At 48.0% G+C, this 71,672-nt stretch overlaps 1 protein-coding gene across 6 annotated transcripts; it reads right to left on the bottom strand.

Moving 5' to 3' along the window:
* Positions 1 to 2,156: 2,156 nt before the first annotated feature.
* Positions 2,157 to 53,896, bottom strand: IL6R (interleukin 6 receptor). Of its 6 annotated transcripts, XM_046681833.1 has the most exons (12): positions 53,288 to 53,507; positions 44,002 to 44,091; positions 36,034 to 36,291; positions 34,908 to 35,031; positions 32,675 to 32,856; positions 32,194 to 32,360; positions 31,527 to 31,668; positions 22,067 to 22,243; positions 17,610 to 17,656; positions 16,094 to 16,163; positions 11,077 to 11,170; positions 2,157 to 5,965 (listed from the first exon to the last, which is right to left on the bottom strand). In XM_046681833.1, exons 3-12 carry the CDS (start codon positions 36,194 to 36,196, stop codon positions 5,719 to 5,721), a joined length of 1,413 nt encoding a protein of 470 aa, XP_046537789.1. In that variant the 5' UTR covers positions 36,197 to 36,291; positions 44,002 to 44,091; positions 53,288 to 53,507; the 3' UTR covers positions 2,157 to 5,718. The 6 variants fall into 6 exon arrangements, with proteins under 6 accessions (XP_046537789.1, XP_046537785.1, XP_046537787.1 ...); XM_046681829.1 differs by lacking the exons at positions 44,002 to 44,091; positions 53,288 to 53,507 and adding an exon at positions 53,584 to 53,896; XM_046681831.1 differs by lacking the exon at positions 53,288 to 53,507 and having other exon boundaries at positions 44,002 to 44,529.
* Positions 53,897 to 71,672: the final 17,776 nt, after the last annotated feature.

A 71,672-nucleotide genomic window follows, 5' to 3' on the forward strand; every position in this document is an offset into this window, starting at 1 on the left:
AGCCCCTGCTCACACTGACAGGTATGCCCAGCCAAATGAGGAATCCAGGTCCATCTCCCTTCAGGAGTGACTGGGCAAGGGCCCCACCCAGCACAGAGTGGGGGCACCTGGCCTGGGAAAGGACTTGGAAAGAGAGGCCCATCCAGGCAGTCACCAGTGGCTGAGGGGCCACATGGAGAGGGCAAAGAGGCGCCAGCCTTGGAATCAGGCAGACCCAGGTTTGGGGTCTAGTTCAGCCTCTCAACTAGCTCGGGCATCTTGGACCACTATCTTCACCAATACAAGCCTCAGTTGCTTCATCTGTAAATAGGTGAAAGCACTTACCTTGCAGAATCATTAAGATGAGAAAGAACGTTCCGTTTGTAAAGCACATAGTGGAGGGTCCATAAACGGTAGCCATTATTATTAGCTAATTTTAATAAACTCTCTCTACCTAAAAGGGACAGTGGACTTCTGGGTAAGCAGTAGGGCTGATCGTGTAGCTCTTTGCTGCCCACAGATTTTGTTTCCCAATTAATCCCCACAGTAACGTGTTGCTGTAGAACCTTTCCTCCAGCCCTGGTCTCCAGCACAGAGTGTTCCATGATTTTACTGAAAAAATTTAATTCATGTTTTGGATTGTCACCTAAAACCATTGGCATGAAATAGGACAGGGGCCGGCCCGGTGGCACAGAGGTTAAGTGCACACGTTCTGCTTCTCGGCGGCCCGGGGTTCTCCAGTTCGGGTCCTGGGTGCGTCCCACATATAAAGTAGAGGAAGGTGGGCATGGATGTTAGCTCAGGGCCAGTCTTCCTCAGCAAAAAAAAGGAGGATTGGCAGTGGATGTTAACTCAGGGCTAATCTTCCTCAAAAAAGACAAACACACACACACATACAAAAGAAATAGGACATGGCTGAGGTGTTTTGTTTTTTTAAATGACATACATCTACAGGAGACAAGGACCTTCATAAAGACATTAGAAGTTGGTCAGAATTTGAAGGACGGTGCAGGGCTTGCTGTCATTGCTCATGATTGCCTGAGAATCACCCCGAGCCCCCAGCCCAGGCCTTGCACACAGCAGTGCTGCATGGGAGCAGTTTAAGGCCTTTCAACAACACACTTCTGCTACTGCAGGATGGCAGATTCCTGCCTCTGACCTGCACTTCTCACACATACAGAGAAAGGTTTGGTCTCCTTGTGCCTCAATAATAAGGAAAATGCTCTCCTAAGTGGCTGTTCCAATAACTGAGTGTTCCTTGCCGTCTTCTACAAGAATCACCATCTGCTCTCCCAAATTCTTTTGGAAAGAGCGTCATAACCATGTCATCCTAACAGTGATGCTGCGAAGAGGGAGGCACCGCCTTCCATCTCCTGCTCCTTGTGCCCACTCCTGCACCTCCTCTGTGCAGCCCACACAGCCTAGCCACCCTGGGGAACATCTGCTTCCTGTGTTGCTTTCTGCAAGACAGAGACCAACCTCAAAAGAGGTCGCGGTGTCCTCAAGGAGCTGGTGGCTCCTACAGGTGTGGCCCTGCGGCTTGCCTGACTCTCAGGCAGGGGGCCACACGGCGGGGCCCCACACTTCAACTTTCGGTCTGAGTTACACAATTTCCAGGCTTCCCTGCAGTTTCATCCTCCCCAGCCCTGAACTGTTTACACGGCAACTCTTATCCACAAAGCATCCACACGACGGCTTTCCTCTGTTTGGAAGATGTGGGATGGCTTTGTCCCAAGTTTCTCCTACCTAAGACCCATTTCAATAGGGGACGGAGTCAGCCTATCTGACGATCAGGGATGCAGAGTTGCTTTGTGAGACCATGAACACCCCCTGTCCAATAAACAGTCTTTGGGTGAATGACCCTTTTCCTTCCCCACACGTCCATCACCTGGTAATGATGGTAAACGTGACAGAAGCACCCCACCCCTTCCAGAAACCCCAGGACTCATTTTGGGAAATATTTTCATAATTACAGTCTTTGGAGAAACGGCTGCTTATTTCTTGAACTTATCTGATCTTTTCCAGAGGTAATTCAATGGCGCATTAAGGGGAAGCCCACCCCGAAATGGTCCTACCTAATTTTAAACCCCGTCTTTCCTCACTCCTGTCCACTCAGCAATCACGCATGTCTTTTCTTAAATGACCCAGGTACCCAAAACATCATTATCTCTCAAGCGTATTTTTAGAAAGTATTTATTTCAAACATTTACAATTTTCACTTTAAATGCAAAGTAGCTGGTAAAAAGAGAAAAACATTGAAAAATATACCATACTGACCCTTTCGCCCCATATACAGACATCAGCCTTTGGGATTTGCTTTCAGGTAATTAGGTAAAAAAATAAAAACAAAAAACTATTATTTCTCTACAAAAAAAAAAAAACAACAATGTAAAGTTGAGGTATTCTATTTAACAGATGTGTGCTCTCCATCCAAATATGGTTTCTCCATTAATTAACAGCCCTGTGACATGCTGTTCCAATCCTTTCCTTCTAAAGTAGATCTTTGTTTAGCATATGTTATAAAACTGACAATCTTCCTTAATAATCATTAAGGTTGCCATAGAAACTGGCTGGTGCCAGGCCACACCGAGGACATGATGCTGGAAGGAGCTTTAGGGGACGTTCAGGAGCGTCTGGCACAGAACCCTAGCCAGCTGGCCCGAACTCCCCACAATGGCCCCACTGCCGGCTGCCGCCCGGGAAAGCCAGGTTCAGTGCTCACGCTCCAAAGGGCCACCGGTTGGCCTTGCTTCTCCAAATTAAGATAAATTTCTCACCAACTTCACTTGAAGCTGCGTGTCCGACTCCTCCCCAACTGGGTCAGTCTTAACTGCCTTCCATGAGGCTTAGCACCAAAGCAGCTGGGCGAGGCATTCCTGAACATTCTGCAGGAAACCCACAAACCATGACCACTCCCAGTCAGCACAGGTGGGCTCCCACAGCAGATTCCACACCTTGAAATGGTGTTTCCTTCCCTCCGGGACAGCACGGAAACCGGGGAGACCCAGTGTGAGCCCAGCGTCTGGTGAACAAATCCAGGGGCGAGGCTCCATGAGAGCCAAGAGCTCTCGGAGATACATTCAATGCCACCCCCTGGACATTTTTTTAAAAAATATTTCATTAATGCTACAAGAATTAATGACCACTTGACTCTAGACCTTGAACCAGCATATTTTCAACTTTTCCCACCCAGCAGGATAAACTGCCATGTTCAACAGAAGTTATCACTGTCCCAACATCTCACATCCGGCTGCGTGGCAGATTGCTACATGGATGTATCAGGTGAGGATAAAAGGCAGCACGTGTGCTGCAGAAACACAGGTAAGAATGACCCGTGGCTTGAAACACACGTTCACTGACCATAGATTCGAGGACACAGAAAGCTTAGGGTGTTTCCCTGTGTACAGTGAGCAAGGCCTACGACCCAGAGAAGACAAATACTTTTCCTTCATTTATACTAGCTTATAAAAACATAAAGGGAAAAAAACCCTCTTCACTACAAAAAAAAAAAAGCAGTTCCGTTACAATAATAATGAAAGCAATAACAATTGGAGATCAAAGCTGCCTAGCTCTCGGCAATAATGAGCTATCTGATTTCACATCTCCCGCTAGCACGGCTCTGCCTGGCTTTGGTAATATTACATGTGGGTAAAAACTTGCAAAGAGTTAAAGAACCGTGGCACAGAATCACCCTTTCTCATGCAGATTCTCATTTTTTATATTTCCCTTTAACAGCATTTTTGCTGTTCTCAAAGAAATTTTACAGAAATAAAGAAAAACCACCTGCCTGACTTTTGTCAACTTAAGATGAGTTGCCGAAAGCAGCAGCCGCAGGGTCTGAAACTTACAGACAAAGCCAGCAACGAAAATCACTACTTGCCCAAGATAGTAACAGTTTGAACCTGGCAAAAAGTAAATAAAACAGGATCATTTTCATCTTTTTTGCCACCTGTCTGCTGCTGGTGGTGGTTTTTCTAAAAGGGTACCTACAGAAGTTTTGTGGTCTGGCAAACTTTTAGTCCGTGGATACACGACTGATTTTCATCACAGCTTCATTCTGGGACACCCCAGGATACTTGAGGTCCTTGTTTGGGTAACCACTAACATCAGTGAATTTTCAAAGCCTGGATAGAAAAGTGAGCTGAAATGGTTAGTCAGAGAGTCAGGCCTAGACATTTAGCGGGTGCTTCAATACCAGCTAAATTGAATCAAATTCCAGGAACTAACCAAAAGAGGAAGGCACCAAGGTAAGGGGTTGTTTCTGTTTAATGAATCCCCCTCTGATAACGGAAGGCTCACGGCTCTCAGCGGTGGGGATTTTCAGCTGGCGATCGTGGGAGGCTGGCTTCCCCATATTACACATTACGCCAGGGAGCTGGACACTGTCTCCTTCACAGCTGCCTGGGGGAGTAGTAACAAGCTGCTTTTCCCCTAAATTAGAGAAGAGATAGACTACTTTTTCGCTTGTTAAGACAAAAACAAAATTTAGAATGAAACCAGAGCCTCTTCTCTAATAGGGGAAAATCTTTTTTTCTCCTCCTTTTTCTCTTGACTCAGTTTTCTGTTGAACAAAGTTATTGTGCTTTTCCCCCAAGTTATTTATATACTGACACTCAGCTAACACTGGCTCTTCCACCCTCTCGAGATAAAATAGTCAGCAGTTTTTAAATACCAGATTAAAATACATTCTGGCCGGGTTCTTTTGTCTTTTCACATAAATATTATCTTCCCTAGTTACTCAGGCTCAGTTGAAACAAAATAAACAAAGCTGGAGGAACACAATTTTGATCTCACCCCTGGCAGAGGCCCCTCCCAAAGCCAGTCCTCCTTTCGGGGTGCAGGGGAGGGGGAGGATGGAGAACTCCGGTTTGCAGAGGCCACGTCCCCCTCAGCTCCGTTACCATGAACGTGGGACCCTGTCCCCACTCTCCTCTCTCCTCCCTGCTTCTCTCCTCCTGAAGTCCTGGGATCCCAAGAGGGAAACTGAGCCCATGCAGTCGCTGCTGGATTCAGCAAGCGCCTAGGATTATCATTCACAGTTAGTAAAACGCTAATGAGGAACTAATCATAAATCCATTTCAAACCATCAGGCCCTGAGATACCACCCACCTCCCTCTCCGCTGTTTTCAGGTGGGGGGAAGAACGGCAGGTGAGGGCTTCCCCCAGGCCTCCGTGGTTTAAGAAAAGCCGCCCTCAGGCCCAGAAGACAGAATTGTGAAGGCACGTGGGTTTCAAGAGTTTGAGACTGTGCAGTGGGCCAGGGGACGGGCGACTGGGGGAGGGGGGTGTCTTTGGCTGGAAATCCATCCCACCTGCCTGAGGGTGCAGCTTGCGGAGATCTGTCGGGGTGTGCAGGTGGCCAGTGGCTTCTCCACACCAAGCCAGGGGAGTCCAAGGTGTCTGCGGCCGCCCGGCTCTACCTGAGCGTTCAGTAGAGTCTGACACCACTCCGTTCACAGGGCCTGAGTTCACCCTAACCGCTGTAAGCAGGCCATTTGGGGAAGGGTGTTTCCAACACTCAGCCACCTCTTCCTTCTGAACAGATGCAGCAAACCTATTTTTACCCAGCGTAGAACCTTCTGTGAGGCCCTTCTGTAACTGTGAAGCCAGAGGCCCCACGCACCTGAGATGAGCTGGAATGGCAGTGAGAAGCGTCTTTTGCTAAAGCCAGCTTTTGTTTCGTCATCCACACAGTTCAGCAGGTCTGACACCGCAACCTGCCAGGTGCCACCCAGCCAGCTATCTGGGGAAGAAGTAGTCTCTGTTGGTGATGTCATAGGGGCTCTGTGGGCCCCTGGCATCTGGTCGGCTGTGCCTCGGGGTGTTGTCAGACTCGGGGCTGCTGGGGGACACTGGCGGGGAGATGAGGGGAACAAGCACTGGGGTGGGCTTGGGCCTCTCAGGGACCAGCTGTCCCAAGGAATACGGCGGATGCATGCCCGTCTTGCCTTCTTTCAGAGCCTGCAGCTTCCACGTCCTCTTGAACCTTCACACACAAAGACAAGCCACACAGATGTTTAGTTCACCCTGTGATGAACATGAGTGAAAAACACCAACAGCTGGTAGCCCTGGTAGGCTGGCACTCTCGGGTTTCAGCTCAAAAGATGGATAACTATTTATTCCATCAGCCGTTTTTGTCACCAGGGATTATACAATACTCTGAAGAGTTGGGGGCTTCAAAAACAGCCCAAGAGAATAGGTGTGTATTGCAGGTCCAATCTACAAATGGGGAAACTGAGGCACACGTGGCCTTGAATGTCCCTTTATAGCACCGAGAACTTAATTTGTCCTATTCCAGAGGATGCCCATAGGTATACATCATCAGTCCCAAATCCATTTACTTAAAAAAGAGAGGATTCTTTCAGAGGGGAAGGAAAATGGGTCTCAGTCAAATTAAGGCTGGCAAGAGACAGATTGTTTGCAGCTGCCATTTAACAGCAGGAAAAGGGCTGCACTGCTCCCTCAACAGCCCTCCTGCTCCTCTGGCTTCCAACATTCCCATCCTCCCCTCTTCTCCCTGCCCCTCTGGGTCCACTCCCACCATGCTGGCGAGTTCTCACAGAGCCAGCCGTGGGCACCACTCGGGCACAAGTGACTCATCTGACAGGAAGGTCGATGTTAAACAGGAAGGAGATAGGCATCTCTCTGATCACAGCTTCGTTCACACTGCTCCGCACTGGGCCCGAAGCCAGGGCTCAGTAACTGAGAAGTCACTTGACAGCCCAAAGAAAGATGAGACGGTGATAGCAATCTTCAGAGGTACAGTCAGGTCTCCCTGATGAAGGGGCCATTCAGCTTCTCCAGGGCAGCTCACCTCCTTCCCCCGCTTCCCGCTTTGGTGCCCACTAACTTACTGCTTAAGAACCCCAAAGTGGGAGCAAGGTGGTCTTGCTCAATGTCACCAAATGTCAGCTACTCCAGGAAGGGCTGGGAGGGAGGAGGGGAAACCAATGTCAAAAACAAGGTTTAGGGATTTTCCTTGGATTTCTTTTTATATCGACAGGCTATTCCTGTGCTTATTATGATAAATAATTGATAGTTGGCTCCAAATCTGCCATTGGCTCTTAGCCTGCTATCCAAATGGAATAAACAAGCTGCAAAATGTCACTTCGAGCTTCATTATTCAGGCACCACACAGGCAGGGAGCCCAGCAGGGGTGCTGACTGGAGCTTTGCTGGGTCCCTGGGTGGAATTCTCCTCCCTCGTGAGAGGACAGAGTCATTACACTCTGGATTGCAAAATATCCAGACTCTGTCCCAGGAATTCCACTTCTGGGACTATACCCTAAGGAAATAAAATAGCTATGGAAAAAGCCTTACGCATGAAGATGTTCAACACAGCGTTGTTTATAAAAGCAAAACAACAACGCCAATGCCCAATAACAGGAGGTTGGTTAAATGAATTTGGGTATATCTGAGTAATGGAGAAGTTAGCAGCTAGGAAAGTGAGGTTTACAAAGAATTTGTAACGTGAAAAAATTGCTTATTTTATAATTAATGCTAAATTTAAAAGGCAGAACTCAGAGTTGTAGATACAGAAAAATCATGGTTACATAAAAACAAACAAGAAGAAACTATGCAGAGGAAAAAGACTCAGGAAATTCATCTAAATATAAAGTGTTCTTGATCTGAGTGTTGATTACATGGGTGTGTTCACTTTGTGAAAATTCATGGAACCATACACTTATGACGTGTGCATTTTTCTGTATGTCTGTTATGCTTTGATCACATTCACATTTTAAAAATTAACAGTGGCTGTCTTTGGATAATGTACGATTTTTTTCCTTCTTTCTATTTGTCAGTACTTAGCAAATTGCCAGTAATTAGCAAATAATTATATATCACGTAATTTTTTCTTTAAGTCTTTGTTGATGTTACCTAATATGAAAAGCAGTCTCTGCCCTCAGTTTTTTTCAAAGCAACTGGATACGTAACTGAGAAAGATAAGCTTTCCTGCTTTTGAAATATTTTGAGGAGTGAATGAGACCTTTTCTGAAAATCACTAAGCTCCAAGGGGCCGCTGAAACCAGCAGCCTGGGGGGTGTCCACAGCCGGCACTGTCCTGACCTGGGCAGGGGTCTGAGCAGGGCCTGGGGCTGGAGAGGGTGCCAGGCAGGTCGAAGGAACCCACAGCTGAGCTGTCAGACTTCATCTGTACCTCAGCCTCCACCTTTCCTCTATTTTACACATTTGGGCTTCAGAATGTTTTGTTTAAAGAAAAGGCTCCGCAGCTAAAAGAAATTTTTTAAAAACAATCATAATAATCCTTACTCTTTTAAAAAAAATAAGGTGTAAAGACTAAGACCTAGCAAGAGGAAGTGACCCCACCCCCAAGGCCACAAGGGTACTCACAGCCCCCAACCACTTCCGTGGCCCAAGACACTAGGAAAGCCCCCTGTGGAGGTGGGAGAGTCTGTGATTTTAAAATATTGGAATGAGACTCTACGTTTAATACAAAACCATTTAAATCACAGGCATATACATAGGGAGTCCTCACCTAATAGTCATTCTAAATAAACGTGCAGAAAACGAATTTTCTGCTGTGAGAATCCTATTTTCCCAGTGCCTGATAGCATAAAATAGAGAATCGAGGGGCCATAGGAAGCGGGGTGCGGAGAACTGGCCCTGTAAGTTATAACATCCATTTAAGAAGATGGTATACCTTTTTCCAATGGCATATTTAAATTTTTAAAAATTATCACTGACGTAGCTGGAAAAATATTTAGGAAAATACTACGCTTTGCTAGAGACAAAATAAATGTATTAAAAAGAAAAATATGGTATCATGGACTGGCAGGATGGACTTCAACCGGCCTCTCACATTCTGCTTGATGTAATGTGGCCATTCCAACGGTCACTGTGGTTCAGCCATATTGGCACTCCCAGACTCCCATGGTGTCTCTAAGCTTGTACCCCTCTCTTGATATGAGGGACTTTGGGAGTAGAAGGGTTTTTATCACTTGAAATAACTGGCCTCTTTCAAGTAAATTTGCCTTCTATAGGAGAAAATGGAAACTCACCAGGCTAGGAAATAAATTACTGACACATTCTCAGCACAGGGCATTTGCCCTCTTTGTGCCTCTGGAGACTCTGGTCGTGGAGCAACCAGCCAGTGTCCAAGCCCCACCAGCAGGACTGCGATGAGCACTGTGGTCAGTTCTCAACCTAACACTTCTCTGTTAGTGGTTAACAGCACACCAAGATGGCGCTGCTCGTTAACGGTGCCACTGGTCAACAGTGCATTGATAGCACAGACTGGGGCCAGCTCTTAGCTGACAGCAGGCTAGCACAGTGGGCAGGGACTTTCAGGACAAGAGTTCTAGTTTTGGCTCTGCTATTAACAAGCTGTGTGTCCTTGGGCAAGTCATCTTACCTCTCAGGGCTGTTTCTTTATTTGTAAAATTAGAGAATTTGACTAAATGACCCCTAAGGCCCTATTCAAAGAGCATGAGCTTTGGGTTTCAATCTTGGCCTTACCCTTACTAGCTGTACTCATGCCACCTCATTCGGCTTTAGTTTCCGCATCTGTGAAGTGGAAATCATGATATTTACTCTATAGGATCTCCGGTAAATTATGAGAAAGGCCTGTTGAAGCCCTACTGATGTACAAATAGAAATAGAACACAGAAGTCTGTGCCTGAGGTGAGGCAAGGAATCCTTCAGAAGGCAGTAGGAAGACCTCTGACTGTAGGCATGGCCCCCACTGGCCCAAAGGTAGAGAAGGTATGGAAGGCTCCTACAAGGAGCTACCTCTATTCATTAGGAACCTTATCTCTTGCACACCCTTTGGAAATTTTACTCACTATTTCATTGGAAAATCGAAGTAAAAACAACCCTGAACACAGTTTGAGTTGTCATCTTGCTAATCTTCCAACCCAGACCACCTTGGTGGTCAAGCTAGTTCAGGGTCACTGTGAAGATCCAATGAGCTAATGTGTGGAAAGCTCCCTGCCAAGGTCTTACCCTTCCTTCCTAAACACCCTCAAAGCCCACCTCTCACAATCACCAACTAGAGTCCCTTGAAAGTTACACACGAGCTAAGAGAAAGGAAGGTCAGGGGGAAGTTTCTCCTCCACTTGTATTATCATAATTAACCACTGCCCAAAGCCAGGGCCCAGTCTGACTACTTTTAGGCCTTCAGCATATGTGAAATTGCGAGCTTCTGCTGTAAAATCCTGAACATCGTAAGTTTTCTTTATTGTCCATTCACTGGGACGACTGTTAGCTGATTATTCTGCATCCTTGGGAGTGAAAGATAACACTAACGATCGGATGGAGAGAAAGACTGAGATGAAACGAGCATTGTGCTGCAGCGGCCAGGACACCAGCTCAGCCTGAGTGCTTCCCAACCATGGCAGGGGAGAGCACTAGGACCCAGCACTTAAAGGTGACTCTCTAGGTCTGCTTGTTTTGAGATACGGAATATTCCTAAGGAGGTCTGGCCAGGTACCTCAGATTGACCTGTGTACACACTTCTGTTGTGGTGCTTCTCCGTGGTACTGTCGTCATTTTAGTATGGCTCTTGGAGGAGAGGAAAGGTCATGTTCCATTGTAATCCCAGAGCCTAAGGTGTTTCTTCAGTACCTAACACACAGTCTCTCCCTCAGTTTTCACAACCAGGTCTTCCTGGTTCTTCTCCTCCCTCCCAGGCCACCCCTTCTTACCCCTTTCTCAGTTCCTCCTCCTCTACACAACTTTTCTCTCCCATGGCTCCAACTACCATCTACACACTGGCAACAAGACGAATTGTCTGCCAAACACGTCCACTTGGGGTTTTCTCAGGCTCCTCACACTCCATGGTTCCAAAGGAGAATCACTGCTCTTCCCTCAGGTCTTCTTCCTCTAGTGTTTCCAGTTTTAGTGAATGACACCACCATCTGCCCAATTGCTGAAGCCAGAAGCTTGAGGTCAGACTGACTCTTCCCTCTCCTTCATTCTCCTCATCTAATCTGTCATCAAATCTTGTCAATGTTACCTCTAAAACATATCTTGAATCCACTCATGGCTCTCCAACCCATTGCCACCATCCTAGCACAGGCAAAGCCAGCTAGATAAGAAAATGAGAACATCACAGGGCCACCCCCAGGAGCCATCTCACCTCAGGACAATGCCAATGCAGAGGAGCGTTCCAAAGGCCAGGCTTCCTCCAGCCACCAGGAATGTGGGCAGTGATGTCAAAGAAGAATCTTGCACTAGAAATAAAAAGAAGATGAACAAAAAGAAGAGGAAGAGGAGCAGAGGGAAGAAAAGAAGAAAAAAACCCCACTCAGCTGGTGCTGTCAAAAGCCTCAAGACTTTTGGAGAAGTCTGGAGAAGGAAACACGCCTGGAGAAGGAAACAGCTCTGCTAACCATCAGACCACTTGAGAGGCTTGCCAGTTTTCTGGCCAAAGCCAACACTGGAAGAGTCACCCCCAGCATAATTCTGAAAGACCCCAGGATTCCACCACTTGGCAAGAGGTACACCTCAAGCTCAGAGCTTCTGAGTTCCTGCGGCCAGCCACAGACTCCCACTCACTTTCAGAGTGACTTTTCTAGTGGCGTTCAGCCTGCCCCTACAAGGCATAGAGGGGGTGCGAGAAACAGAAGCTTTGGGGACCTCACTGATGGCAGCTCCATTGAGGACGACATCAGGGAGGCTCAGGTGCTTTAAATCAAGTATTTGGGTGCAGTTTTCTCCATTGAGGTGTCATCTCTTGCCAGTCTCCCCACTTGGTACTCAAGCCCCAGCCATACAAGCTTCACTAGTTCTTCCACACGCCATGTTCTTTCTCCTCCAAAGGCACTCCATATATTCTCTCTTCTCTCCTGGAATGCTCTGCCCACCTTCATGGCCCCCTTGGCTATCCAGTCCCACCTTGGCCTTTGGGTCTCAGATGAGGTGATGTCACTTCCTTTGAGAAGTGGCCCCACTCCAAGCTGGGTAAGTGCCCCACCTGCTGACTTCTCCAGCTCCACCTCTATACTGAGCTCCCTGAATACAGGGACCACATGTGTCTCTTTCGCTGTTACTCTCCCAACTGCTCACCCAGTGCCTAGCACAAAGCAGGCTCACCAAAATATTTCTTTGAATGAATGAAAGAACAAACTAGCTTCACAAGCAACCATGTCCTTCCACGGAAAGCTCCTGCCCACGGCTGCCAGAGGGAGACCTGGACTGGACAGAGAGTACGTCTAAGCCAGACCATCAATCTCTCCTGCTGAGAAGGCAGATACAGTCATGCGCCACTTAACAACAGGGCTGCGTTTTGAGAAACGAGCCATTAGATGATTTTGTCATCTTGTGAATATCATAAAGTGTATTGAAAGGGAACAAAATTTGGCACCCCAAAATGAGTCTCTTTGACATGAGGATTATTTTATGCTGATTATTTTTAAGAAACAAAAGACTCACAAAGTTTTCTGGTTACCTCCCCCTAAGTGCCTAAAAGAATTCAGATTAAGAAAACCCATCTCAGGAATCGAGCTATCACCTTAGCATATTGTGAACCAGGTGGTAGACAGGGAGGAACCTCGAAAAGCCTGTTTTTTGGGCTTCCCTCTGTGTTCTACTGTTTCTGTGCAGCCAGACAAACACTTATTTTCCAAACATTTGCTCCTTTTCACCTACCTGAATTGCCTTCCTTCCCTTTGAAGTCTCTGACTCTCCCCACCCCCAACATCTTCCTTTGTCTTTAGCTGAGGATGGAATTCAAGGGGAGGGCTTCGGCCATTTGGGGGAGTTACTGGGTTTTCCTGGGTTTCTCCCATGTATACATGTTATTAAACTTTTGTTTGTTTTTCTCCTGCTAACCTGTCTCATGTCAATTTAATTATTAGATCAGAAGAAACCAGAAGGGTAGAGGAAAATTTCTTTCTTCCCTACAGTGCTTACACAAACCTAGACGGTATAGCCTACTACACTCCTAGGCTATACGGTACTAATCTTATGGGACCACCGTCATATATGGTCTGCTGTTGACTGAAACGTCACTATGCAGGGCATGACTACATTTGCAGTCCCATGGACTCGGGATTCAGGTCCTCTGCCCCTGCTGGTGAAGATGCCGCCTGCCAGTCATCACTTCAGGTGCCCAGTGGATGCAGGCTTTGCCATGAGTCCAGATTGGGAGGGAGCATTGACTGCAAGAACAGGTTTCTCTGAGTATGTCCCACATCTCTTGGCAGACAGCCATTTAAAGGAAGCAGTATGCTTGGCTTACCCATTTACTAGTATTCCATCACCTTATGTATTTGTTCCTTCTTTTGTTCAACAAATATTTATTCACTGTCTATCACATGCCAGTCTTTGTTCTAAGTCTCATGGTTACAGAGAAAAGGATGACAGAAAAGCCTTCCTGGATCTTACATTCTAATAAAGGGATACAGACAAACAAGTATGTAATATGACATCAGTAATGACAAGGGCATGATGAAAAGCAAAGCACAGGATAGGGAGAGAGTGACAGCGGGGAGGCTCCATCACATGGGGTAGTGGGGAAAGGCCTCCCCGAGAAGGGGGTATTTGAGCAGAGGCTTGGATGTATAAAGGAGCTGGCCACCTGGAGGCTGGGGGAAGAGCATCCAGGCACAGCAAGCAGCAAGTACAAAGGCCCTGAGGTAGAGCATGAGTGGAAGAGCAAGGAGGGAAGGGTGGGTGAGAGAGAGAATGGAGGCGGCGAGATCTAGAGATAGGGAGCCCGATTCCATAGAGACTGGGACCTCCATCAGGACTCTGGCTTTTATTCTGGGGAAGATGGTGTGAGACAGGGACAGCTTAGATTTGTGTTTCAAGAGTCGTTCTGGCTGCTAGAAGAGGAAGAGTCTGTTCGAGGTTAAGACTAAAAGCCAGTGGGCCAGCAGGCAGCTCCTAAAGTCCTGCAGGAGGAGAGACAGCAGTGGCTGGATCAGGTGTTGGCAGGGGAGGTGGTGAAAAGTGGTCAGCTTCTGGACATGTCTCAAGGTACAACCGACAGGACCTGCTGGGGAACTGGACATGGGGTGAGGGGTAGAAGAGGAAGCATGCCTGTTCTCCCGGGCCTGAGAAACCCATAGAGTATGGTGCCAGTTACTGAGATGAGGAGGATGGAGAAGAAAAGATTTGGGGGGGAGATGTGGGAAGGCATCAAGCATTCTGTCAACCATGTTAAGTTTCAGATTTCTAGTAAGTATCCAGGTAGACTTGTCAGCCAGGCAGTGGATACGTGAGTCTGGGTCTTAGTGGAAAGATCAGGGAAGGAGACAGAAGTTTGGGAGTCATCAGGCCCCAGGAGTCTTTAAAGACATGGAGCTGGATGAGATCATCAGTGAGAGTGGATGAGGCATACCGGAGGGTCCCTCCTCCACAGCAGCTCTTGAACTGCTGCCCGGACCATCCACCCATATTATTCAAGGCCCATGAGCTTTCTGTGACTCCCCCAACTCAACATGCTCTCTCAAGTCTCTAAATTCCACTTTGCTTCTGTCAACTTAAAAAGCAAATTTGCCTGTTATTTTGTCCTCAAAACAAGTTTATTTGGGAAAAGCCAAAAGCATTGCAATTCTGGATGTGCATGCTATGGCAAACCACAGGCAAAACCAGAAAACAAAAGACGGGAGCTGCCTTGGGGCCGGCCCCGTGGCCGAGTGGTTAAGTTCACACGCTCTGCTTTGGCGGCCCAGGGTTTCGTTGGTTCAGACCCTGGGTGCGGACATGGCACTGCTCATCGAGCCACACTGAGGCAGCATCCCACATGCCACAACTACAAGGACCCACAACAAAGAATATACAACTATGTACTGGGGGGCTTCGGGGAGAAAAAGGAAAAATAAAATCTTTAAGAGGGGAGCTGCTTTTATAAAGGAAAAAGGGGGAGTAGGGAGGGGCTGTTCTAAAGGCCACTGGGGGAAAGTAGCAGTTCTGGGTGGCAACAGCTTCTCATTGGCTGGGCTGTTGCCAGGTGGGGAGAGAAATCTTCCTTCAGTAGTAAAGTAGTTTTACTTCCTGTCCAAGATGCAAGCCACTCTGTAATTGATGTCTGACAGGGCATAAGAGCTCCTCCTACAGGTCTTCCTGACTCCCATTTGGTTAAGACTTCTTTTATTAATTTCCACAGTTTCTCCATGCCTCCTTTTTGGCTTATCTCACACTCTGCTCTTTGTTACGATTGCTACTTTACTCTCTGCCAGAGCCTGTCCACTGGACTGTAGACTCCTGGAGAGCAGGGATGGGTTCAGTTCTCTGAGTCTACAGCTGTGCAGGCAGAGCGTAGCCCCAGGCATTTAGTAGGTCCTCCCCAGGGGCCCTGCACTAGGAAAGGCTTTGCAACCAGGATGGCACAGCATGGGTAGCCAGCAGCAGGTGCAGGCAGCAGTCTGCCCAGGTAAGGGTAACAAGGCCAAGGACTTCCTCAGAAAGCCCAAAAGCCATCAGATGGAGCTGCTCCTCTACTGAACCTATGGAGTCTGGACTCCATGAGTCCCATACACATGGGAAAACAAACATAGGACCTCTGATCTTTCTTTTTTTAAAAAAAGATTTTATTTTTCCTTTTTCTCCCCAAAGTCCCCTGGTACATAGTTGTATATGTTTAGTTGTGAGTCCTTCTAGTTGTGGCATGTGGGACGCCACCTCAGCTTGGCCTGATGAGTGGTGCCATGTCCGTGCCCAGGATTCGAACCGGCGAAACCCCGGGCTGCCGAAGCAGAGCATGCGAACTTAACCACTCGGCCATGGGGCTGGCCCCTCTAATCTTTCTTGCTGCAAATGTTGATAACTTTTCCCGGTCTTGCAGGTATAGAGAAACAGAAGCAAAATCAAGGGCCCCCAAAACAAAGATTTCCTTCTACACTTCCTCCCACACTGGTGTTCCATTTCAGACTCCAGTAATTTTGTTTGTAGCACACTCATTTGTATTCTGGGCCAATTCTGAAATATTTTGCTGATTTGTCACATTTGTTTTATGGTCCCCTCACTATATCTTAGCTAACAATATAAACTTGAATGTATTAAGTAACAAAAGAACATTTCTGCCATTGACCTTTTCCATTAAGCAGACTGGCCCTCTGCCAACATTTCCAAATGAAAAAGGACTTTCTACAGAGACAGGACTTTTGTGCCCCATAGACCATAGGAATATAAAAATATCCAGTCCTTACCTGGGAGGCTTGTTGCATTTGCAGAATCTTTAAACAGAGTATTTTCATTGTCTTCATTAGTAGTAGATGCCTAAAAGAGACATTCCTCACTGTAAGCCCATTTCAGCAGATTCCACCATCATTCAGGACCCAGCTCAGGTGCCACCTCTCCTTAACCCGCTCCCTGATCCACCCAAGGCATTCCTTTCTCTGTCTCATGGACCTCTCCATTTCTGACCTATCACTCTCAACTTTTGCACTATTATTGGCCTTATTTGTATCTACACCTTCCCTGCTCAAGGTGGGGATTTCTTCCCAACTGCGTCTCCACCAAGAGCTGAAGGGCACAGCACCTTGCCCAGAGGAGATATCAACAGATATGCTGAAGCAGCAGCTGTCCCATGGGTCTGGTGCCAGGACAGAGGTACCACCACTTACTGGGAAAAGCACAGACTAGAATCCTGGATCCACCACTTAGTACCTATGTAACCTTGAGCATATTTCTTAATCCATGTGGCTGTCAGCTGTACTCCTTTGCAGGCACGACCATCCTTGGCACCTTGAATCTAGGTTAACGTAAGGATCAAATGAGATAGCAAATGCAAGGCTCAGAGCCTAGTGGGGCTGGGCAAGTTCTCAGTCAGTGTCAGTTCCCCTACACCCTGTATTGGATGCTCTCTGGCCCCAGAAGAATGGGCTTCAACCTGGAGCTGCTTCTGCCAATGCCTGGACAGTCCAGCATCGAATATGGGTAAGGGGCGGGACCCAGGCTCCTCCCCTGTGCTGCCCAGCTCCAGAAGGGGCCAAGCCTCCTAGCTTAGCGTTTAGGGAATTAAGGACCACAGGAGGAGATGTAGTTGCATGGGAAATTGGATTACTCAAGGATTTGTTAGGCAGCTTCAGAGGTAATCCTCTTTCCAGAAAATTATGACACCAGGCGTCCATGGGGGAAAGGGCTCGGATGAGTTGAATCCGCGTCATGAGCTAAGCCGTCAGTGGTGCCCAAAAAGCTCAGAGATGAAACAGCAGCCACTAGACGCAGAGCAGTTCTGAGAGCCAGGCCAGCGCCGCTCCACAATTTACTTGGCCCCAAAGGCCCTGGGCAAGAGCACTGCTATTACCCTGTTTTGCAGAGGCTTGAAAAGGACAGGTGAGGGGGCCAGCCCAGTGGCACAGCGGTTAAGTGCACATGTTCCGCTTCTCGGTGGCCCCGGGTTCGCCAGTTCGGATCCTGAGTGCGGAAATGGCACCACTTGGCAAAAGCCATGCTGTAGTAGGCGTCCCACATATAAAGTAGAGGAAGATGGTCACGGATGTTAGCTCAGCGCCAGTCTTCCTCAGCAAAAAGAGGAGGATTGGCAGTAGTTAGCTCAGGGCTAATCTTCCTCAAAAAAGAAAAGGACAGGTAACTTGCCCACAGCCACATTTTTAGTAAGTGGCAGAGCTGGGATTTGAACCAAATCCTGTCTGGTGCCAGCCCACCATCCTAACCCTTAGGCACTGCTGCCCTGACTCTTTCACAAGAACATGAGCTCACCTGTGTGGACGGGGACACCTCAGTCTCAACTCCAGGGCTCCTGGGTTCTGTGGATAGAAGGAAGGGTCATTATTAATGATTCATGGACCCTGAAATCCTGCCTGATGGGCTGCAGAAGGAGAATAGAGTTCTTCACAATGTTATTTAAAAGAGCATAATGTTGGCAATAACCAAATATACAACCATAAGGGACTAGCTATATAAATTGTGACATAGCCATATACTGCAATAGCCTTTAAAAATATTTTAGAAAAATGTCAAGGACGTAATATATAAAAAATGCAAGGCTAGGAAAAGTCCATATAGTTTGATCCAAAGTTTCTAAAGGAACATATTTATATCATTATTTGTTGTACATTAAATTACATACAATAATACGTATTTACACACAGGAAGAAAAAATTGGAAGGATACACATGCCCAGAGAGAAGCACTGTTAACATTTTGATTATGATGATGGTAGCTAATAGGGCTGTATGATATACAGGAAAGTTGTTAAGAGAATAAATCATTGGGTTCTCATCACAAGGAGAAAATTGTTTTCCTTTTTTCTTCTTTCTTTTCTTTTTATTGTATCTAGAGAAGATACAATTGAGAAGATGGATGTTAGCTGAACCTACTGTGGTAATCATTTCACAATATATGTAAAACAAATCACCCTTCTGTATGCCTTAAACTTATACAGTAATGTATGTCAACTATCTCTCAATAAAACTGGGGAAAAAATTTAATTTAATTTTTTAAAAACATTCATTTCCTTCTATGCACCTTTCTGCAATAAAAAGAATTTAAAATAAACAAGTTCTCATCTGCCTGGGTGGGTTGGTACACTTTGCCCGAGAAGGGATGTGGACCAGACGACCCGACAAGGCCCCTCCTCCTCCATGGGAACATGTTTCTGCAGAACACCCCCAGGCAGCAGGGGCCACGCATCAAAGTGAGAGCACTGACACGAGACTGGCTCAGCCGCAAACGTGGGCCCAAGGGACCAGGAGCTGAACCGTGACAGGCAGTGGTGGAATGCTCTGGATTTTAAAATATTTTCTTTTCAGTTCATCATTTTTCCATCAAGAAGTTAAAAATACCACAGAAATGGTTTACACAAAGATGTCAAGTCTCCCTGAGCTGGGAGTAGCATAAGGACCAACAAGGGGGTGGAGCAGAGGGTGATCCTGCTTCTGCTCGGGAGAGAATTCTCGGTGGGAGTGTGCCATCCCCAGGAGGGGAGAAAAACAGACACTAGCATCACTGGAGGGGACATAAGAGCATGTTCAGTCTCACCCATTGTACAAAGAGGAAACAGAGGCCCAGAGAGGGAAAGCAACTTGTCCAAGGTCACACAGAGAGTTAGCCCAAACTCAACGTAGAATAAACCGGAGGGACCCAGCCTCTTATTCCTCTCTGTTCCTCCCAGCTCAGCTTAGCAGAGAGCAGTTAGATGCATAGCAGGGGGCGACTGAAGGATGAAGAAATGATACGGGGGTGCTAGAATGAAAGCTAAAACCAGGGGATGGGGGTCAGCACAAGATAGAAAACATGGCTGACCATGGACGGTCATTTGGTCCAGCGGTTCCCAAGCCTGGCCATGTTCAGCATCATCTGTGGCCTTTTAGGCCCCATCCTAGACCTGCGGCCTCAAGACCTTGGGGATGGGAGTCAGACACCAGGGGTTTTAAAAGCACCCCACACCAAGAGATGTTTCAGGAAGAAAAGGAGACCCACACAGCTTCCACCCTCAGCTCTGACCCCCAACATGGCCTGTGGTCCAGAGAAGAACGTTTAACCTTTAGAGGCTCAGATTTCCGGGAGTAAAGTGGTTGGAATTTTATCTCAAATAACCCAGGAATGTTACCAGGATGAATAACATTTTTCTAATGCAGAATAAAATTGTCTTACATAACAAGATCTTTTTAAAAGCTTCCAAGATGATCATGGGGACCCCTGATTCAGACCATTTTGTTCCCTGAGATGGAAGGTGGAGCAACTTTTACATTGTTATTAATACTAATCATTTCCATTTTACAGATGAAGAAACGGGCTCAGGGCAAAGTAACTTAGATTGACCATATTAATAGCATACTAACAAAATATTACTAATATTTCCTGCAGCAACCTTTGTTGAGGCTTACCATACGCCAGTCCAGGTGGCTCGTTTGCCTGTATTGTCATCTCACGTAACCCTCGCAGCATCATGCAAGGCAGGGGCTATTCTATCAATTTTACAAAGAACTTGGGGCTCAGAAAGTCTATGGAACAGTGCCAACATTAGGGAGCACTTTTTCTTCTGTTTAGACAAAGGTATTTTCTATTTCTCCTCAAGTACTTTCTATTTCCTAACGCCCCACTTCAGCCAGTATATTGGACAAAAGAGGGGAAGGCACTATCATTCACTGGCCCCCGTGTGCCCCCTGTGTGCCAGGAGGTGACAGTGGCAGTGACAATGGTGGTGGTAACAAGAGCCACAATGACAAGAATATCTAACATTTATTGAGCACTCACTATGTGCCAGGTGCCACTCTACCCACTGACATGAATTAACTCCTTTAGTCCTCACAACAATACTCTGAGATGGGCATCGTCGTTATTCCCACTGTACAGATGGGGAAACTGAGGCATGGGGAGGTTAAATAACTTGCCCAAAGTTTTGTAAGAAATAAGTGGTAAAGCTTTCTGGCTCCAAGAATGATTTTTTTTTCTTTATTTAAAAAATTATCTCTAGATTGAACATTTCTCAAACTCAGGGACTGTATCTTACTCATCGTTTGAAACTCAGACCTTAACACAGGCCGGCATCTTGCTGAAAAACCGTGTAGTTAGTAAAATTTCAATTATAGAAAATCACTGGGAAAAAAAGACTGTTAGGAACATTAACAGTGGTTGCTGCTGTGTGCTTTCCCTGGATTAATATTTCCAAGATTGGAAGATGTATTTTATATTCATAACAAAATGAATGAATGATGAATGACCATAATCCAATAAGTGAGATGAATAGAAGACAATACATGAGTTATTGTTGTTGGTTCTTTTTTTTTTCACATGAGTTTTTAAAACAAGAAACTTCTGTTAAGTTGAGAATTGATTTGGGCTTGCTCACTTGGGTTTTGGAATAGAGAAATCCAATACAAAAGATGGCAGAGGCCTTCATCCCAGATATGTAACCTTGGTCAAGGTCAAGACAACCTCTTTTAGATGTTGTTTCTTCATTTCTAAGCAACAGGAATGGCTCCCTCCGGCACAGATCACCTGAGATCATGCTGAAAGGACCTAGCACTGGCCCGGCACACAGTATTTAAAAACTAACCTGACTCTCAAAATTAAGAACAGAGAACATAAAACATTTTTTTCTAACAAAAATTTTGTTTTTAATATTTATCAGTTTGGATTTTTTCTGTGTGTGTGAGGAAGATTGGCCCTGAGCTAGCATCTGTGCCACTCTTCCTCTATTTTGTATGTGGGATGCTGCCACAGCATGGCTTGATAAGTGGTATGTAGGTCCGTACCCAGGATCTGAACCTGTGAACCCTGGGCCACTGAAGCGGAGCACTCAAACTTAACCACTATGCCACTTGGCCGGCCCCCAAAATATTTTTAAATTGTATATTATGACCAGTTAAGATATGGGTGGGGCTCAGGGGTTGGACTACAGAGAGGGAAAATAGGAGTGGGCTGAGAATAAAGAGGGAAAAAAAAGAGAAAAAGAGGCCAGAGGGTGGCAGAGATGAGGGAACAAGGAGAGAGGGATGAACCACAAAGCCAGAGACTCACAGGAAGGGGTGGGGGAACCCACAGGCCGGGCAGCGCCAGGCAGCACTTTCCACTCTGAGCTCGCTCCCTCCCGCCCTCCACTTCACAGCCTGTAAACCACCAACCAGACGGTTAATCACTGCTCCTCCATTTGAGCAAAAAAAACCCAAAACACCAAAAATTCTCACCGAGGAGCTGACAGTCTCCTTAGGAGAAATAAATCACCTCCAGCTGGGTCCCAAACACCACCCATGATGTCTGCAGAGAAGTCTATCAGTCTGAGGCCAAAGGAAAATACGGACGAGGCAGCGTGGATCTCCGCATGGTATAAGGTTGCCAGAGTGTCCTTCATTCTGACCTTATGCTCTTGTTTTATCCTCTTTCATGAAACAATGGTGATGGTAAATGGCAATAGCTACTTTTTATTTAATTGTTTATTTTTTGGTGAGGAAGATTGTTGCTGAGCTAATATCTGTGCCAATCTTCCTCTGTTTTGTATGTGGGACGCCGCCAGCGTGGCTTGATGAGCAGTGTGTAGGTCCACGCCCGGGATCCGAACCTGTGGACCCTGGGCCGTCGAATCAGAGTGCACAAACTTAACCACTACACCACCAGGCCAGCATCTTAATTGTTTAATTTTACATCCTTACTTAGCAAAATTAAAAGTTGGCAACCTTATTTGATCCCAAAATTCTTTTTGAAACGTTACAGACCTGTGAAGTCCCATGGTATAGACACCTCTGAGCTAGGCACAGAGGTCAGGCAGGGAGGATGTGGGAGGAGGTGATGTGAAGATGAGCGTGGAAGGAAGAGCGGAGATGACCACATGAAGACACGGCATGAGGACGGGAGGACACACATGCAAAAGTGCCAAGCCAGGTTCAGTCCACCTGGAGGGAAAGAGACACGTGAGGAAGGGCCAGGCACGAAGGAGAGGTGGGCGGGCGGCTGGAGAAGGCCTCTTCAGCAAGCTCAGGGGTGTGAACTCCACCCGAAAAGGGATGGGGAGCCACGGCTGTAGGTCGGGGCGTGACAGATGCAGGCTTGTGATTTAGCAAGATGCCTGAGGCAGTGCTGTGGGGGACTCATGGGTGCTCACACACCAGAGACAGGAGACGGGTTAGGAGGGGTTGTTGTAAGAATTCTGTCAAGACGTGACAAGGACCTGAACCAAGGGAGGGCGGTGTCCAGCCTGACGTCCCGGGGATGTCCTGGCTCGGATGGCTGGTGGGTGGTGCTGCCCTTCGCTGGAGAGGAACGCAGGGAGGTTGGCGAGGGCGAGTGATGTATTTGGTTTGGGTTGTGCTGAGCGTGAGGCACAGGAGGGGGGACCTGGGCTGATGTCTGGGCTGAGCAGACATGAATCTAGGGCTCAAGAGACAGGTTTGGCCTGGAGACACAGGTGACTAAGAGAAATGCTGGCTTTTACCGTACACTTACCATGTGCCAGGCCCTACACTAACCGCTCTCCATCTCCTTTGATCCTCACAACAACTCTGTGAGGCAGGCTTTTTGGGTTTTTGGGGCAGGCATTATTACTTCCACTTGACGAATAAGCAAACAGGCTCAGGTGGGGACTTCCCCAAGGTCACACCAGTAAGGGGCAGGGCCAGCCACCAGACCTGAGTTCGTCTGACTCCCAGGCCAGCGCCCTGAGCAGCTACAATGCAGAGTGGACGTGGTAAGGTCACCCAGGGGAATGAGCACTTTGGGAGCGCTGTGCAACACAGCACAACAGAGGCAGGGGATGGCACATCCAGGAGAACCGGGCAAGGCCGCTTCAGAAAGGTGTGCCCAGTGCTCTTTCAGCTACAGGATTTCCCCCTTGGAGGTGGAGAGGAACAAAAGAACTCCCCCAGAATGGGACGGCCAGAGGGTTTGAGATGACAATATGCAGCAGCAGGGACCTAGGCAGGGGACATCCACCTGCCCAGAGAGTCCGCAGCCCTGGCCTCAGGGCACCCCAAAGGCCTTGCAATGCAAACCTCTAGCACCTCCTCCAATCAGTCATTCCCAAGAACCCATCCACTCTGCTCTCGACCTGTGACACGGGCTTCTAATGATTTTCTGGGTGTAGGTGAGCAGCGTACGAGAAGGAGTCAAAGAGATTTGTGAGGAGCAAGAAATAACCCTCTCATGCCTAAAGGGCTTCTCCCGGGCGCTTTGTCCCAAGCTCCCTTTGCACAGGGGCTCTTGGGAACCACAGACTTGCTTGATGGCAGCCCTGTCAGTGCAATCAGAAGGGATAAATTCTGGGAGAACTCTCACTCTGGAAAGAGCTGCAGCCCAGCCAGCCTATCAGTGAGTATCCTCTTCTTCCCGCCCTGACATCAGGGCCACAGTCTCGATGACTCACTGCAACAGGTGCTATCGGCCGTGACCTGGCCTTGCTGGCCGGAGCAGGGTCCCCAAGACGGTGTGACTCAGGGCCCAGCCCCACCCTCCCTTGGTATGGGGAACCTCACCAGGGCTACAGGCTGTGTGCGGCCAGGCCCCAGCCTCAAGGGGGCAGCACCCGCTGAAGTCCAGTCTCCTAAGCCCCCTCGCCCACTCCTCTACCTCCCACCGTGACCTCTCACTCGGGCCTTCCAAGGTCTGCCTCCATCTGCCCCATTTGGAACTCCCACACACACACCTGTGCTCCAGCCTCACCAAGCAGCCCTCCCCATGTTCACAGCCCATGTGTCTGTACCTGCTGTACCCTCTGCCTACAATCCCCCTTCTCCACCTGGGACACTCCTACACATCCTCCAAGACACAACTCAAATGTCACCTCCTCCATGAAGCTTTTCCTGCCCTCTCTAAACTGCCCCAAGAAGTCTGCTCCACAGCCTTACCATACTGCATTACAATGGGATGCCCCCACCACCCCAGACTTCCAGCACATTCTATAATCACTGGGAAAGCTGTCTCAAACTACCCATTCTACATCTCCCTCCAGATTCTGATTCAGTGGATCCAGGATGGTATCCAGGGCAGTGACTCTGGGATGCCCATAGCCCCATACCCTTTACCCCAAGAACTGACCAACACTGTGCTGTCATTGCTAATCCCCCTACATTTGCAGGACGAGTTATTATTTCTAAAGAATGTTTTCCACTGGACTCATAAAAACTCTCCAAAGGGGACAACATGAGTCATATCACCTCCAATTTAAAGATGACAAGACTGAGGCTCTGAGAGGCAAACTAATTTTAAGGTCATACAACCTGATTCCCAGATCCAATGTACTTCCCATGACCTGTGTCACCACCCCACACCTGGGCTGAGAGGCAGGGGTGTCCTGTCCACCTGGGCTTCAAGGGCTGGAGGTCCTTGGGGTTGAGAAGCCCACAGATGCAGAATCTAGTGCACTGACATGTCCCAAACAGCCAAATCACTCCACCGTCCGTAAAACACACATAAGCTAGTGTTCTAACCTCCGTCTCATTTTCTAGAAATGCTCCCCAATTTCCAACCGAAATCCCTCTTGCATCAGAATCACCCAAGTTCTTCTTACTTTGCCCTCAGCAGAGAGGGGAGCGGCTTGCTTCTCTCTTGGATATATTCACCACTAGGGTTTTGAAGCTCCCCTCGCCCCAAAACCACACAGGTACAGGATGGGGAGCTCAAACTCTTCAGCTGCCTATGTGAGAAGAAGCCAAGTGTCCTCAATGAACTCACATGGTCACTCTAGCAAGTCGCAGACGCACAGTGAATTGCGGCTGAAAAGTTGGATACTGTGCCCCGCTACACCATCTTCCACCAGAGGGAGGACGTCAACAATGTAAAGAGGACATCCACAAATGAGATCAGGTTCAGACAGGTGAGGAACCCACAAGCCATCCCACACAACAGCCTGGGAACACAGGCCCAAGCAGATGCAGGTCCTCTGGGAATTCCAGAAGAATTCAGAGTAAACTAGCAGACTCGTCAGGGGTTACCCCAGACAACAAAGCCCAATGAGGCCAGAGTTGGGTTCACAGGAAAAAGAACTTTCTACTTGAATAGACATTTCTCCAAAAAAAATACACAAATGGCCAATAAGCACATGAAAAGATGCTCAACATCACTAATCATTATGGAAATGAGAATCAAAACCATAATAACAGTTCACACCCATCAGGATGACTATCATCAAAAACACAGAAAATAACAAGTGTTGGCAAGGATGTGAAGAAATTGGAACATTGTGTATTGCTGATAGGAACGTAAAATGATGCAACCACTGTGGAAAACAGTATGGCAGTTCCTCAAAAAATTAAAAACAGAGTTACCACATCATGTGGCAATTCCACTTCTGGGTATATGCTCAAAAGAATTGAAAGCAGGAACTGGAACAGATATTTTACACCCATGTTCATGGCAGCATTATTCACAACAGTCAAAAGGTGGAAGCAACCCAAGTGTCCATCCACATACATAACATAGACAAACAAAACATAGTATATACATACAATGTAATATTATTCAGCCTTAAAAAGGGAGGAAATTCTGATACATGTTACAACATGGATGAATCTTGAGGACATTACGCTAAGTGAAATAAACGAATCACAGAAAGACAAAGACTGTACGATTCCACTTAGAAAAGGTACCTAGAGTAGTTAAACTCATAGAGACAGAGAAAAGAATGATAGCTGCCTGGGGTTGGGGGGAGGGGGAGAATGGGAAGTTAAATGTTTAACGGATATAGAGTTTCAATTTTGCAAGATGAAAAGAGTTCTGGAGATGTACGGTGGTGATGGTTGCACAACAATGTGAATGTACTTAATGCCACTCAACTGTATACTTAAAAATGGTTAAAATGGTAAATTTTAAGTTATGCATATTTTACCACAATTAAAAATTTTTAAAAAGAAAGAGCTTTCTAACAAAAACAGGATTTCTTAAATCGGTTCATGACTATCTAAATGAAGTGGTTGGGATAAAAGGTAAACAGGTGTCGGCCTGTGTCTGGAACATTTCCTCTGCACAATGTTGTAAATAATTCCCTCCCTTTGCAAAGGCTCCCAAAACCACATTAATGTTCAGCATTCCGATAATGACCATGTTTTGGCTCAAAGCGTATACAAATCAAAAACACAGGTCAACACAATCTGGCCTGAAGGACGTTCTGATTCATTTAAATCGTCTTCCTAAGTAAAATACAGAAGTGAGGCCACCCTCCTTGTCCAAGTCTTGGCAGGAAATAAGCTTTTGAGAAGAGGGTCCAATGGAGAGCTGCCTCCTGCTCTTGATGGACAGGCCACGGGAAAGCACCAATAGGGATCTGAGCCTGCACTTGACATTACGTGCATCCAATTAGGAAGACACACTAAGCCCTAAGTCCACTCCTCCGGCTCTCCCAGAACAGGAAAGACAAGGACCCCATACTGCAAAGCAAGGGAGAAGGAAAAGCTGTCACATCACAGCATCCATTTATGTATTATGCATTCTGCATAGCCTATACAAAAAAGTCTTCTCCCTGGCCCAGGGCTGGGAGAAAGTGGCAGGGGTAGGGATGGGTCTGGGCAATTGATGTGATCTCTATCTTTTCCTTTTTATCCATTCATACTCAATAAATGGGGTGTTTTATTCTTTTTTTTTTTAGGAAGATTAGCCCTGAGCTAACATCTGCGCCCATCTTTCTCTACTTTATATGTGGGACAGCTGCCCCAGCATGGCTTGATAAGCAGTGGATCTCCGCACCCGGGATCCAAACCAGCAAACCCCAGGCCACTGAAGCAGAGAGTGCAAACTTAACCGCTATGCCACTAGGCCGGCCCCATGTTTTATTCTTTTTATTAATTGCCAGGTATTTAAGAACAACCAATTCGGTTCAGCTATGCTTCTAGGCTAAAGAGACCCGACACTGAAGCAAGGCTGGAAGCCATTCTATAATAAGAACACTGGGATCAATGGAATTGACTGCTACAAGGGGTAGTAAGCTCTCCATCTCTGGAAGCATGCAAGAAGAGGCTGGATGCCCACTCTCTAGGGCGTAGTCAGGGAGATGGTTGCACTGGATCTAGGTCTGCTAAATCTTAATCTTTCAAGTGAAGGAGTCAAAGATAATATCTCAAGTTGTTTTCTCAGGGGGAAAAAACACACAAAAAACCAGCCAGATTAGATTGTTGTTCAGAGTTAAGGAGGCACCAACAGAAGCACTAGAAACAGAAAGTCAAGAAGCTTCCTCTAGAAAGCAGGACTGGAAATGGGAAGGAGTGGGGGAGGGAACACTGGTTGTTATTATAAGCCCTTCTTTGTTTCTTTGCCATCGGCATGTATTAATATGAAAAAAATTTTTTAAATTAAAGAAAAAATTCCCATGGGTTAAAAAAATTAAAATTAAAATTAACCATGCAGTTACTAAACAATATATTTCCAAAAAATATTTAATAACCTGGGAATTCTTGCAATATTTTATATACAGGTGTGCATCCCTTAACAACAGGGATATGTTCTGAGAAATATGTCCTTAGGCGATTTCATCACTGTGTGAACAACACTGAGTGCACTTACACAAACCAAGACGGGATAGCCTACTACACACCCACGGTATGTGGTATAGCCCTTTGCTCCTAGGCTACGAACCTGCACAGCATGTTACTGTACTGAATACTATAAGCAACTGTAACACAGTGGGAAGCATTGGTGTATCTAAACATATCAAAACATAGAAAAGGTACAGTACAAATACTGTATACAAGATAAAAAATGTTCCACCTGTATAAGGCACTTACCACGAACAGAGCTTGCAGGACCAGAAGTTGCTCTGGGTGAGGCAGTGAGTGAGTGGCGAGCAAACGTGAAGGCTAGGACATTACCGTAGACTTTATGCCACTGTACACTTAGGCAACACTAAATTTATTAAAAAGTATTTTCTTTCTTCAATAGTAAATTAACCTTAGCTTATTGTAACATTTTTATTTTATAAACTTTTTAACTTATTTTTTTTTACTTTTTGACTCTTGCAATAACACTTAAAACACACACACATTGTACAGCTGCACAAAAATATTTTCTTTCTTACCCTTAATTCTAAAGCTTTTTTCTGTTTTTAAAATTCTTTATTTTTTAAAGTTTTTTGTTAAAAACTAAGACACAACCCACACATTAGCCTAGGCCTACACAAGGTCAGGACCATCAATATCACTGTCTTCCATCTCCACATCTTGTCCCACTGGAAGGTCTTCAGGGGCAGTTACACGCATGGAGCTGTCGTCTCCTATGATAACGATGCCTTCTTCTGGAATACCTCCTGAAGGACATGCCTGAGGCTCTTCTTGAGGAGGGGTCACTCTTTTCAGAAATATGTCCCCGGTGGTTTGCTTGGTTTGTTTCTTTTTTTCATCATAGATTTGCTTGTAAGCAGATAACGCACCATGAACATTTCTCTCTATTGATGAAAACCTTTTGGTACTGGGGTCCACATTTTCAAACATTTTAAGGAGCTTATTGAGGTCTGCAAAAGCTTCCGCCAAACACTTCACTCTCGATTTTCTTGGAGGTTCTTCTTTTTCTTCTCTTGCAGTTTCCTTTTCTCTTGCCTCTTCTTCAGCTATGCGTTCCTGTCCCAGTTCTAACAACTCCTCATTAGTCAATTCCACAGGAACCACCTCTAGGAGCTCCTCAACGTCATCCTCATGCACACCCAGGTTAAGTTGTTTGCCATCTCAACCACAGCCTTGTTGATTTTTGCAACCTCTTCACCCTTGGCAAATCCTTTGAAGTCCTGGACGACCCTCTTGAGTGTCTTCTTCCGGATGCCATTCATACCCTCCTTGGTGACATCACCACAAACCCAAGCAGGGTTCCTGATGCAACCGCAAATATTGTAACCCTTCCAGAATTGCATCAGTGTCTTCCTCAGCTGCAGCAACAGCCTAGGCAAAGGTCCTCCTCAGGCAGCAGGCCTTAAAAGCTGCTAGAACCCCTTGATCCAATGGTTGGATCAAAGAGGTGGTGTTTGGAGGAAGAAACACCATTTTCATATTGAGATGAATATCACCAGTAAAGAGAGGATGTTCAGGAGCATCATCAACAGTAAGTAAAATCTTAAAAGGTATGTTATTCTCCAAACAGTACCTCTCCATTTCGCTAGCATAGCAATTCAAGAGAATTACTCTGGCAAGTAATTTTCCCCTAGAATAAGTGTATCTAGAGTTTCCAAAAATTCTCCAGCTGCCTTCACATCAGCACTCACAGACTCACCACCCACTTTCACACTACATAATGAATAACAATCCTTGAATTGTTTAAACTACCCAGAGCTGGCAGTGCATTCAACATTATGGTGGGGTCCAGCCTTTTCCTTCAACATCACAAACAAACTTTCACTTCGGCCGTGATCATCACGGTGCTGAGAGGGATACGCCTCTGTGTCTGGTCTTCAATCTTGGTCATTAGAAGTTTCTCATGTCTGATATAGGCTCTTCTCAAATTTTTGTTGGTCTCATTGCCTTCAATGAAGCAGATGCTTTAACAGCTTCCATCATTTTGTTCTTCAAGATCGTAGCTATGGTGGAAGGGGACAGGCCTGACTGGCAAGCAATAAGCATCATGGTTTTCCACCTTCATAAACCTTAATCACTTTTAATTTTGTTTCCAGGTCAATCACTTGACAGTGGCCTCTTACTGGCAACATCAGCAGTGAATTTTGTACACTTAGGGGCCATGATGAACAAAACAACACGAGACCAAATCAAGCACAAGAGAAAATGATGCAATCAACAGATGCAGCAGGGGCCAGCCCCAGGGCCGAATGGTTAAGTTCGCAAGTTCCGCTGCGGCGGCCCAGTGTTTCGGCGGTTCGAATCCTGGGCACGGACCTAGTACTGCTCATCAAGCCATGCTGAGGTGGCGTCCCACATGCCACAACTAGAAGGACCCACAACTAACAATATACAACTATGTGCTGGGGGGCTTTGGGGAGAAAAAGGAAAAAAAAAGAAAAAGAGAGATGCGGCAGACACAAGATATATGAGGCTCCTGCCGGCATGACATGGCATACTGTTTTACAGTAAACTTTTTCATAAGTAGAAAGAGTACACTCTAAAGTAACAAGAAAAAGTATAGTCTGGTAAGTACATAAGCCAGTAACATAGTCACTTATTACCATTATCAAGTATTGTGTACTGTATATATTGTATGTGCTATACTTTTCTACAACTGGCAGTGCAGTAAGTTTGTTTACCTACAGTATCACCAAAACACATGAGTAATGCATTGTGCTAGGACGTTATGATGGCTACAACGTCACTAGACGGTAGGAATTTTTCAGCTCCTTTATAATCTTATGGGACCACCATCCTACATGTGGTCTACCACCGACCAAACGTTATGCGGCGCATGACTGTGTGTGTGTGTGTGTGTGTGTGTGTGTATACACACACAAACATATAAAGGTACCTAGGAAAAGGAAAGCATAGTAAAATGTTCTCACTGGTTTTCTCTAGGTGGTAAGAATACTAGTGATAATTATTCTTCACATTTTTCTGGAATTTTTCATGTTCTGTAAAAAAACACTAAATTCAGTAATTCCCCAAAGGCAATTACTATTACCTTTAACATCTTTTTAGAACTAAAAAGCATTAATAACTGTGGTAGATTAAATATAGCTGCAAATTCTTTGCAGCTCCTCCCATCAAGTTTTGGAGAGGTTTCCCCCGCCTTGAGTCTGAGCTGGCCTACTGGCAGGTTACAGGCCACAGGGAGAACCGACCAGCCACCAGCCAGCACCAACCATCAGACACGTGTGTGAGGCCATCGTGGCCCGTGCAGGCCTGCTGCAGCCGCATTAGTGATTCAGGCAAGACCAGCACAAGAAGTGCCTAGCTGACTTATTTTCAAAATCACGAGGGGCTGGCCCCGTGGCCGAGTGGTTAAGTTCGCACGCTCCGCTGCAGGAGGCCCAGTGTTTTGATGGTTCAAATCCTGGGCGCGGGCATGGCACTGCTCATCAAACCACGCTGAGGCAGCGTCCCACATGCCACAACTAGAAGCACCCACAACGAAGAATATACAACTATGTACTAGGGGGCTTTGGGGAGAAAAAGGAAAAAGAATAAAAAAAATCTTTAAAAAAAAAAAAATCATGAGCAGATAAATGGTTGCTGTTTTCCCACAAGTTTAGGGGTGACTTGTTACAGAGCAATAGATAACTGATATAGTAACAAAGCTGAAACATCCCTTCTGCACCCACCACAGTACCTGTCCAAGGGGTGCCCATGACTTCCTGGCTCCACTCGCTCCACAGGCCATGCCCAAACTCCTCCTGGGCCCGAAGCTGCACCACATGCCTCATGCCTCTCCAGGCGTCGCGGATGATGCAGTGATGCTGGAGCTCCTTGACCTGAGGGTGGGAGACACAGTGACTCTGGGGTGGGGCCTGGGCGCTGGTGAGGCGGCTCCACAGGGACATAGGTGCCCTTGGCCACCTCTGCCCTTCAGCTGCTCCCCATCTCAGGTCCAGTGGGTGACTCAGCTGGGCACAGATGCTCCAAAGGCTCACACCGCCCTGGAGGCTCAGTGAGACGGGGCTGCCTCTGGGCCAACACAGGACAGGGAGAGGCTGTAAGTCCTGCCCCCACCCCCATGCACTATAGATCCTGCAAGCCACACCCCTGACATGCTTATATCCCAACTCTCTTCCCAGGGCACACTCTCAGCCTCACAAACAGGCCTGTGAAGGGAGATTGGCCTGGTATTACTACTCCGATTTTATAAATGAGGCACCTGAGGCTCAAAAAGGTTCAGAGTCTTATCCAAGGCCACGCAGGTAGGGAGTTGCTGAACCCAATGCTTCCTTTCTGGTACCCTTTCTACTACCCGAGTATCTACGGGCACTTTTCTGTCCAGAAGTAAAATAAGAATTTACCATCCACATTGTGAATGTCTTTGACCGTTCAGCCCGGTATCGGAGCTCAAAATGTAGCCTGTAGAAATATGAGTTCCAGGAGGGGGGGTCTTGCCAGGTGACACTGAGCCAGCGGGGGTTTCTGTCCACAGCGGTGACCGTGATGTTGACAGGTGGGTCGGGCTGCACTGTGGGAAAAAGGAGTGTGGCTCCTATGTGGCAGCAAGGATGGTTCAGAGGAAAGACCCATAAAGACTCTGCAGCCCCCAGGTGGCAGGACCCATGCTGCCTCCAGCACCCAGACCGCTTCCTCACGCACATCTTGACAGGGCCCTCATCTGCCACAGTCGGACCTCTGAGGAGAAAAGCCCAAAAGACAGCGGCTCACCAAGACCCTCAGCCAGCCCCTCCCTGGCCCTCCGAGAAGCATATGAGGAGCACTGAGTCAAAGAGAAGGAGACAGCTGGAGGGTGGAGAGGGAGGCCCGGGAGGGCTGACTTACAGATTCCGTAACCCTCAAATGTTTGGGATCTGCTGGACTCGCTCCCAGCGCTGTTGGCGACGCACAGGGACACTATGTAGAAAGAGTTGTCTCCCTCTGGGACGGCCAACTGGCAGGAGAACTTCTGGGACTCCTGAGAATACAGGCACGGCTCCTGGAAGTTTTCCACTGGACTGTTCTGACTGTCGGACACAAAACAAGGGCAGGGCTCGCTCTCAGTTTCTGCACTGATTCAGGACAGGAGAGAAGGCGGGCAGCAGGGGTTAGAAGCTTGGGCTCCGCACTCAGACCCTGGGGTCTGAATCCCCACTCCACACTTAATAGCACTTAGTAGCACTCGTGACTTTGAGTAAATTATCCAACCTCTCCGAGCCTCTGTTTTCTCACGCGAAAATGAGAGTATTAACCGTACCCACCTCATAAGGGTTTGTGAGGGTTAATTGAAAGATGAGTGTAGAACATCTAGCTTAACGCCTGGCACAGTGGGGGGTTCAAAGACGCCCACCAAAGGGGGAGCTCAATCTCTGGGGCATCAGATCTGTGGGGCATTCTGGCTTCCTGCCGTGTCTTGTGCTCTTGGCACTCTGGGGGATGCAGAAATGAGTCAAAGGAGGCCACATCCTGGCCTCAGGGCACTAACAAAAAAGACTTGCCCTTCGATGACTAGGACAGCCAGGAGAAATGTCATTCCAGAAGCACAGAGTCCTACGGGGTTTGCAAGGAGGTGGGAGCATTTCCGGCAGGTGAGCCCAGAAAAAGACTGCTGGGTGATTGAAGAAATTCAAGGTGAGTAAGACACCGTCTCACCTGGCCTGGAAGCCTGAGATTTCATCCACTTATGACATGTGAGAGCGTGTGAGCCCACGGCAGCCTCTGCCCTGCCACTGCCAGGACGAATCACCAACCTCTGATTCGGGTTTGAACCCTGGGCCCAGGACAAAGTCCTTCCTTCTGGGAAGCCTGCCCCAACCCTCCCAGTCTCAGTTACAGCCCCCCTCTCACCAATCCAGGCTTCCATCCCCCCTAACACTGAGACGTGGGGTCATCAGCCAGATTACAAGGGTGTCCCCCTGTGGGGTCTGAGGGCAGGGGCCCAATCCCGTTTGCCCCGTGTCTCTCCCTCCGCCCTAGTACAGCACCTAACCCACAGCAGATGCTGAACTCACCAAACACTTGTGGAAAAAATGAGTGAGCAAGCACAGTGGGGTGCAGGTGTGACTGTGCACACATACCAAGAGAAAAGGCGCAGAACACACAAAACCTCCTATTCAGCCCCCGCAGTGGCAGGGTCCAGGTGGGGCCTGAGTGGGTTCTGGGGTCCCTGAGACTCTCACAGTTACTCCCCACCTCCCCTTCCTCAGTTCAATGCAGGTGCTGATGCTCCACGGCCCAGGAGGAAGATGCAAGTGCTGCTGGCTACTGGCAGGAGGAGGGTGTGAGCTAAAATGCCTTGTTCTCTCACTCTCACTGTCAACACACAAAGTATTCTAGTTGGAGTGTCAATTGAATAAGCTTTCCGTGGGCTGGTCTGGGCAGCTGCTGGCCACCGTGCAGAACATCCTGTCTGGAGGAATGCCTTCCAGCTCCCAAACAATTTATATGCAAACCCAGCTTGGGGTGGTGGACATTTCTGATCTTCCCTACTTGAAATGTGGGCTAACAGTGGCAGTGGCGTCATCTACAGATGGGCAATCTACACATTTCTGCGCAGAGACCAAAGCATAAATATTACCGCCAGCCGACTCTGTGGAGACAGACCAGGTGGAAACCTAACCACCCTCCTGAAGTCACTGCTCGGAGTTTTTGATACTCTGATGATTGACAGCTCAAACTTAATTACAAACATCTGGACTAAAATGAGATCAGACAGGCTGGAGTTTGATTCCTCGAAGAGCCACTTACTAGCTAGAGGACCTTAAATAAATCAGTCAGTCAACCTCTCTGAACCTCAGTTTCTCCATCTGTTAAAGGAGAAAAATAACCCCCACTTCCCAGAGCTATCGTGAGAGTTAACAGGACGAAGTTCCCAGCACAGGGTGAGCACTGGATCTGAAGGCTCAGTCCCCTCGCTCATTCCCTCTTCCTCATCCCAAAGTAATTACTTCCCAGTGATAAAGTTTTGGACTCAGTGGCCGGCCACTCCCACTTGGCTCCTTTGAGAGCCCCCACCACTCCCAGGGCCTCTGTAGGGACGGAGTCGACATCAACACGCAGCCTAGCCCAAGATACTTACAACTTCTTCACCAGTAACACGGCCTTGGTCGTCGGGGAGGGGGGCCTCTGAGGACTCCACTCACAGCCAACATTGCTGAGGGGGCTCTTCCGTGAGCAGGAGAGCTGGGGCTGCTCGGGAGGAACTGAGAGGAGAGCACAGCAGGCGTGAGGAGGCCAGCACACCTTACCTCCCTTCTGGGGGGAGCGCTTGGCTCCACCTGCCCTCCCAGCCTCTCTCCCCCCCGCCCCCCCGCACCCCGGCCTGGAGCCAGCCATGACCCAGGACATGGGGCCAAACAGCCACACTCAGATCTTATTGTGGCTGGGAAATTAAAGGACACCAACGTCCTCCTGTCAGGCCGGGAAGTGGGGCAAGAGAAGGGAGGTGCCCCGGGGCTAACTTGCCTAAAGGGGAGAGAGAACAACCAAAACAATAGGGGCTCTGTAGTCATACAGGTCTGGTTCTGTGGCCTTGGGCAAGTCCCCACCTCTCTCCACTTTCCTACTATAAATTAAATGATGATAAAATAATATCAATAATACTGCTTTCCCTCAGAGGGTCAATGGGAGGATGACGCGAGATATGGAGGAAGAAAGTGCCTTAGCAGAGGGCCTGGCACATGGGGCATCCAACTCTCAGATGCGAGAGAGCTAAGAACCTGCTAATTCTGAAAATAAGAACAGTTAACTGGGGAGCTTAGCCTGTGCCATGCGGGGTTTTCAGCACCATGTACATGTGTATGTGAGTACACACACACACACACACGCTCAATTAATCTTCGCAACAACTCTGAGGCAAGGTAATATAATTTATTTTACCAACGAGGAAACTGAGGGGCAGAGAAATTAAGCTGTAAAGGAAGAGGATTCCAACCCAGGCCACCCTGCTCCAGGCCCCAGGCTGTTAACCAGTGCACCTCAAGACTTAACTGCCCAATGAGGCCAGCTGGACGGTGTCACCATCAGCCAGATGCCCCCACCCAGCAGGAACCTCTGCCAGTCTCACTGGCAAACGTCAGTGGGCCTTTTCCCAAAATTCTTGGGCCAAGGAAATAACAGGAGTTTGAAGGGTCAAGCAGGGAACTCTCTGGAATGCGCAGAGCCGCCCTGGGAGCTGTCTCCAGAGCTCTGAGGACATAACTCACCATCCACCAGCAAACACACAGTTCCAACTAGGTGGCCGTCCTGGTAGCACGAATAGTTTCCAGAGTCGCTGAGCTGCAGGGAACTCAGAACCAGCCGCCTTCCCACGACAGTCCATCTGTCGCGGTGTGAGCCTGGGTCCCCGATGACCCGACTCCTGAGCATCCAGTGAAAGGTGGCATTGTCTCCTGGTTCCCCGCCCGGGCAGGTCAGGACAACGCTGGCCCCAGGCAGGCGGGTCAGCACATCGCTCGCCACCTCTGAGGAGGGAGAAGACACTTGGTTAGCCCACAGCAACTTTGGGACGGGACTTTGTCTCTGATTTGGGAAGCCACAAGAGGCTTCAGTACTAAAATTGTCTCAAGTCCATCCACTGGTCCAGGCCCCTGTCACCTCTCCCTGGATTCTGGCAATGGCCTCCCAGTGGCCTCCTCACCTCAGCCTTGGCCCACTCCAGCCAGCTGCCAAATGAGCCTTCTGAAGCTGCCATCTGGCCACCCGACTCCTTTGATTAGGAAACCCTTCAAGGGCCTGCGTCTGCCCAAAGCACGAAGTCCCAGCTTTGCCCTGGCCCACAGGACCTTCCGCCACCTGCCCCCTGCTGACCTTTGAGGCCTCATCTCCCCCAGGCCTGGCTTAGAAGGTACAGAGCCCCTCCTGCTCAGGCTCCCTGTGCTCTGCTCACACTCATTCCTCCCACCCCACGCCCACACTACCTCCTCCTGTTTCAGCCTAATATCCCTTCCCCAGAGGCCTTCCCTACCCTGCCAGTTGGATTAGGCCCCCATTCGGTGCTACCTTCCCCACCATGTCACCTTCACACGCTGCGCTGCCGTATAACTATGAACTCTGCATCTGTCTTCTCTTCAAGACTCCAAGCGCCACAGGAATAGACCCCTTGTTTTGTTCTCTGTTATATTTCAGTGCTGAGAATGCTGCCTGGGGCCCCCTGAGCATTTGACGAATGCATGAATGAAGGAACACGTGTAGGAATGAAAGCCAGGGACCCAATGGGACTCACAAGATGCATGAGGACACGGAAGTCTCAGAATCCCGGGGTCTTCATGGTAGGTGGCCCATTTTACAGATAGTAACTGAGGCACAGAGGAACCAGGAGACTTGCTCAAGATCACCAATAAGTGAGCTACACAACTGAGGTGCACACCAGGCCTTCCTGCTCTGCTCAGTGCCCCGCTCCAGTACCCTACACTTATCTACTAAACCACCGGGGGCGATGCTAACTTTATTCTAGGGACCAAACTGGAAGGTAAAAAAGAACAAACGTGCTCCCCACCCCCTGAAAAAGATCGTGTGTGTGCTACTCAAGGAAAAGGATATTAAAGATCAAAGAAACAAGTAAACTTTTTTTTAGTATAGGTTAAATAGATTTATAGAATCTAAGTAGTCTAACAAATTAATTAAATTAGTCCCACCAGCTGAGGGAACTGAAGCCAGGGAACACAGCCAGTCTTCATGTAAGCACACTTGGTCCTTCAAACCATTTCTCAGCAAGCAGCAGCAATAAATCTGGCCAAAGATCTCCAGAAGAAGCAGCAGCAGCCTGGGCACCTGACCTCATGTCCCGCCCGTGCCCCCAGGCCTGGAGGACCAGTGTCTCTGACCTGCCAAGCCTTCTCACTTGGGGAAGAGGAGTTGTATTTTTTTTTCTTTTTTTTGAGGAAGATTAGCCCTGAGCTAACATCTGCTGCCAATCCTCCTCTTTTTTTTTTTTGCTGAGGAAGGCCGGCCCTGAGCCAACATCCGTGCCCATCCTCCTCCACTTCACATGTGGGATGCCCACCACAGCACGGCCCACCCAGCTGTGCCATGTCCACACCCAGGATCCGATCCCACGAATCCCGGGCTGCCAAAGCAGAACGTGCCCACTTAAGTGCTGCGCCACCGGGTCAGCCCGCGGGGAAGAGGAGTTTTTATCTCACACCTGACAGACTGTGCTTCCTCCCACCCCATCCAAGGTGGCTGTCAGAGAGGAGGGACTGAGGATCAGTGACTCCCAGGAAGATAACACTCCCAAAACCGGGGCGGGGGAGCTGGTTGGCCAGACCGGCCATAGTCCAGGGACCTGGGACCTGGGCATCAAAGGGACAGAGACACCTTCTGCCTGGCCTTGGACCCTACTTGGCTATGCAGACCGCCTTCAAGCTTCCTTCTCACTTTACCAGTTGGAACCAGAGTCCTCCACCCTGGCACCTCTGCCCTGAGGCTGGCAGACAAGGGACAGATACAAGGGCAGGATAGCGGCCAGTCCTCTAAGGTTCTTCTCTCTTCACTACCAGAGCCCTGGACTTTGGGTGAGAAAGATGGTTGAGTCTGACCGTGCAGTCAGGTGAGCACGGGCAGGCTCCTTGGGCCCTCTGCCTCACTTTCCCCTCCGTGGGCCAGGAAGCCCTTCCCTCTGTCCTATGCTCAACAAACATTTGAGGAGGCCCCAGAGCCAGGCAGCAGTGAGGAGACAATTAGACAGCCGAGAGACCCTGCCCTGAAGGACAGGAGATGTTAGACGCATTCACTGTTGTGGAACTGGGACAGAGGACACAGTGCTCTCCCGAATATCAGCAAAATGCTGGTCCTTGGAAGACGAAATCCACCCAGGGAACTTCTGTGCCCAGAAGGCTTAAAAGAGTTATAAAAAGCCTGAGTTACAGCACACCTTTCATATGTAATCTTCGATAATATATTTCCAGCAATTCAAATACGTTTTTAAATTATATAATATTGAACACATGCAAATTAATATCTGTAATGTACAGGAAAGTTATGAAGGATGAAACACCCCCAAGATCCTACTGACCTAACCACTAGCACAATCATTGTCTCTGAAGCTCCCTCTGCACTTCTGTACCTGCCAGCCTCCTCGCCCATACATTACATTTTGGGATCACTCTCTTACTTTTTTTCTTTTTTTTTTTGAGGAAGATTAGCCCTGAGCTAACATCCGCCACCAATGCTCCTCTTTTTGCTAAGGATGACTAGCCCTGAGCTAACATCTGCGCCCATCTTCCTCTATTTTATATGTGGGACACCTGTCACAGCCTGGCCTGATCAGCAGTGTGTAGGTCTGAGCCTGGGATCCGCTAAAGCAAAGCACGTGAATTTAACTGCTACGCCACTGAGCCGGCCCCTATCATTCTCTTACTTTTAAAAATAAGTTCACTACTCATGGATCCCTAAATTTTTCTTAACTTTGCTTCATTTTTGAGCTTTCTACAAACGGTTTGTATATAGTCTTTTCTGGTGTGTTTTTGTCATTCCTATGTTTCTATAATTCATTTACACGTAGCTATAGTTCATTCATTTTCACTGCTATGTAATATTCCATTGTGCAAATATATCATTCTTCTGCTGAGGGAAGTGTGGGTCATTTCCAGTGTTTGGCTGTATCAGAGTGTGGCTGTCAACTTTCTCGCATGTGGCTCTTCACACATTCACCCAAGAATTCCTAGTGTGTGTGGATGTCTCCCATGTCCTCTCCCTTCATAACCGAATGCACAGTCCAATGTGTTTAAGTCCGATGAGCACCTGATGGAGGCTATGGCTTGCCATGTCCAGTGCACATACTGATCTCCATCTGTGCCTGAACGAGGTTAAGTTTAGAAGACCCACTGACACTTCTAATCACTATATTGCTATTTTCACTTTTCTATTTTCTATTTTGATAAAGTAGCTATAAGGATAAAACTTAACATAGATGTCAAGTTCATGCACAAATTACCACTGCTGTAGGAATAAAGATGGAGACACTGCCAAAACAGGACTGTCTACTGGAGGGTGGCCCCCCTGTGCAGTGCTTACAACATCCCTCCATCAGCTCATGAGAGCAAATGAGAATTCACAAGGCATCAATACACAACAGGCACAAGGCAGGTTGCATGAAAGTCCAAGTAGGGGTCAAGGACCATGGCTGGCTGGCTTATCCTTTCATTGGCACTTTTCACATGGCACTGTCCTCAACTATATGCAGGTCCCCATCCCCAACCATGACTATTTGGAGCACTCATCAGAGAACTCAGTGGGTACTTAATGTTTGTTCATAGGGCAACTAAGAGGTGCCCAGAGGGACAGGGCCTCCACAGTGAAAACTCCTAGAAGCACCAGTCACAGATGACACAGTGGTCTAAGTGGTGCCCCTCATGTTGTGCAGTGGGCAGGCCCTACAGGAGAGACCAAGAGGAGCCAGCTTGTCACAACCAGGAGAGGCTGAGGAAAGAAAATACAAGCCTGGAGCCAGAGGAGCTCTCTTTTCTGCTTCTGTCTTTGCCAGTTCCAGGAAATATGTTTCTCTGGTCACTTCCTTTACCCCCAGTTCAGATGGAAGCTCTTGCCATGTTTAGTGACCATCCTGAACAATGGCAGGGGCTGTTCTGTTCCTGCACTCACTAACAATGGCCAAAGGATCTGGGCGGCTCAGAGAAAGAGCAAATAAAAAGACTTATTTTCTCTTCCACAAAAGCAGAGCTGCGGGAGCAACATAATGGTTACTTCCTTTGCCAAGAAACTTGAGTAATGGTTTTCTGAATCCTTAAAACTGAGTCACTATTTTTTTTTTAATGGGGAATGATTAATTAGAAACCACTCATTGGCAAGTGTTGCCTGTTCCAGCCCTTCTTCAAAATGTATTTCTTCTAGAACCTGTGAATAACGCTGTGTTAACTATGCTTTTCAAAGCACCACAGGCGGATGATCACACGTACTCAGGGAGGAGGGGTCACAAGAAAATAAACTCGATAAAGTCAGAGAGGGCAGTGCTGCACCTCAGCCGTCTGCCTCCTCATCCGAATCTCTGAGGCAGTGCCCATGACACCCAGGTGGCCGTGCGGGAGCCTCCTGGGCTCTCTTTGAAGAGGAAGAAGTGACGTTCACAGAATGCGCTCCTGGTACCTCTGCCCACCTCTCCAAACAATGGGACTAGAGGTGATTTCCTCCTCTTCCTTTCATCCTTCTGTATTTTTTACATTTTCTATAAGTTGCTTGTATTCCTCACATAATGAATATATGTATTTAAAACAAAGAAGTTACATAGCCTGGGGCTGTCCAAGTTATGATGTCTAGGGAGGAAGGAGGAGGCAGGGCAGACCACAATGGGCACCATGGAATAGGGGTGGGGTGACAGCAGACCGCTTAGAAGCAGCAGCTTCCGGGAGCACCTTCCAGGCCAGAGAGTGTCCACAGCGAACCCTCGCAGCTCTGAGTTCTGTCACCTTCACAGGATTCTACACCCTTAGCCCCCAGCCCTGCTGACCTGATCCCCTGGTGGACACAAGGGCACCATCCCTCCCCACCTGCCCATTTGTCTACTCCCAGGAGTCTGCCAGGGCCCTCCCCAAATAGGCCTCCCTGATAGGGAAGGGCCAGAGGGAAGGGACACAGCAGGGCACAGGTGACAAGGGGGCTCCTGAGAGCACTCCTTCTTGCTCCTCAGAGATGTGTCCCAGAGACTCTCACACGCCCTCAGGGAGGGGCGCGGGCAGGGAGGAGCTGGCTGCGCACTCTCTGACATTTAACAAAGAGCACGCAATTTAGCATCTGCCCTTGACAATTGCTCAGCCAGCCATTTGGGGCCAGGCTTGCAAGCCCCGTGCCTGGCCCCTCCTTAAGAAATGTTGGTGCATCTGTCATGTGCAAGACCAGAAATCCTAACCCGGGAGAGAGAACAGATAGTAAGTGAACACCTACTATGCACCAACAGGCCTCTCCACCTTTTCCATATTGTAATCTTGTTTAACCCCCACAAAACCCCGTGGAGAACTTAAAACCACCCATAATACAGGCCATCCTGAGATAAATGTCCTTGACATACTGAAGGAGCCAAGAGAAGAGGTAAATCATTCTGAAAGGGAGGAATCCAAGGGAAGAGAGATTTGAGTTGGGTCATTGAGAAATGAGCGGGAGTATGGGGCCAGCCCGGTGGTGCAGCTGTTAAGTGTGCACGTTCTGCTTCTCGGCGGCCAGGGGTTTGCCAGTTCAGATCCCGGGTGCGGACATGGCACCGCTTGGCAAAAGCCATGCTGTGGTAGGCGTCCCACATATAAAAAGTAGAGGAAGATGGGTATGGATGTTAGCTCAGAGCCAGTCTTCCTCAGCAAAAAGAGGAGGATTGGCAGTAGTTAGCTCAGGGCTAATCTTCCTCAAAAAAAAAAAAGAAGAAGAAGAAATGAGTGGGAGTTTGATGAGTGGAGCCACAGGGAATGGCATTCTGTAACGGGAGAACAGGAGGCAAAGGCATGGGGCAGGGGGAGCCGCAGAGAGGACAGGTCCCTGGTGTCCTCCAAGGGGATCCGACCTGACTCTGCAGGCAGAGGTATGTGCAGGCTCAGGGCTGCCCCACCGCCAACCCCAGCCTCCAGGACAGGAGCCGACACTGCTTCCTCCTTCTGTTGTTCCAATCACTTTGAGGACGTACCAATTGTCTCCCCGGGTCCCTAGTGCATCATAAAGCACCACAGAGGCAGGAGAGAGGAGGGAGCAGCCCAGGACCGTGAGCCTTCTCTGTTCTTAGCAACGCCACCGTCGGAGGCAGGGTGGCAGCACACTGCATCCCAGGTTCCAGTGGAGACAAGGGATTCTGCAGAGACGAAAGCACCTCACCTGGGACTGTGATCAGAAAACAAACCTCCCCAAATCTCCTCCTCTGCTGTCAAAGCACCTGGTATCAGGTTGGGTCTGACTTTAGTCACTGACTGGGTGGGGTTGGGCTGACACCAATGTACCGTCTTGATGTGTCGTTTAATATAAAGTACATTTCTAAGCGTGGGACACAGCTTGGCATACAGGAAGCAGCCCTCTGTTGTCAGAAGACCCGAGTTCTCTTCCTGGTCTTGCCAGTGACTTGCAGGCAGCCTTGGGCACGTCACGGCCGCTGCCGAGCCGCACAAACTGGCTTCTCTGTGAGATGAGGGTTCAGACCAGGAGCTGAAGGTCCTGCTGCCCCCATTCCCACAACCTGGCATCTGTCACGCCAAATCATTAGCTCTCAGAGGGCAGGAAGCACTTCTGTCTGTTTATCTCAGACAACACCCCCAGCTTGAAAACACAATTAATCCATGGACTTATTATTCTAATAGTTGATGACTTTTGGAGAGGGACAATGGCCAGGCCATCTTGGTCCCTCAAACAGGCCCTTCTATGCCTGCACAGCTCGAGGGGAGGGAAATTCCCACAGCCTCCTCGCCTCCCATTCCTCAAGGGGAACAGAGCTGAAGTCCTGGCAACCAATCCCACACCTCCAGGCCCCTGGGGCCCAACTAATCCCATCCCGGGGGCACTGGGCCCCCCACCACGGCCGGGGACTCTGCAGCCCGGCTCTGGGAACCGGGGTTCCTCCCCACTCCGGACCTACGGTTGGGAGCCAGAAACCGAGCAGCTTTGTTGTTTTTCTACTTTTTTCCCTCTTCAAGTAAACTTGCAAATGTCAATAACCAGACACAAACACGCACACGAAGACATATTTCTCAACTCTCCAGCAGCTTGCTGTCGCTCTTGCCAGCAAAAACAAGTTCAGCTTCCTGGCCCGGCTTATGTAAGCGTGAGCAGCCCGGCCGGCAAGCGCGTCCCCGCGGACACGACCCAGCGCGCGCGCCCGCTAATCCCCGCGCCCCGGGGCGCGAGCAGCGGCGCGGGGCCAGGCCGGCTGGGCCAGCTGGCAGCGCAGCATGGCTTCCCGCCCCCCGATTTGCAGTGGCACAGGATTTCAGAAGGGGTCAAGGGTCCCTTCTCAGCGATAAAGGCCTTGATGTGAAAAGAGGTGGCTGTTGAGAAGTCTCCAGGAAAAGAATGTGGGCACCTCATGTCCACACAGGAACCAGTGCAGAATTTGGTCCCACGGGGCCTAGAACAAGCCCCAGTGTTCTCTGTCCCCTTTCCCTACATTCTCCATCTAAGGACTGAAACCAATTTCCTGACCCGCGATGGAACAATAATCACAACAATCATGACCCCTTATGAGTACTTACCCCACGCCAGGGCTTTACCTAAGAGCTCTCCGCTCCTCACAGCAACCCTTCAGGGGAGGGAGGCTTGTCCCCTTTTCACTCTTGAGGCCACTGAAGTTCAGAGAAGTTAAGGAACTTGCCCAAATTCACCCAGCTAGTGAGGGAGGGCATCTGCACGGGGTACAGGTGAGTCTGGCCAAAGGCTGTCTCTCCAGGGGGCCAGCTGCCCGGCTATGTCCCACCTCCCAGCCCCCCCCCATCTCTTCCTCTCTCCCAGTTTCCTCTCCTCTTCCCCGCTCTTCGCACGCCTTTCCACCCATCGCAGAGGCTCGGGGAAGGGAGCGCTGGGGGTCGAGGGGTATGTGTAAGGGGGGCGAGCTTCCTCACCCACGGCCCTGCCACACCTAGTACTACTCGGGGTCACCTACAGGGACACGGGAGCCAAGCACTCCTGGCCTCTCTCCTTCCACCCTACAGCAGCAGCACTTGACAAGTTCTAGTTTGAAAGCGCCCCCACCTCTGACTCCCAACCTCTCGCTCTCACCAGGTCACCCACTGGCTTGTCCCTAAAATCCCCAGAATGTCCTCCCTCCCCCGTCATTTATCGAGAGGTCAGCCTCAGGCTCTAAGCCACCACCCCTGCCACCTTCTCTAACTCTGCTCCCCACCACCTCTTACACAGCCCTCTTCCCAGATCGCCACCCCCCGGAGACAGCCCCCTCCCCTCTTGTCCCTCTAATGTGTTTGTACTCCTCTACCTGCTTGTATTTGTCTTACATTTGGCGGAGTCAGTATTTGCCTTGGCGCGGCCTCCTCTCCATCCTTCCGCACCATGGACTATACACCTCTTGGAGAGAGGGCCTGGGAGGACCCTTTGGACCCATAAAAAGGTAACGCTGGTTGCTGACTCAGACACCAGCACGTGTGACCAGCTCCTCAAGAGAAAAACATTTAATCCTCCCCTGGCAGCATCAGAGATAATCAGCTGGCCTCCAGCCCAGGTCTGGCCTGGGTCACCTCTCGGAGATTATAAACTAATTAGCGGAAAAGATATCTGAGGACGACAAACAATCCGACTCCCCACCCCACCGAACCTCAAGAAGCAGACTGAGAAATAAATAGATTAAAGGGTGTGAAGAAGGACCAGTGCCCACAGAGGGACAAACACAGGACTTAGGTCCAGAGAGGGGCTGAGTTGGGTCCACAGAGTGAGTGCTGAGCTAAAAGTTGCTCTTCTAGGGCCTTAAGGAAGGGCCCTTAAGGATGATTTAGGCCAACCTGCCCATGTTTATAGATAAGGAGATCTAGCACCCAGAAGTCACGCAGCCAGTGTGTAGCGTAGCCAGGACAGAACCCGGGGCCCTGGGATTCCCTGTCGGGTTTATCCCATGGCCTTTCCAGGAGTACAGCATGAAGGGTCCTGTCTTCCCATCTCTGATCTTGGAGTCTAACCAGGAGCCTGGCTCACATCAGGATCTTTCACGTGTTTGTGGAAGGTGGGGGGAGGGCAGTGGGACGAAGGGACCTGATGTATGCCCCCCCATCCTAAACCATATCCACCACTCACCCCCACCCCCAGCCTCCCCTCCCCTACCCTTTTAGCTATGAGGAAGCAAAGCTAAAGATTTAAGAAGTCACAAAGTGGAGGTGTGGTAGGGAGTGACTGGAAGGGGAGGCCCCTGGGGCTGGCAGGTTCTGTTCTTCATCTGAGTGGTGGTGACATGGGTGTGCTCAGCTTGTGAAAATTCATCAGGCTGTTAGATTTATGCTGAGTGCTCTCTTCTGTGTGTATGTTACACTGCCAGACAGTTTTACAAAGGCCCTAACATCCCCCCTCCTGCAGTCCCACAACTGCCTGAGCTCAAGCCTGTCTCCCTGCCCACCCCCACGTGCCATGAGCTTGTGTACACACATGCACACACAGTCACACACACACACACACACACACACACACACACACTGGTCCCCCCCACTCTACATCCCCAGGAAGAAAGCAGTTCAGAATGGAGAGCAGGCACATCTATGCTCAGGGTGACTGTGAAACCCGCATTCCCGCTTTCTGCCCAGCCTGTCCCCCTCGTCAATAAGCCACATCAGGCCCAGCATGTTCTGAGAGAGGAAGACTCAGTATTGTACATGTGTCAGTGCTCCCGAAGCTAATCTCTAAATTCTACTTGATCCTAACAAAAACACCAAGAGGACTTTTTTGAAACTAGGCAAGCTGATTCTAAAGTTCAAACAGAAAAGTAAACAAGCAAAGATCGCCAGGAGAATTCTGAAAAAGCAGAGAAATGAGAGGGGGATTAGCCCGACCGAACTTTAAAGCCTATTAGAAAGGTATAGGAATTAAAACAGTGTGGTACCGGCACAGGAGGAGACAGACAAAACCACAAGAGACTAGAAAGTTCAGAAATAATAATAACCAATAATAGCTTAGTCTGCACTATTAACTTACACTTTAAAATGGTTAAGAAGATAAATTTTATGCTATGTGTATTTTACCACAATTTCAAAAAGCTGGCTTAGTCTGGGTGTTGGCTGTGCACAAGCACCGTTCCAGCACGCACCTGGATCACCCAACTTGACCCTCCTAACAGTCTGCCTTACAGAAGAGGAGGCTGGTTACATGGCTAATTACAGGTGAGCCCAGATTCACACCCAAGGCAATTAGGCCTTGGAATTTGTGCTTTTAACTACACACTATGCTGAGAAGCACAATAAACCCAAGTATTTACACGAATTTGGTATATTCTAAAGGTGACTTTTAAAATCTGTGGGGGAAAGATGAATTATTCAATAAACTGTAAAGGGACATCAGGTTATGACCAGGGAAAAAAAGTTAAAACCACACCTCATACCTTACTCCATGATAAATTCAAAATGGATCAAAATCTAAGAGTAAAAAACTCTACAAGTTACCAGAAAAAAAAAATCCAATTAAATATGATAAAAAGCCTAGAAGTCTTAGAAGACAAACTGGAGGAAAATATTCACAACTCCTGTCAAAGATAAAGGATTAAATTCCTTAAGATATTAAGAGCTCCTGTAAACAATAAAAAAAGGCCCATAAAAAATGAGCAAAGAACATGAACAGGCAGTTCATAGACATAGATTATGCAAACGTCTCTTAAACATGGAAAAACTTACACAGTCTCACTCAGATAAGATAAATGCAAATTAATTCCACACAGACACCATCTTCTGTGTAGATACCAGTTTCATAATACACTTTTGGCAAAGGTCTGGGGACACAGGCGTTCCCTTGCTGCTGCTGGGAGTAGATTTGGTGCAACTTCTCTTCTCTCTCAAAATTACAAATGCACATGGCCTTCGACCCATAGATTCCCCTTTGAGGAATTTATCCTGCAGATGTTCTTGCACTCATGCAACCTGAGGGACATGCAAAGTTATTCCCCGCAGCGCCATCTGTGATGGCAAGACAGGAAGCAAGCAGATGTCCATCAAAAGGAGACTGGATAACTAACCTCGGTGTATCGATACAATGAAATACCAAAAAAATTAAAGCAGTTCTTTATCTAATCAAAATAACTGAACTCTTTCTTAGTCCACTGGGTGCAATGGTCAAGAGTTCAAGCCCAGGATTCAGACACACCCAAGTTCCAACCCTAGGTCAGTCACTCACTAACTATGTGACCTTGGGCTAGTTTCTCAAGCTCTCTAGGCCTCATTTTCCCCATCCATAAAATGGAAATAATAAGAATACCTACTTCAAAATGTTGTTGTGAGGATTACATTAGACAATTAATGTTAAAACCTTAGCAGTATTTTCAGGACATACTTAATCTCTCAAAAAAATGTGAGCAAGTGTGATTACCATTCCCACTGTGTTAGTGCGTCTTTCCCCCTTTCTGTGAGTTCTCATACTATTGCCTCCCACTTTCCTCCCATCAAAATGGGCTCTTAGGATCAATAACATCCATCAAGCACCCACTTTTGTTTGTTACAGCCTCAAGAAGTATTGTTCTGCCTAGGCTTGAAGTGACTTGCCACAAGGCCGGCTGGCTGGTTAAGTGGGCAGCCACGAGGCAGACATGGATGGTCTGACCACTAAGCTGGTTTCTCTCTGCAACACCAGCTGCCTCTCTTAGAGACAGAGAAAGCTCATTTATAGTGACGCGTGGTTGCAAAACGTCCCCTGACTGAGTGATATGAATGGATATAGGGGAGAAGATGGGGGTTACAGTGCAATGGCTTAACCATACACCGTGGCCTTCAGTATTCTTCAATATTGAAGAGAAGGCAGCGGACACTTCCTGGGACAAAAGCAAGGCTATCTTTGCCACACCAATGGGTGTGGTGTTGGTGAGTCTTTAATGAGGATACTGTGAAGAAGAGAGACAGTGACCTTGACCTTGACGTCCCTGTGCTTTAGGAAGGGTGGGAGTTGTTGGCAACACACGTGATATAGTGGAAAGAGCAAGGTTCAGAACCCTGTCTATCACTTCCTTGCTGTGTGATCTTGAGTGAGTTATTGAACCTCTCTGAGCCTCAGTTTCCTCTCGCCTACTCAAGGACACTGCTTCAGCACTTCTCACCTCTCTGTCTGTCAGTGTTTCAATTCTACTAAATCATTTCCATCAGCATGTAAACACGCTGATATTTCAGTCATCTTTTTAAAAATCCCTTTTCTTGACCCAACTTCTCCAGCCAATGAGCACTCCATGTTTTTACTCTCCCTTACAGCTAAAATCCTCAAAAGAGTAGCCTATACTTGCTCTCTCCAGTTTCCCTTCTCCCACTCTCTGGTAATTGACCTCCTGATCTTCCCCTCCAACAAAACCTGCCTGTCCCACAGCCTATGCCATCCATGCCACGGGTCTAACACTCCTCCCACATAAGGCCGCTGTGCAAACAAGACACAGATGCAAAGAACCCAGCCCAGCTCCATGCACACAGCTGTCACTCAGGACAGTAACAGTTCCTATAACCATCATGAAGAGAGGGAAGACCAAAGGATACTCTTTGGGAAAGGAAGTTGGGAGATGGAGGAGAATCGAGAACAGGTGCTGGGGAGACAGCCTGGATGTGGGGCTCCAGGAGCACACTCCTGAGGGTAGAGCCACAGGGCAGAGCGGGTGGGGGCAGGTGGGAGTGGGGGAGCCTGAAGAGGTGCAGCTAGAAGTCAAGCCTGAACCCAGGACCAGCCCAGAAAAGCCCGACTGTGCCAGAGACTTCGGATCTGTCTGGATCTCAAGCCCAGAGGAGACAGTAAAGCACACAGATTAAATACCCAAAAAAAACTCCCCAGAGGCTTCACCAGAGAGGGTCTGAGAGTTATCCCCTTGCCATTCCAGCCCTCAAAGATTCTCTTCCAAAGACTCAGACCTCAATGGCAGTTAATGACATGCTGTTTAGCACTTCCCTGTCCAGTTGGAGTCTAAGGGACCCAATGGCTGAGGCCTGGTGTCCCCAGAGACACCCCCAAGCTTCGCCAGGGCAGAAGGCACCCGTACGTCCCCAAGGAGCCCTCTGCTCCTCAGGTAGTCCCAGATTGCTAAAGAGGAGGCAGGAATTTTCCCACCCAAGATGAGAGTATAAGGAATCCTAACTGTTTTTATATTTCCTTTAGGCCTTCATTCAAATAACATCTTCTGGGTGAGAACTTCTTTGGCCTCCCCTCGAAGGGATCAATTCTGCATGCCCCCTCCATATATACCCAGTTCCTACCTCCCTCCCCTGCTTTATTTTTCCTCCTTAGCACTGGTCATATCAGACTGTATATTTAATTTACATCCCCACCAGAATGAAGCTCCAATGAACCATGAATTTTTGTTTGTTTTGTCCACTCTGTATCTATAGCTCTTAGAACAGTGCCTGGAACACAGTAGGAGCTCAAAATATTTTCTTCAAATGAATGAATGATTAGCTCCACTTATTTGAGTGCTCGCCGTCTGCTAGGGACTGTTCTCCATCTGTGTACAACACCTCACTGAGCTCATTTCACCTCCATAACCGCCCCGGGAGGTAGCGTAATTATCTACACTTTCAGGAGGAGGACAGTGAGTCTCCAAGAGGGAAAAATCACTGAAGTTCACGTCATTTCTACGTGGCAGGGCTGGGCAGAGATCTGCCTGGCTCCAAAGCCTTAACCATTACTTGTACAAGACAAGCTGGCTTCAGGGGGAGGAGAGAAGGTCTGGATAGGGCTAAAGGAAGAAGCAACAGAAAACCTCTGGAAGAAACTGCTCAGTACTCTAGACCAGCGCCATCTAGGAGAACTTTCTGGGAGGATGGAAATGCTCTATATCTGCCCTGTCAGGTAGCAGTGTCACATGTGTCACACGAGTCACATGTGCTATTGAGCACTTGCATGTGGCTAGTGCAACTAAGGAACTACATTTTTAATTTGACTTCATTTTAATTAATTTAAATTTAAATAGCCATACATAGTAAGTGGCTATCGTATAGGAGAGCACAGCTCTAGACCTTTAAGACTCACCAGGAAAAGCCCAGATGTGGTGATGGGGATGCTCTCACTCACTGGGTCAGGCAGGCAGGCCTGCTGGGAAGGGGAAGTAGGGGAGAGGGGAGGGGTGCATATGAACAGCAAGCCAGCACCTGGGTGCTTTGTGTAATCCTCACGAACACCCAGCAAGGGGAGGATGTGTTTACCCAGTTCGCAGGGGAAGATGCTGAGGGTCAGAGATGAGGTCCTGCTGTCAGGGTCAGTGTGCCTGCTGCCTCGGGTCTGGGTCCTCAACTGGAGGAGCTTTCTGTATTCATCTTCCCCCGCCCCCTAGAAGGTTTGTCCTTGGGTAGTTGGTCCCAAGCAGATCAGAGAGCTGGGTCCTCTCAGGGATTGACACTTGACCATTTTCAAGCTCCTTTCAGGGTGCAGTCCGTGTGGCTGGTCCCACACAGGCCCCCTAGGGCTGTGCACGCTCTCAATCAATGTTTGCTGCAGTGAATAAACAAGGGGCAGAGCCAGAGCAGGGAGAAATTTCTGGCAACTAGAAGCCCGATGGGGGAGGGCCTTCATTCAGTTCTCAGTCACACTGGTTAGCTAGCCATCCTCAGATTTGTGAAGCACGACGGGCATTTGTTGAAAAGGACATTTCTCAAGCTTCACTCCCAGATATGTCTCTTTGGTAAATCTGGGGTAGGGACCAAGAATCAGCATTTTTGTCAAGCCCCTATCCCTCAACCCCCAACATACACACACACACACACACACACACACACACACACACCCCCCAATTCTGGCACAGCTAGACCCAGAACTTTTGAGAAATACTGATTTAGGGTGAGGCTAGGAAAGCAGGTAGGCACTGAGGGCAGGAAGAGATTGCCCTAAAGGGAAGATCAGAAGTTGAAACAGGACTTTGAGAGACTTAAAGGTGAACGTGCTTGTTTTGCGCACGGTCCTGCAATGCAGAAGGCAGAAGGAGCCTGAGTCATCCGTGTCCAGGCTTCCACGCCCAGCTCCTAAGTCCCAGCTAGTCCAGGCCCCAGATGGCAAGTACACCTGAGCAGCCCTGCCAGCTGGTGGGCCTATGGGCAGCCACTGGGCCCAGGGGAAGCACGCTGCCTGGCTAGAAGAGCCCGTAGCCTGGAGAGCCAGCGGATTTCCCCTCTAAACCAACTCCAGCTACCGCTCCCCTCTCAGCCCCTCACTTCTCCAAAGCGAGACATCTCACAGTCATTTGCTCCATGCTTCCTGTACGATGTCTTTATTTTTACTCTCAAGTTCGTGGGCTGAGTCTGTGTGGGTGTGGGAGGGGAGCTGGGTATTTTCTACCCCTCTGCATTTTCCTTCTGCAATGGGAGGGCTTTCACTTCCTCCCCAAACTCTCGGTTCTGCCTTTCATGGCCGTTCAGGCTTTGAGACCATCTTGCCTGTCCCTCCTGAGGACCAGGGAAACAGAGAACTGACTGCAACTGGCTACCCCCGAAGTGCCTTGTAACCACTTAGGAGCCAAAGGAAGCCGCAGCCACAGTAGTAACCTCCCTGGGGCAGGTGAACTGGGGTGTTGTGTGAAGAGCAACAGAGGCAGGCAGGGGAGGCTTGCTCACTCCTGGGGCCACCTCAGGCCTCAACCCTGCCTTGCATCCCTCTAACACCACGGTGGGCAAGCCGAGGTCTCCACTTCCCTTTCCTTGACCTCTTCTGCCCCAGCTCTTAGGCAGCAGGGGTGACTCCCAGCTTGCTCCCAACACCCCCGCAGCTCTGGCTTCTGGGTTAGTTCTATGTTTTAGGAGTCTTGGAGATCTACACACTGGAGCACAGGGCATGGAGGGGTGGACCTCCACCAACCAGGCCTGACGACCTCCCATCCCAACCTTTCTGAACCTCAGGCTCCTCTTTGGAACAAGGTCTATTTAGATCCAATGGAGGATTAGAAAACATATGTAAAGTACAGGACGCCTCAATTGACAGGGGCTGTTACTGGTGGGAGTAATACATGTGTGCTGAGAAAAGAAATCAATTTATTTTCTTCTTTCAAGCACAAGGAACACAACTATCCAGAAAGCAAAGAGAGCTGCAGGCACACCAGCCCCTAGCTCTAGAAAGTTATCTCCCAGCAGGGTGAGATCAGGCTGAGGGTGTTCACCCAGGGTGGGAGCACAATGCAACCCAGCAGTGGCTAGAGTCCCCCGTCTCCCCAGCCATCTGTTCCCAGAAGCCTGCCTGCTGCCCCCTTAGTTTTCCGCCGTATCCTCAAAGAAGCTCTCAGACCCTAAAATAAACCTCTGGAGAAGCAGTTGCCCAGTTGTCTAGAGGAGAGACTGGACAGGCAGCTGGGCATGCCGCCAGAGCACATAGAAAGGCCTGGCTGCTGGGGGCAGATTACAGTCAACAGGAGCAACAAGTGCCTACTGCGCTCTGCCTCACCCCTCATTCTATCGTCAGGAAGGGGAGTCCAGTGCGCGCTGGCCCCAAGACGTCCCAATCCCCGGCCAAACTCCCCACTTAGGTTAAATTCTCAGGGCTGGGGTACACAGTTTGCTAGAGCTGGTGTCTACTGGAGCAAGTGCGTGCAGCGGGAGGGTCCATGACTCAGCGCCCATGATGTCAGTCCCTTCACAGTCAGGGCACTGTCATCCACACATACACCCAGGGGGCTGAAGGGAGAGCCAGGCGAGGTGGCACCCTCTCCCCCCCCCCCCCCCCCCCCAAAGCTAAGAGGCAAGAGCGGCGCTGGTACAAAGAACGTCCCAGGAGCGAACTCCACCCCGCTAGGGCGCGCACTCGCGGGCATCTCCCCTTAGAGTAACCCGGGGCGCAGTTGTGTAAAGGCTCTTGGAGGCACCGGGAAGGAGACACGTGAATCAGGTTTCTGAATACACACCAAGTGCTGTACGCAGACCGCAGACGCTGCCCGGCCACAGGGCAGTTAAGCAGAGCGCGCCGGCCAAAGGCGCAGGACGCAGCAGGGGTCGCACCAGCGACCGCCCGCGTCAGAACAGCTGGGCCAGCCCGGAGCCCGCATCTTGTGCCCGCGGGGACCTAAGCTAGCCACTGAAAAGGAGAACCGTCCTCCCTCTTTTCCTCCCTCTCGCCACCCGCAGTCTGCGGCGGCCACAGCTGTTTGCCCCACCCGCCAGCTGCCCCAGCCCTCCAGGTGCGCTCGAAGCCCTTACCCAGCGCGGGGCAGCCCCCTTGGGCCAGAGCCGCCCCCGGCGCGGCAAGCAGGGCGGTCAGCAGCGCGCAGCAGACGGCCAGCATGCTTCCTCCTCCGCTAATGCCCCATGGTCCCGGAGCTGCGGGCGCGCGGGCGGGCGGGCGGGTCGGACGGAGCGGCCGGGGCGGGGCGGGGCGGCGGGCGGGCTCAGGCCCCGAGGGCAGCCCCCATCCCCGGGGGGGGGGCCGCGCTCCGCACGCACGGCGAGTCCCGGAGCCCCGCGCCGCGCTCGGCTCCGCTCCCTCTGGCCGAGCTCGGTGTCAGTGCGACTTCCCACTTGCACATGACTCAGAGCGGCGGGCAGTCCCGGCAACGCAGGAAAACATTTGAGGAACTCGCGCTGGAGTGTCTCTAGGCCGTCCCAGGGTGCTGTTAGGAAAGTCCGAGCGGATGGCGCAACAGCCCCGCGTACCGGCGGACCAGAGTGGGTGGCTTTCTGCCGCAGCACCGCACCTGAGCCGCGAGGGCCGGAGACCCCGAGCCCGGCAGGGGCGAGCTCTACCAGGACCCCTCCCCCGGTTCTGTTGGGGAGAGGGGGGGAGTTAGACAGCACTGGCTCTTTTTGATCTTGGGTTTGGTGAACAGGATTACGCTGTGAAAAGAACACCTGGAGAGCCCTTGAGGAGGCGATGTGCCTCTTTCTGTTTTGGTAAATCAGTGCTTGGCAGCCTGGGTTGCCGCTTGGTATCACCTGAGGAACCCTAAAAACCCCCGATGTCTGGGCCCCCCCCCTCCCAGAGATTCTGATTTAATCGATCTGAGATGAGGCTTAGACATCGGAAGACTCATTGCCGTGGAGGTACATTCTCTCTCCGTGCCGCCTGTTCCTCGCAGCAAGGCAAGGAGACGGGTCAGGCTTTGGAAGCAGGCAGGGAGACCCGCGTTCCCAGCCAGACCTCCACCTCCTGGGTCTGTGACTGCTGTTCGCACTCTGAGTTTCTGCTTCCTCGTCTGTCAGATAGAGATAAGAAAGCCTGTACTGGCCAGTATGCTTATGAAGACCCCAGGAGACTCATTCCCACACCTGACACAGGGTGTGGACCGCAGGTGCTCAATCGATGTCAAAACCTGCCTGTCCACCCTCCCGATTTGACAGATAGAAACTCGTTCTTGGGTTTCAGGAGCAACCACAAAGACCTCTTGAAAGGGTCCACCAAGGTTACCCAGGGAGCACGAAGCTGACAGGGTGGCCTCAGAGCCGGGTTTGGAGGAAACGAAAAATGCTGAAATAAGGTCTAGGCTGAGAAGCTTTTGGACCAGCAACTGCTCATTAGAATGTGCTTTTTCATTTTGGGCTTCAGGCTGATCCTAATGAGGCTCAAGGTTCCTGGGGTAGCTGGAATGGGCACGGCCTGCAAGGAGCCCCCAAGTGGATAGGACCTGGCATGAAGGAACAGAGCTTCTGAAATGCAGCCCTCAGACCCAGTACATCTGGGTCTCTCTGTGGGAACCACCTACCAGCAGTGCTGGGTAGAACCAGGCACATGCCCTGACCCACCCGTGACGGAGGCTGGCCTGGACAGGCTCGCTTCAGCCACACCCATCAGCAGGGAAAGAAAGGCAGTTGGGAGGGTAGCTCTTTTGGACACTAGCCCTCTCTCCTCCTGTTTGAAATGGGGTTGCAGCAGGGCTGGAAGGTGGCTCCCACTGTGTTGTCCCCTTCCCCTCTATTTGTGGCAGATGCAGCCCTGAAAATAATCAAAAGAGGACTACAGGCTGCCAGCCTGAAACCAGAAGGCTGCAGAAAGCCCTGCTCAGATAGGACAGTGTGAAAGAAGGATGTGGAAGCCCAAGAACAGGTGTCTCAGACCCCACCTGGCTTCTGCGCCAAAGTGGGCCTCCCCCTCTCGAACCCACCAGTGTTCAGCCTGTGTCCCGGAGTCAGACAGATGGAGTTCCCATCCCAGCTCTGCCACTTGCTGGCTATGTGACTTGGGCAAGTTATTTAATCTTTCTGAACCTCTATTTCCTGATTTGTAAAATGAGAGCAATAAAACTCAAATTTTGGTATTGTGGTTCAAATTAAAATATCTGGTCCATCTTTATTTTCTCAGCCTCATTTTCTGCATCTCCTTGCCCATGAATATAATTATTTTTCAACAATATTATTTATGGTGTCTCACCTCCACACCTTTGTCCAAGCTATTCCCTCTGCCAGAAATTCCCCTCCTTTGTCCCACACCGGACTCACTGTTTTCCGGCTCAGCTGGGCTGTCTTCTCCAGGAAGGCATCCGGTCTCTTCTCTACTTCCCTGGAACCCTATCTTCCACAAGGTCGGATTAGGTGCTCCATCTCTGTGCTGCCTCAAAAACTTTGTTCACCCCCTACCGCCTTCTTCCCTGCCACACCACAAAGCTCATCTCTGTATCCCCACTGCTGAGCAGGGCTTTTGACTGGGAGATGTGGCCCTCCCTGGAGGGAGCAAGCTCTCTGACATCTGTCACTCCCCATCTGAACTCTACACTAAGTGAAGGTTCAAAATTCATGGGCCAACATTCCAGACTCTGTTACAACAACCACTGATAAAGAAGAGAAGGAAACATACCTGCACAGTTCAGCCTGACCTGCCCTCTCCTGGATCTGATTCCTGATGCCAGCATCCATGCGGGCACCAGCATCTCATCCTGGCTTCTCCTCCCCAGGGAAGGGGAGAAGACTCAGGCCTTGGGGATGTGGATTTGCCCAGAGCTCCAGGGCGAGAATGGGGATTTGGGGTCACCAGAAAACAGAAATGAGAACCAGACAGGGCTGCAGCACCCTGGGCCTGGGGACTTTAGGCACGCCGCAGTGATTCTGCAGCAGAAGGAACAAGGAGGACTTTACCCAGGGCACCTCTCTCAGGTAGGCAAGCTGCATACAAAGTGCTTTCCCATACACAGTCTCCTTTGGACTTCTTAACTCTGGGGGCTAGGAGATATTGTCTCCAATTTTCAGATAAGTACAGTGAGGCTCAGAGAAGTGAAGTGACTCATTCAAGACTGCACAGCTGGAAACTGGCAGCTCTAGCGTGAGGTCTGGCTCTGGGCCCAGAACTCTTACTGAGGGAGGGTGCAGTGGGCGCAAAACCAAGGACGCTGCGGGAATCTGTCTACCCCATCACAGCAGGCCCTCGGGGGCAGTCTGGAAGGCGAGAGGAGAGCAGCAGAACCTGTCCTTCAGAACATCTCCTTCTTGGGCTTCCAGACCCTCTCCCCGCAACCAGTGCGTGTTCCTGCAGTTGCCCTCCGTCTCGCCTAGATGGGGAAGCTCTGGGCTGGCACAGCTTCGATCAGACTGCTTCCCAGCAAGCAAACCTGGTCACCTTTGACCTCGAGATTAAGCTTCTTAAACTTCATCACTGACAGAGGTCGGTTGGAGGCCCCATAGAATAAATACAAAGATTGTTTTGAATCCGAAAGGTACTTATTCATCATCTGCTCCTCCTTCCCTCAGCTTCAAGAAGTGGAGTGGTTTGCCAAAGAGGACACAGGTAGTTAGTGACAGCCCGTCAAGATTGCAGATATTCTGACTCAAAGGAGTCTTTTTTTTTTTTTTTAATTCCCACCCTGCCCCACCCCCCAGGCTTGGGCTGCTGTGTCAGGGCTATTCCCAAAACAACACCCTTTGTTCTCTGGTCACCTGTAGGGACAATGATCTTGCTAAGCAATACAGCAGGGGGGTGGGTGGGGCTGACACGCAGACCCCTCCCCTGGCCTCTGGCCCTGACTAATCAATAATTAATGGAAGGTGCTGTAGATTCCCTGAAACCTTCCCCTCGCATTTCTCGTCAGTCAGGGAGGAGGTCCACAGCAGGTGGGCCAGCGGAGGTATAGTATGCGGGGCCCTCTGATCAGCAGAACTCAGTGTCCTAGGCCAGTGGCATCTCCCCAGAATCAGGCCCGGCCAGGGCCTGGTGCCCTCAGCCTGCCTGGGAAGACTTCTCCACCTCACAGCAGAGGAATGCAGCGTCCCCAGCTCTGGCACAACACAGACTCACCCCGCTCGCTTCCCAGCGGCAGCAGAGTTTAATCCATTTTCTGCTCCATTTTCCGTTGCATCACCAGCTGAGCTTACCCCCAGAGAAGAGATTTATAGACCATTCTCAGAAAGGGGTTATAAAATCTCCCCTTCTTGTCATATTTCTAGAATGTTATGATTTTGTAAGTGTTAAAAAGCAGCACAATTAAAATTAAATATAGAATTAACATATGATTTAGCAATACCATTTCTGGGCATATATACAAACTAATTGAAAGCAGAGACTGGAACGGGTCTTTTACACCCATGTTCCTGGCAGCATTATTCATAATAGCCAAAAGGTGGAAGCAACCCAAGTGTCCATCGATGGATGAAAGAATAAACAAATTGGTGACTCTATGCAGTGGAATATTATTCAGCCTTAGAAAGGGAGGCAATTCTGACACATGCTACAACATGAATGAAACTTGAAGACATTACGCTGAGTGAAATAAGCCAGAAACCAAAGGACAAATATTGTATGATTCCACTTACATGAAGAACCCAGGGTAGTCAAACTCATAGAGACAGAAAGTAGCATGAGGTTCCCAGGGGCTAGGATGGAGTAACTGTTAATGGGTATGAAGTTTCAAGATGAAAAGAGGGGCCGGCCCTGTGGCAGAGCGGTTAAGTTCGTGTGCTCCACTTCAGCGGCCCAGGGTTTCGCCAGTTCGGATCCTGGGCGCGGAGCATCGCTCGTCAAGCCATGCTGGGGCGGTGTCCTACATGCCACAACTAGGAAGACCCACAACTAAAAATATACAACTATGTGCCGGGTGGCTTTGGGGAGAAAAAGGAAAAATAAAATCTTCAACAAAAAAAAAGAAAGATGAGAAGAGTTCTGGAGATGGATAGTGGTGACGGTTGCACAATTATGTGAATGTACTTAATGCCACTGAACTGTGCACTTACAAATGATAAATTTTCTATTATATCTATTTTACCATATTTTCTAAAAACATCACAGTTATAAGATTAAGCAAACCAGGAGCTTGAAAATTCAGATACACAAAATAGATGCATTACTCGGTAGGTGGGGAAGGGGAGATGACTCGTTATTGAAAGATATAACATGAAATTCCTTTAGAGAGTAGACTTTTTAAGATGCAACATACAATAAAATTCTATGTGCGCAGACTCTGGAGCCAGATTGCCTGGGTTCAAATTCCAGCTCTGCCATTTACTAGTTCTTAGACAAGATACGGCTCGTGCTTCAGTGTCTCCATCTGTAAAATAGGGAAATAAAAGTACCCTGATAGGATTCTTATGAGAATGAAATTAGTTAACATAAGTAAAATGTTTATAACAATGCCCAACACAAGGTACAATGCCCCCGGTCAATCTTGTATGAGTGTTTGTTAAGTAAATATAAATAAGTAAATTTTCCCCAACACATTCTAGATGGAAGAGTCCATCTGAATGGACTCTTCATTTTTTAGTTATGGCTCATTATGGCACCTGTAAAATGAACAGGCTGAAATAGAAGTTCTAGCTCCACGGGTTTAACGGTGTTCTGAAGTGGAGAACAATTTCCTCGCAGACTTCACAGCCGCGTTTGCCTCTGCTGTCAACTGCAGTCTCTCATCAGTGCTGCAGCCTCTGTAGTTACTACCTGTGTCTGCCATTTCACCTTTCCTGGAAGATATTCTAAATTTGGATTTCACGAGTATGCGTGAGCTGTTTGTTCTTGCACTTCCCAGCAGAGGCTGCGTTATGCTCCGGATTTTCGCAGAATGAAGGTTGAGTAATAATTACCCTTCACGTCACTGATCATTCGCTCCATTTGCCTTCATTCGCGAGCTCTTTACAACCTTTCCTGTGCGCATCACTGTCTTCCTGAGCCCAACTGTCTGAATTCGAATCCAGCTCTGCCGTTGACCAGCTGGGGACCTTGAATAATTTCTAAACCCCATTCTTTAAACCCCATTTTCTTTATCTGTAAGATGGGAATAGTAAGAGTGTCTACCACACAGGGTTGTTGTGAGTATTAATTGAGAAAACTATCTAAAGTGCTTAGCACATTCCTGGCCTCCCTCCCGTAAGTGTCAGCCTGAAAATGATAATAACCTGCATGTGTGGTACCCTCCCCCAACCCACGGAGCAGAGGAAGAAAGTAGATGTTACTTATAATCTTTTTTTTCTTGTTAGCTGAAATTTCCCTCCAAGGGAAAACCTATTAACTATTTTCATGAGTCTCTTTCCTAAATATATTATACACTTTTCTGGGCCATAAAATGGATCATGCTAAACATAATTTTATTAAATCTGAAGCAATATAGCATAGAGATTTAAAGCTTTTGAGTCGGCTAGAATTTAAAAGTGAGATAATAACAAGTGTTGACAAGGATGTGAGGAAATCAGAGTCCTCAGACACTGCTAGTAGGAATAGAAAATGGTGCGGCCACTTTGGAAAACATTCTGGAAGTTCCTCAAACGATTAAACATAGGTTACCATATGACCTAGCAATTCCACTCTCAAGTATATACTCGAGAGCAATGAAAACATGTGTCCACAAACATTTGTACACAAATGCTTAAAGCAACATATTCATAATAGCCAAAAGGCAGAAACAGCCCAAATATCCATCAATGGATGAACAGATAAACAAAACGTGGTGTTTCCATACAATGAAATATAATTCAGCATAAAAAAGCATGAAGAGAGCCAGCTCCGATGGCCTAGTGGTTAAAGTTCAGTGCTCTCACGGCTTCAATGGTCTGGGTTCGGTTCCCAGGTGCAGAACCACACCACCTGTCTGTCAGCTGTCATGCTGCAGCAGCAGCTCACATACAAGAACTTGAAGGACTTACAACTAGAATATACAACTATGCAGTGGGGCTTTGGGGAGAAAAAAGAAAAAAGGAATGAAGTACTGACACACACAACAACATGGATGAACCTTGAAAACATGATGCTAACGAAAGAAGCCAGTCACAAAAATTCACATAGTCTATGATTTCATTCATGTGAAAGTCCAGAAGAGGGAGATCTGTAGAAACAGGATGCAGAGGAGTGGTTGCTTAGGGCTGGGGGCTGGGGTGTATGAGGGAATCGGGGGATGACAGCTAGAGGTTATGGGGTTTCTTTTTGAGCTAATGAAAGTGTTTGAAAACAGACTGTGGTGATGGCCGCACATATCTACAACTATACTAAAAATCATTGACTTGTACACTTTAAATGGGAGACTTATGTGTGTGTGCATTATATCTCAATAAAGCTGTTTAAAAGACTAAATAAATAAAACTAAATAAATTGTTAATGCTTTTGAATCAGATAGACCTGGGTTGAAATCTTTGTATTAGTTATTTAATCTTTCTCAGCTTGATTTCCTTATCAGTAAAGTAGAACCAACAGTAGGCCCAAAATCATAGGGTGGACATGAGGATTACGTGAGATAACGTGTGTGAATTGCTTAGCACAGGGCCAGGCACGTGGTATTAACTCAGCATATTGCTAGGAAATACCTAACACATATTTATTGTATGCCAGCCATGTGCCAAACTTTGAGCTGGGCACCACAAGAAGTACAAAGATAAATAAGATGCAGATTGTGCCCCTCTCATCTTAGACTAATACCTCCAAGGATCCCGCTCTTCCTGCCTTCTCTGGAAACTCAGACCATGAGTTACCTCTCTCTTCTTGTGTGACATCAACCTCTCCTCTCCAGTGAGCCTCCCCTTCAACAGTTAACACGCTCTACTCTCTCTTGTCTTGAGAAGCAGCTTTCCCTGTGCACCATGCTTCTTTCTAGTTGCTTCCCCGTCTCTTTTCTACCTACAGTCAAACTTCTCCCTAAAGGAACTGAAAGAGTGGAACTTGCTCACTGTCCCTACTTCCTCACCTCCGTTCCTTCTCCTCCCACTCTAATCTGTGTTTTGCTTCCACCTCTCCCCTGAACTGTTCCTTCTAAAGGCACCATTCATCCTACTGCCTTTCCCTGAGAGCATCCTCTGCAACACCATCTTGGGCACAAGGAACAGCAGTGACCAAGCCCAAGCCCTGCCCTCATAGAGCTGGTGTTTGAATGGGACAATTAACACCCACAAAAGAACAGACAAAGAAAAAAGATAATCTCAGATGGTGGCAAGAGCTATGAAGAAGTAACTTCCAAGTCACTTAATTCAATGGACACTTTTGGTTTACACCATATGTTTACTGTTGGAACCTGACTGATACAGTTCCCCTCTCAGAAATGATCAGACAGGCAAGGATCACCAGACATCTGAGAAAAATCTGAAGCTTGAAACATAAAAACACACAGACAAACAAAAAACAGAATGATAAGCAACTTGCAGAAACAGAGTCTGTGTAGGGAGAAGACTTAAAAAAAAAGTCTCACTGGGGCAGGCCCGGTAATGTAGTGGTTAAGTTCACGCGGCCCACGTTAGCAGCCCAAGGTTCACGGGTTCAGGTACCAGGCACAGACCTACGCACCGCTCATCAAGCCGTGCTGTGGCAGGCATCCCACATATACAATAGAGGAAGATGGGCATGCATGTTATCTTAGGGCCAATCTGCCTCAGTGAAAAGAGGAGGATTGGCAGCAGATGTTAGCTCAGGGCTGATCTTCCTCAAAAAAAAAAGTATCACTAATATCCTCAGAGAGACGCTAAAAGATATTGCATTTGTGGAACAAAAATGGGATGCTATTTATTTTATTTATTTATTTAGTCTTCTTCTCCTCCAAGTCCCCCAGTACATAGTTGTATATTCTAGTTGTGAGAGAGTGTAGTTGTGGCATGTGGGATGCCACCTCAGCATGGCCTGATGAGTGGCTCCATGTCTGCGCCCAGGATCCAAATTGGCGAAACCCTGGGCTGCCAAAGCAGAGCCTGTGAACGTAACGACTCGGCCATGGGGCCGGCCCCTGGGATGCTATTTAAAAAGAGAAGGAACATTCAGAGATCAAAAGAGCTCTTGGAAATTAAAAATGTGATAGCAGAAAATAAAAACTCAATAGAATAGTTGAAAGATGAAGTTAAAGAGATGTTCTAGAAGATAGAGCAAAACACCCAAGAAACAGAATGTAAAAGGAAAAGATAAGAAAGAGAAACAGTCCAAGAATACACTGTTTGAATAAAAAGAGAGAAATGAGAAAATAGAGGAGAAGAAATAATTAAATAATTTAAGAAGATTTCTCAAAACTAAATGACATTAGTTTCTGGACTGAAAGAGCCAGCTGAGTGCCTAGTATAAGGGATCAAACTGTTACCAAACCAGGTTCCTTTTGCCCACCGCAAGATTATGCCAATCACCTAGATGATGAGTTTACAAAGAGAAAGGATTTAATCACAAGGCAGCCAAGTGAGGAGGCAAGAAAATCCGTCTCAGATTCATCTCCCCAAAAAAGAGGACTCAGGGATATTCATGGGGTAGGGGACAAGGTGGTCTGAAGTGTAGGAATAGATGATTGGAGGTAAGGAGAAGTGAGGTAATTGATGATCTGCTCAAGTGTAGTCAAGCTTCATACCTCTTCACAGGATGCATCTTCACAAAATGGCGGCATTACCATGATCTGAAGGTGGAGTTTTTAGCTCCTTGGCATCAAAAAGGTCACTAGTTGAACATTTGCGCAAGCCCAGTTGATGGATTGGTGGTCTTGAAGCAGCTGGGTACCTGAGGGTTACTATAGATATTCAATAAGAACATGATTGCCTTTTGACCTTGTTCCCAACACAGATATAGATGAATATTGTCAATTTGCTGTTTTCTTGTTTAACTTGAGAGGTGACTCAGGTCTCGAGGATTTGTGAGTTTGTTTTGCAGAAGAGAGAGAATGCCTTCGGGGAGGTTGGGATCACCAGATGGCCCTCAGCAGCCTGGCCCTCAGCAGCCCTTGATGCCCAGGAGTCAGATTGCCTAGGGGCTTATCGGGAGTGAGCCCTTTGTTTCTCTGAAGCTCCTCCTGCCAAGCCCCTTAGCTCTATAAAAGCCCCCTGCTTTCTTTTCTCAGAAGGCAGTTTTGAGTGAACCTAGGCTCCCTCTTTCTCATTTTGGCCAATTTGAATAAATCTTTCTCCATCTCCAAGCATGATGTGTCTGTGTTTGGCTTGCTGCATATCGGATACACAAACTTGAGATTAAGAGCCTGCGTATCAGTCTCAACCGGCTTGAACTGGACAAGAGGTCTCAGTTCCTGAAAAACCACTCTTAATTACTCCGTTGATAAGATGGGGTCAGTTAAACCGGTCCTGGAGGGCCCGCGGTTACAAAATCAGACCCACACCAAGAGAACACTGAAGACAAAGAAAGGCTTCACAAACTTTTGGAGAGAGAGGAAAATAGTCGCCACAAAGGATCAAAGTGCCAGTTATCAATGTATTGCTTCTCAGCTCCAAATTCACCTCTTAACACCTCCTGGGTGATAATGGATGGGACTCTTTGAAGCATTTCTCCTTTACAGCGACCACAGTGCTAAGCTTTCTAGGTAGAGGCACCGGAGGGGGACTGCAGGAGGAAGAAGCTCTAATTCCAGGAGCTACACCATAGGTCAGAGCTGTGTGTGGAAGGCCATCCTGGGGTGCTCTGCCCTGGACATGCACCCCGCTGTCCTCCCAATGCTGCAACCCTTCAGATATGGACACTGTGCTCCAGACCTCCTACACCAGTGTCCCCAGCCCCTCTGCATGCCTAGCTACCAGCTGTGGCTCACCTGTGCCCTGAAGGGTTCCTTCCTGCTTGTCCAGCAAACCAAGAGACTTCTCGGCCATCCATTGGGCTGCAACTGCATCTTCTCCAGTGAGGTCTGAAGCCCTGCCTTGGGGAAGGATCTCTTCCAAATTTATTCTTCCGTGGATACCTCCCTGAGCCCTCAGGTGCCATAGAGTTCTCTTACATCTTATAATTGTTCTTTTGTCATAGTTTAATACTTCTTTATAGTAAACTTCCCTATTTAAATAGCTGTGTGGTCCTGTCTCCTGATTGAACACAGACTGATAGAAGCAGGACTCAGAATGGCTGGGTCTCAATACAAATACTAGAAGAGAGAAGGCAATGGAGCAATGCCTTCAAAATTGTGATGGGAAAGTTTCTCTAACCTAGAATTGTATACTCAGCCAGACTCTGAATCAAATATGAGGGTAGCATAAGGATATTTGAAATAAACTCGTGAGGGTCTGGAGCTTCACACAAAAATGTGGCCAATAACAGAACAGGCCTGTGGGCTCTGCAGGAGGGAGAAAGCAGCAGCAGAGACTCTCAGGTCCACCTGGGCACCAGGAGATGATGGCTCAGTCAGGGAGAACCAGCCCACGCCTACTGGTGTACAGAAATGTCTGCAGGTTTGCAGCTACAGACAACCCACTGCGGAACCACCAACCATTTCCTCCTTGCTGTCAGAACCAGGCTCTCTCCTCCAGACACGCCTAGCTGTGGTCTACGAACTGCCAGGCTCATGGGGACTTTCCAGGGCCTTCCTTTCCCCTCCCCATCTCCATGCCCTCTGCCCTCAGGGTCCCCAAGTTAAACAATCAACATGCACCCTTCCGCTTCCAAGCACCACACCCCATCCCCTTCCTGGAGCTCCACACTCCCCCATGGTGATGGAAGGGAGTGGAGGGGAAGAAGTCGAGATTCCTTGAATAACTTGAGAAATATAATAAATTGGAAGCTGATCCTATTGTTCTCTTTGAACCATAGAAAAGGGCAGCATGGGAAGAAGGACCCAAAAAGCCATTGAGTTGGGGTGAGGCAGGCTCTCCTGCACTTAACACCCCTCAGGCTTCTCAGGAAGAGGTTGAAATGCCTTGGCAGAGAAAAGGGTTCTCCAGAAACCACCTCTGCGTTTATCTCCAGCCTCATCTCTTGCTACTTTCTCCTTACTGTCTGGGCTCCAGCCACAATAAACAGTGTTCTTGTACCCAAGAACATTGACTGGAGGTGAATATGTGGGGCTCTTGCCCTGAGCACCATGCTTAGAATGTCCCACATTACACACACACACACACACACACGTACGTGCACACACAGTTATTTAATACACACGAGCTCCTCTGTAATTGGGATCAGGCACTTATTGCTGGCACAGAGCGACTCCATACCCTAAACATCCACTCATCCACTCATAGGAGTGGTGGTCATTGTGGTTGAACTTGACCCCCACTCCCTGTCTCTGCACGGGAGCAGCCACAGGAGTTGCTGGGATTGACCCCATCTCCAGCCCTAGGGACGGTCCCAGATTCATCTAAGTCCTTCAAGGGACCTTCCCACCAACACAGACACACACACACACACAGACGCACAGGGCACAGGACTTCCCTGGTCGAACTGCTTGGCAAGGGAGAGGGCGCGTGGTTCAGTTTGAGGACAGACACGATGGATGGCATAGGAGCCACCTCCTCCCTCTTGCTCCAGATCGTGCTGATGGCAAATGTGAGGCCTGGGAAATGATACAGCCATTTTGCTGCTCTGGGAGGAGCCAGCCTTGGAACATTGTCCCCTGGCCCCACCATCACCCGGAGGACAACTGGAGACAGCTGAGTAAAGCCCACTCAGTGCCGTCTGGACTTTCCTGATACTCCGGCCTGGGGTCAGCAAACCCAAGATCTCGAGCCACATCAGACCCACTGCCTGTTTTTGTACAGCACATGATGGATGAATCTCACTAATGTAAAAGATGCCAGACACAAAATAGTACAGACTACCTGATTCAATTTATATAGAGTGCAAGAACTGGAAAAACAGACGTATGTGTTGGGAGTCAGGGGAGAGCTTAACTTTGAGGAAGCAGGGAGAGTGTCTGGAGCAGAGCACAAGGGGAGTTTCAGGTGGTGGGTACATGGGTAGTTCACTTATTAGAGTTATTTCTAGATTTTTTGTTGTTGTTGTTGAGGAAGATTAGCCCTGAGCTAACATCTGCTCCCAATCCTCCTCTACTTTATATGTGTGACGCCTGCCACAGCATGGCTTGACAAGTGGTGCCTAGGTCCGCACCTGGGATCTGAACCAGCAAACCCTGGGCCGCGGAAGAGGAGCATGCAAACTTAACCGCTGCGCCACCAGGCTGGCCCCATCTAGATTTTTTTTTTAAAAGATTTTTATTTTTCCTTTTTCTCTCCAGAGCCCCCTGGTACATAGTTGTGTATTTTTAGTTGTGAGTCCTTCCAGTTGTGGCATGTGGGATGCCACCCCAGAATGGCTTGATGAGCGGTGCCATGTCTGTGCCCAGGATCCAACCTGGCGAAACCCTGGGCCACCTAAGCAGAACATGTGAACTTAACCACTGGACCATGGGGCCGGCCCCTAGATATTTTTTTTTTGAAGCTTGTCATAAATGTTATTTTTCTTTTCTTAATGCTTTTTTGTTGAAATACATTATACACAGCCATGAAGTACACTAACCGTAAGTGTATAGTTCAATGAGTTTTTGCATAGGTATACATTGTCAACGACTGAGAGGCATATATTGCAAGAAAAGCAAAAAAGTTTATTTGGACTCTCAAGAATTGCAACTCAGGAGACACAGATTCTAGTAGAAACTCAAATGTGCTCAGAGGAGAACAAAAGAGGCAAGAGTTTATAAAAGCAAAAAGAGATAAATTACACAGGTTGTTTTGTAAGACTTGTAAGATTTGTAACAACTGTTACTTCTTGTCTATACATGATTATTGCTAAGGCCATCTCTAAGGCAGAAAGTTCTATGGGAGTAAGCATATTTCTTGAAAGAAGGTCAGGATGACAGCAGTGCAGCACAGTTCAAAAGTTACATTTTATTTGGGTAGAGACGTGCATAAGCCCCACTTCCTTAATAGTCTCCCCGCTCCATTTTAGAAGCCTTAACACATTACTCCATTTTGTCATCATTGTCCACGTTTTCCCCTCTTGATCAAGATTTTTTGGCAAAAAGCATCACAGATCAACTGTTTGATATATTTAGATCCCTCCTTCCCAGGAAGTCATGTCCCACATGGAGTAAGTGAGGTGCTCACCCATCAGTAAGAATAACATCGTCAGACACCTTGGCCACATCTGATCAATAAGGAGGCCATCAGGAAATGAGTCTTAGGCATAGTCCCTAACTAGGAAAAGTATCAAGTCCTTTGTTTATTCAGCGTTGTAAGATTGGTTAATCATCTCAGGTCCCTAAGTAATCATTACTCTAGTAGCAGAGACAGATATACAATGTCAAGAAATGCAAATCAATAGTAGCTTGAAGGCTACAAAGATTGTGCAAATCAGGACAATAATCATTAGTATAACTGGGAGCAGATCTGAGTGAATAGTAGCATAAGAAGTTTAAGTACAAGTACACATAGCAAAATTCCAATAATGAGCATAAAAAATTTTGAAGTCCTGATCTCATCCATGCACCTATGCCTGAAGGAAGCCAGCTGAAAACATCTACAGGGAGCCAGAGGGCATCACTAAAAAACATTGGACTAGAGAGATCCTGTGCTATTTTTATAATTTTTCCGAGTTCCAACTCAACTTCACCAGAAGAGTTGATCTAGGTACAGCAGGAGGTGTTGGCTGTGGCACAGATGCCTCCCTGTTCTGTAAGAATGTAATCAAGTACCATTCAGTTATCTAACACAGCCCTCACTAGGGAATCCAGGGATCGTTGTTGAGCCAAGGCGCAAGCAGTAGAATTTTTCAGTTTACCTATGGTCAGGGATAACTTGCTTTTTTTTTTGAGGAAGATTAGCCCTGAGCTAACTGCTGCCAATCCTCCTCTTTTTGCTGAGGAAGCCTGGCCCTAAGCTAACATCCATGCCCATCTTCCTCTACTTTATACATGGGATGCCTACCACAGCATGGCGTGCCAAGCGGTGCCATGTCCACACCCGAGATCCGAACCGGCGAACCCTGGGCTGCCAAAGCAGAACTTGCCCACTTAACCAAAGCATCGCCTGGCAGGCCCCTGAAATAGTTTTTCTTAATGCATGATGGTGGGTGAAAGAACATAAAACTGAAAAATGGGGTTTGCCAGGGAGCTAGGAAGAGCCAAGTGGCTGTCTTGGATTTCCCGTAGCCCTGACTGTTTGATTAATTTACAGCCATTGTTTACCTATCTTAACTTTTCTGATTCAGGAACAGATTGTTGCCATGTTATAAGGACATCAGGATGGCCAAAGTCTGGCAATGAGGGGTTAAACTGTTTTTGCAGAAGCAGAATGGACTTCATGCACATGTATCATAATCTTTATAGATTCTCTTGTTGCAGTTTTTGCATGAAAGTCAGCCAAGGCACTTTCCTGATGTTTACCGTGAGCCTCAATTTTGATGACAGACAATATCTTATACCAAGACATATTAGATTACTAGGAATTTCACATAAGGTCTGGAACTCTTATAACATATACTTATAAAGACAAAACATAAAGAAGACAATGTTATTTCTTATTTAACAATGCTTCCCAAGTAATTTAACATATCAGACAAGCCTAATTAGTTTGATATCCCTCTCTCTCTTTTTTTTGGGGGGGGGAGGATTATAAATATAGTGTTATTTATTTATTTGTTTTTATTTAATTGTTTTATTGAAGTCATATTGGCTTATAACACTGTGTTGTTTCAGGCATACATTATTATATATCAGTTTCTGTATACACTGCATCACATTCACCACTAATGGTCTAGTTTTTTTTTCTTTTTCTCTTTTTTTTTGGGGGGGGGAGATTAGCCCTGAGCTAACATCTGCTGCCAATTCTCCTCTTTTTGCTGAGGAAGAATGGCCCTGAGCTAACACCCGTGCCCATCTTCCTCTGCTTTTTACGTGGGATGCCTGCCACAGCATGGCTTGACAAGCAGTGCCATGTCTCACCCGGATCTGAACCGGCGAACCCTGGGCCGCCAAAGTGGAGTGTGCGCACTTAACCTCTGCACCACCAGGCTGGCCCCAATAGTCTAGTTTTTTATCCATCACCATACATATGCGCCCCTTTGCCCCTTTCACCCTCCCCTCCACCCTCTTCCCCTCTGGTAACCACTAATCTGTTCTCCTTATCCACGTGTTTGCTGATCTTCCACATATGAATGAAATCATATGGTGTTTGTCTTTCTCTGCCTGGCTTATTTCACTTAGCGCAATATTGTCAAGGTCCATCCATTTTGTTGCAAATGGCACAATTTTGTCTTTTTTTATGGCTGAGCAGTATTTCATACATCTTTGTCCATTCATCCACTGATGGGCACTTGGGTTACTTCCACATCTTGGCTATTGTGAATAATGCTGCGATGAACATAGGGGTGGATAAATCTCTTTGAATTGTTGATTTCATGTTCTTCGGATAAATACCCAGTAGTGGGAATAATATCCCTCTTTTTTTTTTCAGATTTTATTTTTCCTTTTTCTCCTCAAAACCCCCTGGTACATAGTTGTGTATTTTTAGTTGTGGGTCCTTCTAGTTGTGGCATGTGGGATGCTGCCTCAGCATGGCCTGATGAGCCATGCCCTGCCCACGCCCAGGATTCGAACTGGCGAAACCCTGGGCCACCGAAGCGGAGCGCGCAAACTCAACCACTCAGCCACGGGCCAGCTGCAGAAATTATTTGGTAAAACACAAAATCCCGGGCTGGCCTGGTAGCATATCGGTACAGTTCGCACTCTCTGTTTCAGCGGCTCAGGGGTTCACAGGTTCGGATCCCAGACGCGGACCTACGCACCACTCATCAAGCCATGCTGTGGCAGGCGTCAGAAGACGGGCACAGATGTTACCTCAGGGTTACTCTTCCTCAAAACAAACCAACCAACAAACATAAAATCCCTGCCTTTTAGGCAGGTTATTCAAAAATAAAGAAAAACCTTTCATAATCTTTTTATCAAGAGTAGACTAAAAGCCTAACCTTATTCTTACAAAAGAGAGAAAACCCAATTCCAACTTGCAACAGCTTACGCTTGACACCTAAACTCTCTTACCCAATTAAATCCATTCAAATCTTAGCCAGCCCAAGCATGCATAAAACTCTTTCTTCAGGCTTTCTCTTCCACAAAGCTTGTATAATTTTCTTTTTACACTCAGAATCTGTCCTTTCTTCTTTCCCATAACTAGTTTTACTTTAGGACAAATTTACTTTCTTAACAAAAATACCTCCACTCTTTATACCTTCTTTTACTGAAAACATACATTTTCTCATAGCATTTATTTACTTATTTATTTATTTATTTTTGGTGAGGAAGATTGGGCCTCAGCTAACAGCTGTTGCCCATCTTCCTCTTTTTGCTTGAGGAAGATTGTCACAGGGAGTTAACATTGTGCCAATCTTCCTCTATTTTGTATGTGGGATGCTGCCACAGCATGACTTGATGAGAGATGTGTAGGTCTGTGCCCAGGATCCGAACCAGCAAACTCCAGGCTGCTGAAGCAGAGTGTGCGAACTTAACCACTATGCCACCGGGCTGGCCCCACTCATAGCATAAATTTTTTAATGTGGCACAAGACATGCTTACTAAGAGATCTAAACATCTTTTAGTTTTTCTGCAATAAGAAGCCAAAATTAGACAAATCTATTTTTAGCAATTAATGTCTTACTATTTTATCTTATCTGGAAATGATCTGGATATTCAATGAATTTCCCATAATTTAATTTAACTTAGCAAAACTCTAAAGTTTCAAGTTACCAAAAGGTTTTGAAATTATTTTTTTAAGTACTCATACCATAAAACATAATTATTGCATCTAAAAATCCTTATCTCATTAACATCTATGTAATCCGTTTGTTCCTAACAATCATACTTTAGATTATTCATGAAAATTCCATGAGACATTAAAGCAGTTAGCCAACATCTTAAGTTATCTTTTGGCTGACAAATTTTGTAACAGAGATAACATGAGCTTATGTCATTAATAACCCAGGTAGTATAAAAGTTGCTTGTTTTCATAATATCTAATGCTGATAACTCTGAGGGCATGCCTGTTTTAATTAAATCAACAAACTTAAGCAAGTTTTTATTTACCAAAGATTATTTCATATCACATTAACTTGAAAACATTTGGGTTAGTTTTTATTATATTTAGGGATAATTTGGGGTTAAGTTCACACGCTCTGCTTCGGTGGCCCAGGGTTTCACCGGTTCAGATCCTGGGCGCGGACATGGCACTGCTCTTCAAGC

Source organism: Equus quagga, chromosome 13, assembly GCF_021613505.1.
Source record: "Equus quagga isolate Etosha38 chromosome 13, UCLA_HA_Equagga_1.0, whole genome shotgun sequence".
Lineage (NCBI taxonomy): Eukaryota > Metazoa > Chordata > Mammalia > Perissodactyla > Equidae > Equus > Equus quagga.

Excerpts from the sequence above, each read along its gene's own strand:
- IL6R (XM_046681829.1), bottom strand. The coding sequence starts at position 53,668 with ATGCTGGCCGTCTGCTGCGCGCTGCTGACCGCCCTGCTTGCCGCGCCG. Across the intron at positions 32,361-32,674 it reads ATTTGAGGGTTACGGAATCT|TGCAGCCCGACCCACCTGTC; the intron begins GTAAGTCAGCCC and ends TTTTTCCCACAG. Across the intron at positions 16,164-17,609 it reads AGGTGTCCCCGTCCACACAG|GCATCTACTACTAATGAAGA; the intron begins GTGAGCTCATGT and ends TGTCTCTTTTAG.